Raw genomic sequence first — 69,693 nt, forward strand, 5'->3', positions numbered from 1 at the left:
CAAAGCCGACAGGGCCCGATGGAGCCCGACAGGGCTCGAACAAACTCGACAGGGCCTGAGCAAATTCAACAGGGCCCGACGGAGCCCGACAGGGCCCAAGCAAACCCGAAAGGGCCCGACGGAGACTGACACGGCTCGATGGAGCCCGACAGGGCCCGAGGAAACCCGACAGGGCCCCACGGAGCCCGATAGGGCCCGAGCAAACCCGACAGGGCCTGACGGAGCCCGACAGGGCCCGAGCAAACCCGACAGGGCACGCTGGAGCCCGACAGAGCCCGAGCAAACCCGACAGGGCCCGACAAGGCTTGACAGGGCCCGAGCAAACCTGACACGACCTGACAAAGCCTGACAGGGCCCGGCGGAGCCCAACAGGGCTTGAGCAAACCCGAAAGAGCCCGACGGAGCCTGACAGGGCTCGATGGAGCTCGACAGGGCCCGAGGAAACCCGACAGGGCCCCACGGAGCCCGATACGGCCCGAGCAAACCCGACAGGGCCTGATGGAGCCTGACAGGGCCCGGGCAAACCCGACAGGGCACGCTGGAGCCCGACAGAGCCCGAGCAAACCCAACAGGGCCCGACAAGGCCCGACAGGGCCCGAGCAAACCTGACAGGACCTGACAAAGCCTGACAGGGCCCGACGGAGCCCGACAGGGCCTGAGCAAACCCGAAAGAGCCCGACGGAGCCTGACAGTGCTCGATAGAGTCCGACAGGGCCCAAGGAAACCCGACAGGGCCTGACGGAGCCCGACAGTGCCCAAGCAAACCTGACAGGGCCCGACGGAGCCCGACAGGGCACGAGCAAACCAGACAGGGCCTGACGGAGCCTGACAGGGCCCGAGCAAACCCGACAGGGCCCAACGGATCCCGACAGGGCCCAAGCAAACCTGACAGGGCCCGACGGAGCCCGACAGGGCACGAGCTAACTCGACAGAGCCTGACGTAGCCTGACAGGGCCCGAGCAAACCCGACAGGGCCCGAACGAAACTGACAGTGCCCGACGGAGCCCGACAGGACGTGGGCAAACCCGACAGGGCCCGAGCAAACCCGACAGGGCCAGACAAGACCCGACAGGGCCTGAGCAAACCCGACAGGACCCGACAAAGCCTGACAGGGCTCGATGGAGCCCGACAGGGCCCAAGGAAACCCGACAGGGCCCGACGGAGCCCGATAGGGCCCGAGCAAACCCGACAGGGCCTGACGGAGCCCGACAGGGCCCGAGCAAACCTGAAAGGGCCCGACGAAGCCTGACAGGGCTCGATGGAGCCCGACAGGGCCCGAGGAAACCTGACAGGGCCCGACGGAGCCCGATAGGGCCCGAGCAAACCCGACAGGGCCCGATGGAGCCCGACAGGGCTCGAACAAACCCGACAGGGCCTGAGCAAATCCGACAGGGCCCGACAGAGCCCGACAGAGCCCGACAGGGCCCGAGCAAACCCGAAAGAGCCCGACGGAGCCTGACAGGGCTCGATGGAGCCCGACAGGGCCTGAGGAAACCCGACAGTCCCCCAGGGAGCCCGATAGGGCCCGAGCAAACCCGACAGGGCCTGACGGAGCCCGACAGGGCCCGAGCAAACCCGACAGGGCACGATGGAGCCCGACAGAGCCCGAGCAAACCCGACAGGGCCCGACAAGGCCCGACAGGGCCCGAGCAAACCTGACAGGACCTGACAAAGCCTGACAGGGCCCGACGGAGCCCGACAGGGCTTGAGCAAACCCGAAAGAGCCCGACGGAGCCTGACAGGGCTCGATGGAGCCCGACAGGGCCTGAGGAAACCCGACAGGGCCCGATGGAGCCTGACAGGGCCCGAGCAAACCCGAAAGGGCCCGACAGAGCCCGACAGGACCCGAGCAAACCCGACAGGGCCCGAGCAAACCCGACAGGGTTCGACAAAGCCTGACAGGGCTCGATGGAGACCGACAGGGCCCGAGGAAACCCGACAGGGCCCGACGGAGCCTGACAGGGCCCGAGCAAACCCGACAGGGCTCGACAGAGCCTTGCAGGGCCCGAGCAAACCCGACAGGGCCCGAGCAAACCTGACAGGGCACGAAGGAGCCCGACAGGGCCCGAGCAAACCCGACAAGGCCCAACGGATCCCGACAGGGCCTGAGCAAACCTGACAGGGCCCGACGGAGCCCGACAGAGCCCGAGCAAACCCGACAGGGCCCGAGCGAATCTGACAGGGCCCGACGGAGCCCGACAGGATGCGGGCAAACCCGACAGGTCCCGAGCAAACCGGACAAAGCCTGACAAGGCCTGACAGGGCCCGAGCAAACCAGACAGGGCCTGACGGAGCCCGACAGGGCTCCAGCAAACCCGATAGGGCCTGACGGAGCCTGGCAGGGCCCGAGTAAACCTGAAAGGGCCCGAGAGAACCTGACAGGGCCCGACGGAGCCCGACAGGGCGCGAGCACACCCGACAGGGGCTGACAAGGCCCGACAGGGCCTGAGCAAACCCGACAGGACCCGCCAAAGCCTGATAGGGTCCGATGGAGCCCGACAGGGCCCGAGCAAACCCGACAGGGCTCGAGCAAACCTGACAGGGCTCGATGGAGCCCGACAGGGCCCGAGGAAACCCGGCAGGGCCCCACGGAGCCCGATAGGGCCCGAGCAAACCTGACAGGGCACGAAGGAGCCCGACAGGGCCTGAGCAAACCTGACAGGGCCCAACAGAGCCCGACAGGGCACTAGCAAATCCGACAGGGCCTGACGGAGCCTGACAGGGCCCGAGCAAACCCGACAGGGCTCGACGGAGCCTTACAGGGCCCGAGCAAACCCGACAGTGCCCGAGCAAACCTGACAGGGCACGAAGGAGCCCGACAGGGCCCGAGCAAACCCGACAAGGCCCAACGAAACCCGACAGGGCCTGAGCAAACCTGACAGGGCCCGACGGAGCCCGACAGGGCACGAGCAAACCCGACAGGGCCTGACGGAGCCTGACAGGGCCCGAGCAAACCCGACAGGGCCCGAGCGAATCTGACAGGGCCCGACGGAGCCCGACAGGACGCGGGCAAACCCGACAGGTCCCGAGCAAACCCGACAGGGCCTGACAAGGCCCGACAGGGCCCGAGCAAACCTGACAGGGCCTGATGGAGCCCGACATGGCTCGAGCAAACCCGATAGGGCCTGACGGAGCCTGACAGGGCCCGAGCAAACCTGACAGGGCCCAAGAGAACCTGACAAGGCCCGACGGAGCCCGACAGGGCGCGAGCAAACCCGACAGGGCCCGAGCAAACCTGACAGGGCTCGATGGAGCCCAACAGGGCCCGAGGAAACCCGACAGGGCGCGACAGAGCCTGACAGGGCCCGAGCAAACCCGACAGGGTTCGAGGGAGCCCGACAGGGCCCGAGCAAACCCGACAGGGTCCGACGAAGCCTGACAGGGCTTCAGCAAACCCGACAGGGCCCGAGGAAACCCGACAGGACCCGAGCAAACCCGACAGGGTCCGAGGGAGCCCGACAGGGCCCGAGGAAACCGGACAGGGCCCGACAGAGCCCGACAGGGCCCGAGCAAACCCGACAGGGCCTGAGCAAACCCGACAGGGTTCGACAAAGCCTGACAGGGCTCGATGGAGCCCGACAGGGCCCGAGGAAACCCGACAGGGCCTGACGGAGCCTGACAGGGCCCGAGCAAACCCGACAGGGTTCGACGGAGCCCGACAGGGCCCGAGCAAGCCCGACAGGGTCCGACGAAGCCTGACAGGGCTTCAGCAAACCCGACAGGGCCCGAGCAAAACCGACAGGACCCGAGCAAACCCGATAGGGTCCGAGGGAGCCCGACAGGGCCCGAGGAAACCAGACAGGGCCCGACAGATCCCGACAGGGCCCGAGCAAACCCGACAGGGCCCGAGCAAACCCGACAGGGTTCGACAAAGCCTGACAGGGCTTGATGGAGCCCGACAGGGCCCGAGGAAGCCCGACAGGGCCCGACGGAGCCTGACAGAGCCCGAGCAAACCCGACAGGGCTCGACGGAGCCCGATAGGGCCCGAGCAAAGCCGACAGGGCCCGATGGAGCCCGACAGGGCTCGAACAAACCCGACAGGGCCTGAGCAAATTCAACAGGGCCCGACGGAGCCCGACAGGGCCCAAGCAAACCCGAAAGGGCCCGACGGAGACTGACACGGCTCGATGGAGCCCGACAGGGCCCGAGGAAACCCGACAGGGCCCCACGGAGCCCGATAGGGCCCGAGCAAACCCGACAGGGCCTGACGGAGCCCGACAGGGCCCGAGCAAACCCGACAGGGCACGCTGGAGCCCGACAGAGCCCGAGCAAACCCGACAGGGCCCGACAAAGCTTGACAGGGCCCGAGCAAACCTGACACGACCTGACAAAGCCTGACAGGGCCCGGCGGAGCCCAACAGGGCTTGAGCAAACCCGAAAGAGCCCGACGGAGCCTGACAGGGCTCGATGGAGCCCGACAGGGCCCGAGGAAACCCGACAGGGCCCCACGGAGCCCGATACGGCCCGAGCAAACCCGACAGGGCCTGATGGAGCCTGACAGGGCCCGGGCAAACCCGACAGGGCACGCTGGAGCCCGACAGAGCCCGAGCAAACCCAACAGGGCCCGACAAGGCCCGACAGGGCCCGAGCAAACCTGACAGGACCTGACAAAGCCTGACAGGGCCCGACGGAGCCCGACAGGGCCTGAGCAAACCCGAAAGAGCCCGACGGAGCCTGACAGTGCTCGATAGAGTCCGACAGGGCCCGAGGAAACCCGACAAGGCCCGACGGAACCCGAGAGGGCCCGACAGAACCCGAGAGGGCCCGAGGAAATCCGACAGGGCCCGACGGAGCCCGACAGGACCCGAGCAAACCCGACAGGGCCCGAGCAAACCCGACAGGGTTCGACAAAGCCTGACAGGGCTCGATGGAGCCCGACAGGGCCCGAGGAAACCCGACAGGGCCCGACGGAGCCTGACAGGGCCCGAGCAAACCCGACAGGGCTCGACGGAGCCTTACAGGGCCCGAGCAAACCCGACAGGGCCCGAGCAAACCTGACAGGGCACGAAGGAGCCCGACAGGGCCCGAGCAAACCCGACAAGGCCCAACGAAACCCGACAGGGCCCGAGCAAACCTGACAGGGCCCGACGGAGCCCGACAGGGCACGAGCAAACCCGACAGGGCCTGACGGAGCCTGACAGGGCCCGAGCAAACCCGACAGGGCCCGAGCAAACCTGACAGGGCCCAAGAGAACCTGACAGGGCCCGACGGAGCCCGACAGGGCGCGAGCAAACCCGACAGGGGCTGACAAGGCCTGACAGGGCCTGAGCAGACCCGACATGACCCGCCAAAGCCTGATAGGGTCCGACGGAGCCCGACAGGGCCCGAGCAAACCCGACAGGGCCCGAGCAAACCTGACAGGGCTCGATGGAGCCCGACAGGGCCCGAGGAAACCCAACAGGGCGCGACAGAGCGTGACAGGGCCCGAGCAAACCCGACAGGGTTCGACAGAGCCGGACAGGGCCCGAGCAAACCCGACAGGGTCCGACGAAGCCTGACAGGGCTTCAGCAAACTCGACAGGGCCTGAGCAAACCCGACAGGACCCGAGCAAACCCGACAGGGTCCGAGGGAGCCCGACAGGGCCCGAGGAAACCGGACAGGGCCCGACAGAGCCCGACACGGCCCGAGCAAACCCGACAGGGCCCGAGCGAAACCGACAGGGTTCGACAAAGCCTGACAGGGCTCGATGGAGCCCGACAGGGCCCGAGGAAACCCGACAGGGCCCGACGGAGCCTGACAGGGCCCGAGCAAACCCGACAGGGCTCGACGGAGCCTTACAGGGCCCGAGAAAACCCGACAGGGCCCGAGCAAACCTGACAGGGCACGAAGGAGCCCGACAGGGCCCGAGCAAACCCGACAGAGCCTGAGCAAACCTGACAGGGCCCGACGGAGCCCGACAGGGCACGAGCAAACCCGACAGGGCCTGACGGAGCCTGACAGGGCCCGAGCAAACCCGACAGGGCCCGAGCGAATCTGACAGGGCCCGACGGAGCCCGACAGGGCGCGGGCAAACCCGACAGGTCCCGAGCAAACCTGACAGGGCCTGACGGAGCCCGACAGGGGTCGAGCAAACCCGATAGGGCCTGACGGAGCCTGACAGGGCCCGAGGAAACCCGACAGGGCGCGACAGAGCCTGACAGGGCCCGAGCAAACCCGACAGGGCCCGAGAGAACCTGACAGGGCCCGAGAGAACCTGACAGGGCCCGACGGAGCCAGACAGGGCGCGAGCAAACCCGACAGGGGCTGACAAGGCCCGACAGGGCCTGAGCAAACCCGACAGGACCCGCCAAAGCCTGATAGGGTCCGATGGAGCCCGACAGGGCCTGAGGAAACCCGACAGGGCGCGACGGAGCCTGACAGGGCCCGAGCAAACCCGACAGGGTTCGACGGAGCCCGACAGGGCCCGAGCAAACCGACAGGGCCCAACGGAGCCCGACAGGGCCCGAGGAAACCAGACAGGGCCCGACAGAGCCCGACAGGGCCCGAGCAAACCCGAGAGGGCCTGAGCAAACCCGACAGGGTTCGACAAAGCCTGACAGGGCTCGATGGAGCCCGACAGGGCCCAAGGAAACCCGACAGGGCTTGACGGAGCCCGACAGTGCCCAAGCAAACCTGACAGGGCCCGCGCAAACCCGACAGGGCACGAGCAAACCAGACAGGGCCTGACGGAGCCTGACAGGGCCCGAGCAAACCCGACAGGGCCCAACGGATCCCGACAGGGCCCAAGCAAACCTGACAGGGCCCGACGGAGCCCGACAGGGCACGAGCTAACTCGACAGAGCCTGACGTAGCCTGACAGGGCCCGAGCAAACCCGACAGGGCCCGAGCGAAACTGACAGTGCCCGACGGAGCCCGACAGGACGTGGGCAAACCCGACAGGGCCCGAGCAAACCCGACAGGGCCAGACAAGACCCGACAGGGCCTGAGCAAACCCGACAGGACCCGACAAAGCCTGACAGGGCTCGATGGAGCCCGACAGGGCCCAAGGAAACCCGACAGGGCCCGACGGAGCCCGATAGGGCCCGAGCAAACCCGACAGGGCCTGACGGAGCCCGACAGGGCCCGAGCAAACCTGAAAGGGCCCGACGAAGCCTGACAGGGCTCGATGGAGCCCGACAGGGCCCGAGGAAACCCGACAGGGCCCGAGGGAGCCCGATAGGGCCCGAGCAAACCCGACAGGGCCCGATGGAGCCCGACAGGGCTCGAACAAACCCGACAGGGCCTGAGCAAATCCGACAGGGCCCGACAGAGCCCGACAGAGCCCGACAGGGCCCGAGCAAACCCGAAAGAGCCCGACGGAGCCTGACAGGGCTCGATGGAGCCCGAGAGGGCCCGAGGAAACCTGACAGTCCCCCAGGGAGCCCGATAGGGCCCGAGCAAACCCGACAGGGCCTGACGGAGCCCGACAGGGCCCGAGCAAACCCGACAGGGCACGATGGAGCCCGACAGAGCCCGAGCAAACCCGACAGGGCCCGACAAGGCCCGACAGGGCCCGAGCAAACCTGACAGGACCTGACAAAGCCTGACAGGGCCCGACGGAGCCCGACAGGGCTTGAGCAAACCCGAAAGAGCCCGACGGAGCCTGACAGGGCTCGATGGAGCCCGACAGGGCCTGAGGAAACCCGACAGGGCCCGATGGAGCCTGACAGGGCCCGAGCAAACCCGAAAGGGCCCGACAGAGCCCGACAGGACCCGAGCAAACCCGACAGGGCCCGAGCAAACCCGACAGGGTTCGACAAAGCCTGACAGGGCTCGATGAAGACCGACAGGGCCCGAGGAAACCCGACAGGGCTCGACAGAGCCTTGCAGGGCCCGAGCAAACCCGACAGGGCCCGAGCAAACCTGACAGGGCACGAAGGAGCCCGACAGGGCCCGAGCAAACCCGACAAGGCCCAACGGATCCCGACAGGGCCTGAGCAAACCTGACAGGGCCCGACGGAGCCCGACAGAGCCCGAGCAAACCCGACAGGGCCCGAGCGAATCTGACAGGGCCCGACGGAGCCCGACAGGATGCGGGCAAACCCGACAGGTCCCGAGCAAACCGGACAAAGCCTGACAAGGCCTGACAGGGCCCGAGCAAACCAGACAGGGCCTGACGGAGCCCGACAGGGCTCCAGCAAACCCGATAGGGCCTGACGGAGCCTGACAGGGCCCGAGTAAACCTGAAAGGGCCCGAGAGAACCTGACAGGGCCCGACGGAGCCCGACAGGGCGCGAGCAAACCCGACAGGGGCTGACAAGGTTCGACAGGGCCTGAGCAAACCCGACAGGACCCGCCAAAGCCTGATAGGGTCCGATGGAGCCCGACAGGGCCCGAGCAAACCCGACAGGGCTCGAGCAAACCTGACAGGGCTCGATGGAGCCCGACAGGGCCCGAGGAAACCCGACAGGGCCCCACGGAGCCCGATAGGGCCCGAGCAAACCTGACAGGGCACGAAGGAGCCCGACAGGGCCTGAGCAAACCTGACAGGGCCCAACAGAGCCCGACAGGGCACTAGCAAATCCGACAGGGCCTGACGGAGCCTGACAGGGCCCGAGCAAACCCGACAGGGCTCGACGGAGCCTTACAGGGCCCGAGCAAACCCGACAGGGCCCGAGCAAACCTGACAGGGCACGAAGGAGCCCGACAGGGCCCGAGCAAACCCGACAAGGCCCAACGAAACCCGACAGGGCCTGAGCAAAACTGACAGGGCCCGACGGAGCCCGACAGGGCACGAGCAAACCCGACAGGGCCTGACGGAGCCTGACAGGGCCCGAGCAAACCCGACAGGGCCCGAGCGAATCTGACAGGGCCCGACGGAGCCCGACAGGACGCGGGCAAACCCGACAGGTCCCGAGCAAACCCGACAGGGCCTGACAAGGCCCGATAGGGCCCGAGCAAACCTGACAGGGCCTGACGGAGCCCGACAGGGGTCGAGCAAACCCGATAGGGCCTGACGGAGCCTGACAGGGCCCGAGCAAACCTGACAGGGCCCGAGAGAACCTGACAGGGCCCGACGGAGCCCGACAGGGCGCGAGCAAACCCGACAGGGGCTGACAAGGCCCGACAGGGCCTGAGCAAACCCGACAGGACCCGCCAAAGCCTGATAGGGTCCGATGGAGCCCGACAGGGCCTGAGGAAACCCGACAGGGCGCGACGGAGCCTGACAGGGCCCGAGCAAACCCGACAGGGTTCGACGGAGCCCGACAGGGCCCGAGCAAACCGACAGGGCCCAACGGAGCCCGACAGGGCCCGAGGAAACCAGACAGGGCCCGACAGAGCCCGACAGGGCCCGAGCAAACCCGAGAGGGCCTGAGCAAACCCGACAGGGTTCGACAAAGCCTGACAGGGCTCGATGGAGCCCGACAGGGCCCAAGGAAACCCGACAGGGCCTGACGGAGCCCGACAGTGCCCAAGCAAACCTGACAGGGCCCGACGGAGCCCGACAGGGCACGAGCAAACCAGACAGGGCCTGACGGAGCCTGACAGGGCCCGAGCAAACCCGACAGGGCCCAACGGATCCCGACAGGGCCCAAGCAAACCTGACAGGGCCCGACGGAGCCCGACAGGGCACGAGCTAACTCGACAGAGCCTGACGTAGCCTGACAGGGCCCGAGCAAACCCGACAGGGCCCGAGCGAAACTGACAGTGCCCGAAGGAGCCCGACAGGACGTGGGCAAACCCGACAGGGCCCGAGCAAACCCGACAGGGCCAGACAAGACCCGACAGGGCCTGAGCAAACCCGACAGGACCCGACAAAGCCTGACAGGGCTCGATGGAGCCCGACAGGGCCCAAGGAAACCCGACAGGGCCCGACGGAGCCCGATAGGGCCCGAGCAAACCCGACAGGGCCTGACGGAGCCCGACAGGGCCCGAGCAAACCTGAAAGGGCCCGACGAAGCCTGACAGGGCTCGATGGAGCCCGACAGGGCCCGAGGAAACCCGACAGGGCCCGAGGGAGCCCGATAGGGCCCGAGCAAACCCGACAGGGCCCGATGGAGCCCGACAGGGCTCGAACAAACCCGACAGGGCCTGAGCAAATCCGACAGGGCCCGACAGAGCCCGACAGAGCCCGACAGGGCCCGAGCAAACCCGAAAGAGCCCGACGGAGCCTGACAGGGCTCGATGGAGCCCGAGAGGGCCCGAGGAAACCCGAGAGGGCACCAGGGAGCCCGATAGGGCCCGAGCAAACCCGACAGGGCCTGACGGAGCCCGACAGGGCCCGAGCAAACCCGACAGGGCACGATGGAGCCCGACAGAGCCCGAGCAAACCCGACAGGGCCCGACAAGGCCCGACAGGGCCCGAGCAAACCTGACACGAGCTGACAAAGCCTGACAGGGCCCGACGGAGCCCGACAGGGCTTGAGCAAACCCGAAAGAGCCCGACGGAGCCTGACAGGGCTCGATGGAGCCCGACAGGGCCTGAGGAAACCCGACAGGGCCCGATGGAGCCTGACAGGGCCCGAGCAAGCCCGAAAGGGCCCGACAGAGCCCGACAGGACCCAAGCAAACCCGACAGGGCCCGAGCAAACCCGACAGGGTTCGACAAAGCCTGACAGGGCTCGATGGAGACCGACAGGGCCCGAGCAAACCCGACAGGGCCCGACGGAGCCTGACAGGGCCCGAGCAAACCCGACAGGGCTCGACAGAGCCTTGCAGGGCCCGAGCAAACCCGACAGGGCCCGAGCAAACCTGACAGGGCACGAAGGAGCCCGACAGGGCCCGAGCAAACCCGACAAGGCCCAACGGATCCCGACAGGGCCTGAGCAAACCTGACAGGGCCCGACGGAGCCCGACAGAGCCCGAGCAAACCCGACAGGGCCCGAGCGAATCTGACAGGGCCCGACGGAGCCCGACAGGATGCGGGCAAACCCGACAGGTCCCGAGCAAACCGGACAAAGCCTGACAAGGCCTGACAGGGCCCGAGCAAACCAGACAGGGCCTGACGGAGCCCGACAGGGCTCCAGCAAACCCGATAGGGCCTGACGGAGCCTGGCAGGGCCCGAGTAAACCTGAAAGGGCCCGAGAGAACCTGACAGGGCCCGACGGAGCCCGACAGGGCCCGAGCAAACCCGACAGGGCTCGAGCAAACCTGACAGGGCTCGATGGAGCCCGACAGGGCCCGAGGAAACCTGACAGGGCCCCACGGAGCCCGATAGGGCCCCACGGAGCCCGACAGGGCCCGAGCAAACCCGACAGGGCCTGATGGAGCCTGACAGGGCCCGGGCAAACCCGACAGGGCACGCTGGAGCCTGACAGAGCCCGAGCAAACCCAACAGGGCCCGACAAGGCCCGACAGGGCCCGAGCAAACCTGACAGGACCTGACAAAGCCTGACAGGGCCCGACGGAGCCCAACAGGGCCTGAGCAAACCCGAAAGAGCCTGACGGAGCCTGACAGGGCTCGATAGAGTCCGACAGGGCCCGAAGAAACCCGACAGGGCCCGACGGAACCCGAGAGGGCCCGACGGAACCCGAGAGGGCCTGAGGAAATCCGACAGGGCCCGACGGAGCCCGACAGGGCCCGAGCAAACCCGAAAGGGCCCGACGGAGCCTGACAGGGCTCGATGGAGCCCGACAGGGCCCGAGGAAACCCGACAGGGCCTGATTGAGCCCGATAGGGCCCGAGCAACCCCGACAGGGCCTGACGGAGCCTGACAGGGCCCGGGCAAACCCGACAGGGCACGCTGGAGCCCGACAGAGCCCGAGAAAACCCGACAGGGCCCGACAAGGCCCGACAGGGCCCGAGCAAACCTGACACGTCCTGACAAAGCCTGACAGGGCCCGACGGAGCCCGCCAGGGCCCGAGCAAACCCGAAAGAGCCCGACGGAGCCTGACAGGGCTCAGTGGAGTCGGACAGGGCCCGAGGAAACCCGACAGGGCCCGACGGAGCCCGATAGGGCCCGAGCAAACCCGACAGGGCCCGATGGAGCCTGACAGGGCTCGAACAAACCCGACAGGGCCTGAGCAAATCCGACAGGGCCCGACGGAGCCCGACAGGGCCCGAGCAAACCCGAAAGGGCCCGACGGAGCCTGACACGGCTCGATGGAGCCCGACAGGGCCCGAGGAAACCCGACAGGGCCCCACGGAGCCCGACAGGGCCCGAGCAAACCCGACAGGGCCCGACGGAGCCCGATAGGGCCCGAGCAAACCCGACAGGGCCTGACGGAGCCCGACAGGGCCCGAGCAAACCTGAAAGGGCCCGACGAAGCCTGACAGGGCTCGATGGAGCCCGACAGGGCCCGAGGAAACCCGACAGGGCCCGAGGGAGCCCGATAGGGCCCGAGCAAACCCGACAGGGCCCGATGGAGCCCGACAGGGCTCGAACAAACCCGACAGGGCCTGAGCAAATCCGACAGGGCCCGACAGAGCCCGACAGAGCCCGACAGGGCCCGAGCAAACCCGAAAGAGCCCGACGGAGCCTGACAGGGCTCGATGGAGCCCGAGAGGGCCCGAGGAAACCCGACAGGGCCCCAGGGAGCCCGATAGGGCCCGAGCAAACCCGACAGGGCCTGACGGAGCCCGACAGGGCCCGAGCAAACCCGACAGGGCACGATGGAGCCCGACAGAGCCCGAGCAAACCCGACAGGGCCCGACAAGGCCCGACAGGGCCCGAGCAAACCTGACACGAGCTGACAAAGCCTGACAGGGCCCGACGGAGCCCGACAGGGCTTGAGCAAACCCGAAAGAGCCCGACGGAGCCTGACAGGGCTCGATGGAGCCCGACAGGGCCTGAGGAAACCCGACAGGGCCCGATGGAGCCTGACAGGGCCCGAGCAAGCCCGAAAGGGCCCGACAGAGCCCGACAGGACCCGAGCAAACCCGACAGGGCCCGAGCAAACCCGACAGGGTTCGACAAAGCCTGACAGGGCTCGATGGAGACCGACAGGGCCCGAGGAAACCCGACAGGGCCCGACGGAGCCTGACAGGGCCCGAGCAAACCCGACAGGGCTCGACAGAGCCTTGCAGGGCCCGAGCAAACCCGACAGGGCCCGAGCAAACCTGACAGGGCACGAAGGAGCCCGACAGGGCCCGAGCAAACCCGACAAGGCCCAACGGATCCCGACAGGGCCTGAGCAAACCTGACAGGGCCCGACGGAGCCCGACAGAGCCCGAGCAAACCCGACAGGGCCCGAGCGAATCTGACAGGGCCCGACGGAGCCCGACAGGATGCGGGCAAACCCGACAGGTCCCGAGCAAACCGGACAAAGCCTGACAAGGCCTGACAGGGCCCGAGCAAACCAGACAGGGCCTGACGGAGCCCGACAGGGCTCCAGCAAACCCGATAGGGCCTGACGGAGCCTGACAGGGCCCGAGTAAACCTGAAAGGGCCCGAGAGAACCTGACAGGGCCCGACGGAGCCCGACAGGGCCCGAGCAAACCCGACAGGGCTCGAGCAAACCTGACAGGGCTCGATGGAGCCCGACAGGGCCCGAGGAAACCCGACAGGGCCCCACGGAGCCCGATAGGGCCCCACGGAGCCCGACAGGGCCCGAGCAAACCCGACAGGGCCTGATGGAGCCTGACAGGGCCCGGGCAAACCCGACAGGGCACGCTGGAGCCTGACAGAGCCCGAGCAAACCCAACAGGGCCCGACAAGGCCCGACAGGGCCCGAGCAAACCTGACAGGACCTGACAAAGCCTGACAGGGCCCGACGGAGCCCAACAGGGCCTGAGCAAACCCGAAAGAGCCTGACGGAGCCTGACAGGGCTCGATAGAGTCCGACAGGGCCCGAAGAAACCCGACAGGGCCCGACGGAACCCGAGAGGGCCCGACGGAACCCGAGAGGGCCCGAGGAAATCCGACAGGGCCCGACGGAGCCCGACAGGGCCCGAGCAAACCCGAAAGGGCCCGACGGAGCCTGACAGGGCTCGATGGAGCCCGACAGGGCCCGAGGAAACCCGACAGGGCCTGATTGAGCCCGATAGGGCCCGAGCAACCCCGACAGGGCCTGACGGAGCCTGACAGGGCCCGGGCAAACCCGACAGGGCACGCTGGAGCCCGACAGAGCCCGAGAAAACCCGACAGGGCCCGACAAGGCCCGACAGGGCCCGAGCAAACCTGACACGTCCTGACAAAGCCTGACAGGGCCCGACGGAGCCCGCCAGGGCCCGAGCAAACCCGAAAGAGCCCGACGGAGCCTGACAGGGCTCAGTGGAGTCCGACAGGGCCCGAGGAAACCCGACAGGGCCCGACGGAGCCCGATAGGGCCCGAGCAAACCCGACAGGGCCCGATGGAGCCTGACAGGGCTCGAACAAACCCGACAGGGCCTGAGCAAATCCGACAGGGCCCGACGGAGCCCGACAGGGCCCGAGCAAACCCGAAAGGGCCCGACGGAGCCTGACACGGCTCGATGGAGCCCGACAGGGCCCGAGGAAACCCGACAGGGCCCCACGGAGCCCGACAGGGCCCGAGCAAACCCGACAGGGCCTGACGGAGCCCGACAGGGCCCGAGCAAACCCGACAGGGCACGCTGGAGCCCGACAGAGCCCAAGCAAACCCGACAGGGCCTGACAAGGCCCGACAGGGCCCGAGCAAACCTGACACGAGCTGACAAAGCCTGACAGGGCCCGACGGAGCCCGACAGGGCTTGAGCAAACCCGAAAGAGCCCAACGGAGCCTGACAGGGCTCGATGGAGCCCGACAGGGCCCGAGGAAACCCGACAGGGCCCCACGGAGCCCGATAGGGCCCGAGCAAACCCGACAGGGCCTGATGGAGCCTGACAGGGCCTGGGCAAACCCGACAGGGCACGCTGGAGCCCGACAGAGCCCGAGCAAACCCAACAGGGCCCGACAAGGCCCGACAGGGCCCGAGCAAACCTGACAGGACCTGACAAAGCCTAACAGGGCCCAACGGAGCCCGACAGGGCCTGAGCAAACCCGAAAGAGCCCGACGGAGCCTGACAGGGCTCGATAGAGTCCGACAGGGCCTGAGCAAACCCGACAGGGCCCGACAGAACCCGAGAGGGCCCGACGGAACCCGAGAGAGCCCGAGGAAATCCGACAGGGCTTGACAGAGCCCGACAGGACCCGAGCAAACCCGACAGGGCCCGAGCAAACCCGACAGGGTTCGACAAAGCCTGACAGGGCTCGATGGAGCCCGACAGGGCCCGAGGAAACCCGACAGGGCCCGAGGAAACCCGACAGGGCCCGACGGAGCCTGACAGGGCCCGAGCAAACCCGACAGGGCTCGACGGAACCCGAGAGGGCTCGACGGAACCCGAGAGGGCCCGAGGGAATCCAACAGGGCCTGACGGAGCCTGACAGGGCCCGAGCAAACCCGACAGGGCTCGACGGAGCCTGACAGGGCCCGAGCAAACCCGACAGGGCCCGAGCAAACCTGACAGGGCACGAAGGAGCCCGACAGGGCCTGAGCAAACCTGACAGGGCCCAACAGAGCCCGACAGGGCACTAGCAAATCCGACAGGGCCTGACGGAGCCTGACAGGGCCCGAGCAAACCCGACAGGGCTCGACGGAGCCTTACAGGGCCCGAGCAAACCCGACAGGGCCCGAGCAAACCTGACAGGGCACGAAGGAGCCCGACAGGGCCCGAGCAAACCCGACAAGGCCCAACGAAACCCGACAGGGCCTGAGCAAACCTGACAGGGCCCGACGGATCCCGACAGGGCACGAGCAAACCCGACAGGGCCTGACGGAGCCTGACAGGGCCCGAGCAAACCCGACAGGGCCCGAGCGAATCTGACAGGGCCCGACGGAGCCCGACAGGACGCGGGCAAACCCGACAGGTCCCGAGCAAACCCGACAGGGCCTGACAAGGCCCGACAGGGCCCGAGCAAACCTGACAGGGCCTGACGGAGCCCGACATGGCTCGAGCAAACCCGATAGGGCCTGACGGAGCCTGACAGGGCCCGAGCAAACCTGACAGGGCCCAAGAGAACCTGACAGGGCCCGACGGAGCCCGACAGGGCACGAGCTAACTCGACAGAGCCTGACGTAGCCTGACAGGGCCCGAGCAAACCCGACAGGGCCCGAGCGAAACTGACAGTGCCCGAAGGAGCCCGACAGGACGTGGGCAAACCCGACAGGGCCCGAGCAAACCCGACAGGGCCAGACAAGACCCGACAGGGCCTGAGCAAACCCGACAGGACCCGACAAAGCCTGACAGGGCTCGATGGAGCCCGACAGGGCCCAAGGAAACCCGACAGGGCCCGACGGAGCCCGATAGGGCCTGAGCAAACCCGACAGGGCCTGACGGAGCCCGACAGGGCCCGAGCAAACCTGAAAGGGCCCGACGAAGCCTGACAGGGCTCGATGGAGCCCGACAGGGCCCGAGGAAACCCGACAGGGCCCGAGGGAGCCCGATAGGGCCCGAGCAAACCCGACAGGGCCCGATGGAGCCCGACAGGGCTCGAACAAACCCGACAGGGCCTGAGCAAATCCGACAGGGCCCGACAGAGCCCGACAGAGCCCGACAGGGCCCGAGCAAACCCGAAAGAGCCCGACGGAGCCTGACAGGGCTCGATGGAGCCCGAGAGGGCCCGAGGAAACCCGACAGGGCCCCAGGGAGCCCGATAGGGCCCGAGCAAACCCGACAGGGCCTGACGGAGCCCGACAGGGCCCGAGCAAACCCGACAGGGCACGATGGAGCCCGACAGAGCCCGAGCAAACCCGACAGGGCCCGACAAGGCCCGACAGGGCCCGAGCAAACCTGACACGAGCTGACAAAGCCTGACAGGGCCCGACGGAGCCCGACAGGGCTTGAGCAAACCCGAAAGAGCCCGACGGAGCCTGACAGGGCTCGATGGAGCCCGACAGGGCCTGAGGAAACCCGACAGGGCCCGATGGAGCCTGACAGGGCCCGAGCAAGCCCGAAAGGGCCCGACAGAGCCCGACAGGACCCAAGCAAACCCGACAGGGCCCGAGCAAACCCGACAGGGTTCGACAAAGCCTGACAGGGCTCGATGGAGACCGACAGGGCCCGAGCAAACCCGACAGGGCCCGACGGAGCCTGACAGGGCCCGAGCAAACCCGACAGGGCTCGACAGAGCCTTGCAGGGCCCGAGCAAACCCGACAGGGCCCGAGCAAACCTGACAGGGCACGAAGGAGCCCGACAGGGCCCGAGCAAACCCGACAAGGCCCAACGGATCCCGACAGGGCCTGAGCAAACCTGACAGGGCCCGACGGAGCCCGACAGAGCCCGAGCAAACCCGACAGGGCCCGAGCGAATCTGACAGGGCCCGACGGAGCCCGACAGGATGCGGGCAAACCCGACAGGTCCCGAGCAAACCGGACAAAGCCTGACAAGGCCTGACAGGGCCCGAGCAAACCAGACAGGGCCTGACGGAGCCCGACAGGGCTCCAGCAAACCCGATAGGGCCTGACGGAGCCTGACAGGGCCCGAGTAAACCTGAAAGGGCCCGAGAGAACCTGACAGGGCCCGACGGAGCCCGACAGGGCCCGAGCAAACCCGACAGGGCTCGAGCAAACCTGACAGGGCTCGATGGAGCCCGACAGGGCCCGAGGAAACCTGACAGGGCCCCACGGAGCCCGATAGGGCCCCACGGAGCCCGACAGGGCCCGAGCAAACCCGACAGGGCCTGATGGAGCCTGACAGGGCCCGGGCAAACCCGACAGGGCACGCTGGAGCCTGACAGAGCCCGAGCAAACCCAACAGGGCCCGACAAGGCCCGACAGGGCCCGAGCAAACCTGACAGGACCTGACAAAGCCTGACAGGGCCCGACGGAGCCCAACAGGGCCTGAGCAAACCCGAAAGAGCCTGACGGAGCCTGACAGGGCTCGATAGAGTCCGACAGGGCCCGAAGAAACCCGACAGGGCCCGACGGAACCCGAGAGGGCCCGACGGAACCCGAGAGGGCCTGAGGAAATCCGACAGGGCCCGACGGAGCCCGACAGGGCCCGAGCAAACCCGAAAGGGCCCGACGGAGCCTGACAGGGCTCGATGGAGCCCGACAGGGCCCGAGGAAACCCGACAGGGCCTGATTGAGCCCGATAGGGCCCGAGCAACCCCGACAGGGCCTGACGGAGCCTGACAGGGCCCGGGCAAACCCGACAGGGCACGCTGGAGCCCGACAGAGCCCGAGCAAACCCGACAGGGCCCGACAAGGCCCGACAGGGCCCGAGCAAACCTGACACGAGCTGACAAAGCCTGACAGGGCCCGACGGAGCCCGACAGGGCTTGAGCAAACCCGAAAGAGCCCGACGGAGCCTGACAGGGCTCGCTGGAGCCCGACAGGGCCTGAGGAAACCCGACAGGGCCCGATGGAGCCTGACAGGGCCCGAGCAAGCCCGAAAGGGCCCGACAGAGCCCGACAGGACCCAAGCAAACCCGACAGGGCCCGAGCAAACCCGACAGGGTTCGACAAAGCCTGACAGGGCTCGATGGAGACCGACAGGGCCCGAGCAAACCCGACAGGGCCCGACGGAGCCTGACAGGGCCCGAGCAAACCCGACAGGGCTCGACAGAGCCTTGCAGGGCCCGAGCAAACCCGACAGGGCCCGAGCAAACCTGACAGGGCACGAAGGAGCCCGACAGGGCCCGAGCAAACCCGACAAGGCCCAACGGATCCCGACAGGGCCTGAGCAAACCTGACAGGGCCCGACGGAGCCCGACAGAGCCCGAGCAAACCCGACAGGGCCCGAGCGAATCTGACAGGGCCCGACGGAGCCCGACAGGATGCGGGCAAACCCGACAGGTCCCGAGCAAACCGGACAAAGCCTGACAAGGCCTGACAGGGCCCGAGCAAACCAGACAGGGCCTGACGGAGCCCGACAGGGCTCCAGCAAACCCGATAGGGCCTGACGGAGCCTGACAGGGCCCGAGTAAACCTGAAAGGGCCCGAGAGAACCTGACAGGGCCCGACGGAGCCCGACAGGGCCCGAGCAAACCCGACAGGGCTCGAGCAAACCTGACAGGGCTCGATGGAGCCCGACAGGGCCCGAGGAAACCTGACAGGGCCCCACGGAGCCCGATAGGGCCCCACGGAGCCCGACAGGGCCCGAGCAAACCCGACAGGCCCTGATGGAGCCTGACAGGGCCCGGGCAAACCCGACAGGGCACGCTGGAGCCTGACAGAGCCCGAGCAAACCCAACAGGGCCCGACAAGGCCCGACAGGGCCCGAGCAAACCTGACAGGACCTGACAAAGCCTGACAGGGCCCGACGGAGCCCAACAGGGCCTGAGCAAACCCGAAAGAGCCTGACGGAGCCTGACAGGGCTCGATAGAGTCCGACAGGGCCCGAAGAAACCCGACAGGGCCCGACGGAACCCGAGAGGGCCCGACGGAACCCGAGAGGGCCTGAGGAAATCCGACAGGGCCCGACGGAGCCCGACAGGGCCCGAGCAAACCCGAAAGGGCCCGACGGAGCCTGACAGGGCTCGATGGAGCCCGACAGGGCCCGAGGAAACCCGACAGGGCCTGATTGAGCCCGATAGGGCCCGAGCAACCCCGACAGGGCCTGACGGAGCCTGACAGGGCCCGGGCAAACCCGACAGGGCACGCTGGAGCCCGACAGAGCCCGAGAAAACCCGACAGGGCCCGACAAGGCCCGACAGGGCCCGAGCAAACCTGACACGTCCTGACAAAGCCTGACAGGGCCCGACGGAGCCCGCCAGGGCCCGAGCAAACCCGAAAGAGCCCGACGGAGCCTGACAGGGCTCAGTGGAGTCGGACAGGGCCCGAGGAAACCCGACAGGGCCCGACGGAGCCCGATAGGGCCCGAGCAAACCCGACAGGGCCCGATGGAGCCTGACAGGGCTCGAACAAACCCGACAGGGCCTGAGCAAATCCGACAGGGCCCGACGGAGCCCGACAGGGCCCGAGCAAACCCGAAAGGGCCCGACGGAGCCTGACACGGCTCGATGGAGCCCGACAGGGCCCGAGGAAACCCGACAGGGCCCCACGGAGCCCGACAGGGCCCGAGCAAACCCGACAGGGCCCGACGGAGCCCGATAGGGCCCGAGCAAACCCGACAGGGCCTGACGGAGCCCGACAGGGCCCGAGCAAACCTGAAAGGGCCCGACGAAGCCTGACAGGGCTCGATGGAGCCCGACAGGGCCCGAGGAAACCCGACAGGGCCCGAGGGAGCCCGATAGGGCCCGAGCAAACCCGACAGGGCCCGATGGAGCCCGACAGGGCTCGAACAAATCCGACAGGGCCTGAGCAAATCCGACAGGGCCCGACAGAGCCCGACAGAGCCCGACAGGGCCCGAGCAAACCCGAAAGAGCCCGACGGAGCCTGACAGGGCTCGATGGAGCCCGAGAGGGCCCGAGGAAACCCGAGAGGGCCCCAGGGAGCCCGATAGGGCCCGAGCAAACCCGACAGGGCCTGACGGAGCCCGACAGGGCCCGAGCAAACCCGACAGGGCACGATGGAGCCCGACAGAGCCCGAGCAAACCCGACAGGGCCCGACAAGGCCCGACAGGGCCCGAGCAAACCTGACACGAGCTGACAAAGCCTGACAGGGCCCGACGGAGCCCGACAGGGCTTGAGCAAACCCGAAAGAGCCCGACGGAGCCTGACAGGGCTCGATGGAGCCCGACAGGGCCTGAGGAAACCCGACAGGGCCCGATGGAGCCTGACAGGGCCCGAGCAAGCCCGAAAGGGCCCGACAGAGCCCGACAGGACCCGAGCAAACCCGACAGGGCCCGAGCAAACCCGACAGGGTTCGACAAAGCCTGACAGGGCTCGATGGAGACCGACAGGGCCCGAGGAAACCCGACAGGGCCCGACGGAGCCTGACAGGGCCCGAGCAAACCCGACAGGGCTCGACAGAGCCTTGCAGGGCCCGAGCAAACCCGACAGGGCCCGAGCAAACCTGACAGGGCACGAAGGAGCCCGACAGGGCCCGAGCAAACCCGACAAGGCCCAACGGATCCCGACAGGGCCTGAGCAAACCTGACAGGGCCCGACGGAGCCCGACAGAGCCCGAGCAAACCCGACAGGGCCCGAGCGAATCTGACAGGGCCCGACGGAGCCCGACAGGATGCGGGCAAACCCGACAGGTCCCGAGCAAACCGGACAAAGCCTGACAAGGCCTGACAGGGCCCGAGCAAACCAGACAGGGCCTGACGGAGCCCGACAGGGCTCCAGCAAACCCGATAGGGCCTGACGGAGCCTGACAGGGCCCGAGTAAACCTGAAAGGGCCCGAGAGAACCTGACAGGGCCCGACGGAGCCCGACAGGGCCCGAGCAAACCCGACAGGGCTCGAGCAAACCTGACAGGGCTCGATGGAGCCCGACAGGGCCCGAGGAAACCCGACAGGGCCCCACGGAGCCCGATAGGGCCCCACGGAGCCCGACAGGGCCCGAGCAAACCCGACAGGGCCTGATGGAGCCTGACAGGGCCCGGGCAAACCCGACAGGGCACGCTGGAGCCTGACAGAGCCCGAGCAAACCCAACAGGGCCCGACAAGGCCCGACAGGGCCCGAGCAAACCTGACAGGACCTGACAAAGCCTGACAGGGCCCGACGGAGCCCAACAGGGCCTGAGCAAACCCGAAAGAGCCTGACGGAGCCTGACAGGGCTCGATAGAGTCCGACAGGGCCCGAAGAAACCCGACAGGGCCCGACGGAACCCGAGAGGGCCCGACGGAACCCGAGAGGGCCCGAGGAAATCCGACAGGGCCCGACGGAGCCCGACAGGGCCCGAGCAAACCCGAAAGGGCCCGACGGAGCCTGACAGGGCTCGATGGAGCCCGACAGGGCCCGAGGAAACCCGACAGGGCCTGATTGAGCCCGATAGGGCCCGAGCAACCCCGACAGGGCCTGACGGAGCCTGACAGGGCCCGGGCAAACCCGACAGGGCACGCTGGAGCCCGACAGAGCCCGAGAAAACCCGACAGGGCCCGACAAGGCCCGACAGGGCCCGAGCAAACCTGACACGTCCTGACAAAGCCTGACAGGGCCCGACGGAGCCCGCCAGGGCCCGAGCAAACCCGAAAGAGCCCGACGGAGCCTGACAGGGCTCAGTGGAGTCCGACAGGGCCCGAGGAAACCCGACAGGGCCCGACGGAGCCCGATAGGGCCCGAGCAAACCCGACAGGGCCCGATGGAGCCTGACAGGGCTCGAACAAACCCGACAGGGCCTGAGCAAATCCGACAGGGCCCGACGGAGCCCGACAGGGCCCGAGCAAACCCGAAAGGGCCCGACGGAGCCTGACACGGCTCGATGGAGCCCGACAGGGCCCGAGGAAACCCGACAGGGCCCCACGGAGCCCGACAGGGCCCGAGCAAACCCGACAGGGCCTGACGGAGCCCGACAGGGCCCGAGCAAACCCGACAGGGCACGCTGGAGCCCGACAGAGCCCAAGCAAACCCGACAGGGCCTGACAAGGCCCGACAGGGCCCGAGCAAACCTGACACGAGCTGACAAAGCCTGACAGGGCCCGACGGAGCCCGACAGGGCTTGAGCAAACCCGAAAGAGCCCAACGGAGCCTGACAGGGCTCGATGGAGCCCGACAGGGCCCGAGGAAACCCGACAGGGCCCCACGGAGCCCGATAGGGCCCGAGCAAACCCGACAGGGCCTGATGGAGCCTGACAGGGCCTGGGCAAACCCGACAGGGCACGCTGGAGCCCGACAGAGCCCGAGCAAACCCAACAGGGCCCGACAAGGCCCGACAGGGCCCGAGCAAACCTGACAGGACCTGACAAAGCCTAACAGGGCCCAACGGAGCCCGACAGGGCCTGAGCAAACCCGAAAGAGCCCGACGGAGCCTGACAGGGCTCGATAGAGTCCGACAGGGCCTGAGCAAACCCGACAGGGCCCGACAGAACCTGAGAGGGCCCGACGGAACCCGAGAGAGCCCGAGGAAATCCGACAGGGCTTGACAGAGCCCGACAGGACCCGAGCAAACCCGACAGGGCCCGAGCAAACCCGACAGGGTTCGACAAAGCCTGACAGGGCTCGATGGAGCCCGACAGGGCCCGAGGAAACCCGACAGGGCCCGAGGAAACCCGACAGGGCCCGACGGAGCCTGACAGGGCCCGAGCAAACCCGACAGGGCTCGACGGAACCCGAGAGGGCTCGACGGAACCCGAGAGGGCCCGAGGGAATCCAACAGGGCCTGACGGAGCCTGACAGGGCCCGAGCAAACCCGACAGGGCTCGACGGAGCCTGACAGGGCCCGAGCAAACCCGACAGGGCCTGAGCAAACCTGACAGGGCACGAAGGAGCCCGACAGGGCCTGAGCAAACCTGACAGGGCCCAACAGAGCCCGACAGGGCACTAGCAAATCCGACAGGGCCTGACGGAGCCTGACAGGGCCCGAGCAAACCCGACAGGGCTCGACGGAGCCTTACAGGGCCCGAGCAAACCCGACAGGGCCCGAGCAAACCTGACAGGGCACGAAGGAGCCCGACAGGGCCCGAGCAAACCCGACAAGGCCCAACGAAACCCGACAGGGCCTGAGCAAACCTGACAGGGCCCGACGGATCCCGACAGGGCACGAGCAAACCCGACAGGGCCTGACGGAGCCTGACAGGGCCCGAGCAAACCCGACAGGGCCCGAGCGAATCTGACAGGGCCCGACGGAGCCCGACAGGACGCGGGCAAACCCGACAGGTCCCGAGCAAACCCGACAGGGCCTGACAAGGCCCGACAGGGCCCGAGCAAACCTGACAGGGCCTGACGGAGCCCGACATGGCTCGAGCAAACCCGATAGGGCCTGACGGAGCCTGACAGGGCCCGAGCAAACCTGACAGGGCCCAAGAGAACCTGACAGGGCCCGACGGAGCCCGACAGGGCACGAGCTAACTCGACAGAGCCTGACGTAGCCTGACAGGGCCCGAGCAAACCCGACAGGGCCCGAGCGAAACTGACAGTGCCCGAAGGAGCCCGACAGGACGTGGGCAAACCCGACAGGGCCCGAGCAAACCCGACAGGGCCAGACAAGACCCGACAGGGCCTGAGCAAACCCGACAGGACCCGACAAAGCCTGACAGGGCTCGATGGAGCCCGACAGGGCCCAAGGAAACCCGACAGGGCCCGACGGAGCCCGATAGGGCCTGAGCAAACCCGACAGGGCCTGACGGAGCCCGACAGGGCCCGAGCAAACCTGAAAGGGCCCGACGAAGCCTGACAGGGCTCGATGGAGCCCGACAGGGCCCGAGGAAACCCGACAGGGCCCGAGGGAGCCCGATAGGGCCCGAGCAAACCCGACAGGGCCCGATGGAGCCCGACAGGGCTCGAACAAACCCGACAGGGCCTGAGCAAATCCGACAGGGCCCGACAGAGCCCGACAGAGCCCGACAGGGCCCGAGCAAACCCGAAAGAGCCCGACGGAGCCTGACAGGGCTCGATGGAGCCCGAGAGGGCCCGAGGAAACCCGACAGGGCCCCAGGGAGCCCGATAGGGCCCGAGCAAACCCGACAGGGCCTGACGGAGCCCGACAGGGCCCGAGCAAACCCGACAGGGCACGATGGAGCCCGACAGAGCCCGAGCAAACCCGACAGGGCCCGACAAGGCCCGACAGGGCCCGAGCAAACCTGACACGAGCTGACAAAGCCTGACAGGGCCCGACGGAGCCCGACAGGGCTTGAGCAAACCCGAAAGAGCCCGACGGAGCCTGACAGGGCTCGATGGAGCCCGACAGGGCCTGAGGAAACCCGACAGGGCCCGATGGAGCCTGACAGGGCCCGAGCAAGCCCGAAAGGGCCCGACAGAGCCCGACAGGACCCAAGCAAACCCGACAGGGCCCGAGCAAACCCGACAGGGTTCGACAAAGCCTGACAGGGCTCGATGGAGACCGACAGGGCCCGAGCAAACCCGACAGGGCCCGACGGAGCCTGACAGGGCCCGAGCAAACCCGACAGGGCTCGACAGAGCCTTGCAGGGCCCGAGCAAACCCGACAGGGCCCGAGCAAACCTGACAGGGCACGAAGGAGCCCGACAGGGCCCGAGCAAACCCGACAAGGCCCAACGGATCCCGACAGGGCCTGAGCAAACCTGACAGGGCCCGACGGAGCCCGACAGAGCCCGAGCAAACCCGACAGGGCCCGAGCGAATCTGACAGGGCCCGACGGAGCCCGACAGGATGCGGGCAAACCCGACAGGTCCCGAGCAAACCGGACAAAGCCTGACAAGGCCTGACAGGGCTTGAGCAAACCAGACAGGGCCTGACGGAGCCCGACAGGGCTCCAGCAAACCCGATAGGGCCTGACGGAGCCTGACAGGGCCCGAGTAAACCTGAAAGGGCCCGAGAGAACCTGACAGGGCCCGACGGAGCCCGACAGGGCCCGAGCAAACCCGACAGGGCTCGAGCAAACCTGACAGGGCTCGATGGAGCCCGACAGGGCCCGAGGAAACCTGACAGGGCCCCACGGAGCCCGATAGGGCCCCACGGAGCCCGACAGGGCCCGAGCAAACCCGACAGGGCCTGATGGAGCCTGACAGGGCCCGGGCAAACCCGACAGGGCACGCTGGAGCCTGACAGAGCCCGAGCAAACCCAACAGGGCCCGACAAGGCCCGACAGGGCCCGAGCAAACCTGACAGGACCTGACAAAGCCTGACAGGGCCCGACGGAGCCCAACAGGGCCTGAGCAAACCCGAAAGAGCCTGACGGAGCCTGACAGGGCTCGATAGAGTCCGACAGGGCCCGAAGAAACCCGACAGGGCCCGACGGAACCCGAGAGGGCCCGACGGAACCCGAGAGGGCCCGAGGAAATCCGACAGGGCCCGACGGAGCCCGACAGGGCCCGAGCAAACCCGAAAGGGCCCGACGGAGCCTGACAGGGCTCGATGGAGCCCGACAGGGCCCGAGGAAACCCGACAGGGCCTGATTGAGCCCGATAGGGCCCGAGCAACCCCGACAGGGCCTGACGGAGCCTGACAGGGCCCGGGCAAACCCGACAGGGCACGCTGGAGCCCGACAGAGCCCGAGAAAACCCGACAGGGCCCGACAAGGCCCGACAGGGCCCGAGCAAACCTGACACGTCCTGACAAAGCCTGACAGGGCCCGACGGAGCCCGCCAGGGCCCGAGCAAACCCGAAAGAGCCCGACGGAGCCTGACAGGGCTCAGTGGAGTCCGACAGGGCCCGAGGAAACCCGACAGGGCCCGACGGAGCCCGATAGGGCCCGAGCAAACCCGACAGGGCCCGATGGAGCCTGACAGGGCTCGAACAAACCCGACAGGGCCTGAGCAAATCCGACAGGGCCCGACGGAGCCCGACAGGGCCCGAGCAAACCCGAAAGGGCCCGACGGAGCCTGACACGGCTCGATGGAGCCCGACAGGGCCCGAGGAAACCCGACAGGGCCCCACGGAGCCCGACAGGGCCCGAGCAAACCCGACAGGGCCTGACGGAGCCCGATAGGGCCCGAGCAAACCCGACAGGGCCCGAGGAAACCCGACAGGGCCCGACGGAGCCCGATAGGGCCCGAGCAAACCCGACAGGGCCCGATGGAGCCTGACAGGGCTCGAACAAACCCGACAGGGCCTGAGCAAATCCGACAGGGCCCGACGGAGCCCGACAGGGCCCGAGCAAACCCGAAAGGGCCCGACGGAGCCTGACACGGCTCGATGGAGCCCGACAGGGCCCGAGGAAACCCGACAGGGCCCCACGGAGCCCGACAGGGCCCGAGCAAACCCGACAGGGCCTGACGGAGCCCGACAGGGCCCGAGCAAACCCGACAGGGCACGCTGGAGCCCGACAGAGCCCGAGCAAACCTGACAGGGCCTGACAAGGCCCGACAGGGCCCGAGCAAACCTGACACGACCTGACAAAGCCTGACAGGGCCCGACGGAGCCCGACAGGGCTTGAGCAAACCCGAAAGAGCCCAACGGAGCCTGACAGGGCTCGATGGAGCCCGACAGGGCCCGAGGAAACCCGACAGGGCCCCACGGAGCCCGATAGGGCCCGAGCAAACCCGACAGGGCCTGATGGAGCCTGACAGGGCCTGGGCAAACCCGACAGGGCACGCTGGAGCCCGACAGAGCCCGAGCAAACCCAACAGGGCCCGACAAGGCCCGACAGGGCCCGAGCAAACCTGACAGGACCTGACAAAGCCTAACAGGGCCCAACGGAGCCCGACAGGGCCTGAGCAAACCCGAAAGAGCCCGACGGAGCCTGACAGGGCTCGATAGAGTCCGACAGGGCCCGAAGAAACCCGACAGGGCCCGACAGAACCCGAGAGGGCCCGACGGAACCCGAGAGAGCCCGAGGAAATCCGACAGAGCTTGACAGAGCCCGACAGGACCCGAGCAAACCCGACAGGGCCCGAGCAAACCCGACAGGGTTCGACAAAGCCTGACAGGGCTCGATGGAGCCCGACAGGGCCCGAGGAAACCCGACAGGGCCCGACGGAGCCTGACAGGGCCCGAGCAAACCCGACAGGGCTCGACGGAACCCGAGAGGGCTCGACAGAACCCGAGAGGGCCCGAGGGAATCCAACAGGGCCTGACGGAGCCTGACAGGGCCCGAGCAAACCCGACAGGGCTCGACGGAGCCTGACAGGGCCCGAGCAAACCCGACAGGGCCTGAGCAAACCTGACAGGGCACGAAGGAGCCCGACAGGGCCTGAGCAAACCTGACAGCGCCCAACAGAGCCCGACAGGGCACTAGCAAATCCGACAGGGCCTGACGGAGCCTGACAGGGCCCGAGCAAACCCGACAGGGCTCGACGGAGCCTTACAGGGCCCGAGCAAACCCGACAGGGCCCGAGCAAACCTGACAGGGCACGAAGGAGCCCGACAGGGCCCGAGCAAACCCGACAAGGCCCAACGAAACCCGACAGGGCCTGAGCAAACCTGACAGGGCCCGACGGATCCCGACAGGGCACGAGCAAACCCGACAGGGCCTGACGGAGCCTGACAGGGCCCGAGCAAACCCGACAGGGCCCGAGCGAATCTGACAGGGCCCGACGGAGCCCGACAGGACGCGGGCAAACCCGACAGGTCCCGAGCAAACCCGACAGGGCCTGACAAGGCCCGACAGGGCCCGAGCAAACCTGACAGGGCCTGACGGAGCCCGACATGGCTCGAGCAAACCCGATAGGGCCTGACGGAGCCTGACAGGGCCCGAGCAAACCTGACAGGGCCCAAGAGAACCTGACAGGGCCCGACGGAGCCCGACAGGGCGCGAGCAAACCCGACAGGGCCCGAGCAAACCTGACAGGGCTCGATGGAGCCAGACAGGGCCCGAGGAAACCCGACAGGGCGCGACAGAGCCTGACAGGGCCCGAGCAAACCCGACAGGGTTCGAGGGAGCCCGACAGGGCCCGAGCAAACCCGACAGGGTCCGACGAAGCCTGACAGGGCTTCAGCAAACCCGACAGGGCCCGAGGAAACCCGACAGGACCCGAGCAAACCCGACAGGGTCCGAGGGAGCCCGACAGGGCCCGAGGAAACCGGACAGGGCCCGACAGAGCCCGACAGGGCCCGAGCAAACCCGACAGGGCCCGAGCAAACCCGACAGGGTTCGACAAAGCCTGACAGGGCTCGATGGAGCCCGACAGGGCTTGAGGAAACCCGACAGGGCTCGACGGAGCCTGACAGGGCCCGAGCAAACCCGACAGGGTTCGACGGAGCCCGACAGGGCCCGAGCAAACCCGACAGGGTCCGACGAAGCCTGACAGGGCTTCAGAAAACCCGACAGGGCTTCAGCAAACCCGACAGGGCCCGAGCAAAACCGACAGGACCCGATCAAACCCGACAGGGTCTGAGGGAGCCCGACAGGGCCCGAGGAAACCAGACAGGGCCCGACAGATCCCGACAGGGCCCGAGCAAACCCGACAGGGCCCGAGCAAACCCAACAGGGTTCGACAAAGCCTGACAGGGCTTGATGGAGCCCGACAGGGCCCGAGGAAGCCCGACAGGGCCCGACGGAGACTGACAGAGCCCGAGCAAACCCGACAGGGCTCGACGGAGACCGATAGGGCCCGAGCAAAGCCGACAGGGCCCGATGGAGCCCGACAGGGCTCGAACAAACCCGACAGGGCCTGAGCAAATTCAACAGGGCCCGACGGAGCCCGACAGGGCCCAAGCAAACCCGAAAGGGCCCGACGGAGACTGACACGGCTCGATGGAGCCCGACAGGGCCCGAGGAAACCCGACAGGGCCCCACGGAGCCCGATAGGGCCCGAGCAAACCCGACAGGGCCTGACGGAGCCCGACAGGGCCCGAGCAAACCCGACAGGGCACGCTGGAGCCCGACAGAGCCCAAGCAAACCCGACAGGGCCCGACAAGGCTTGACAGGGCCCGAGCAAACCTGACACGACCTGACAAAGCCTGACAGGGCCCGGCGGAGCCCAACAGGGCTTGAGCAAACCCGAAAGAGCCCGACGGAGCCTGACAGGGCTCGATGGAGCCCGACAGGGCCCGAGGAAACCCGACAGGGCCCCACGGAGCCCGATACGGCCCGAGCAAACCCGACAGGGCCTGATGGAGCCTGACAGGGCCCGGGCAAACCCGACAGGGCACGCTGGAGCCCGACAGAGCCCGAGCAATCCCAACAGGGCCCGACAAGGCCCGACAGGGCCCGAGCAAACCTGACAGGACCTGACAAAGCCTGACAGGGCCCGACGGAGCCCGACAGGGCCCGAGCAAACCCGAAAGGGCCCGACGGAGCCTGACAGGGCTCGATGGAGCCCGACAGGGCCCGAGGAAACCCGACAGGGCCTGATTGAGCCCGATAGGGCCCGAGCAACCCCGACAGGGCCTGACGGAGCCTGACAGGGCCCGAGCAAACCCGACAGGGCACGCTGGAGACCGACAGAGCCCGAGCAAACCCGACAGGGCCCGACAAGGCCCGACAGGGCCCGAGCAAACCTGACACGTCCTGACAAAGCCTGACAGGGCCCGACGGAGCCCGCCAGGGCCCGAGCAAACCCGAAAGAGCCCGACGGAGCCTGACAGGGCTCAGTGGAGTCCGACAGGGCCCGAGGAAACCCGACAGGGCCCGACGGAGCCCGATAGGGCCCGAGCAAACCCGACAGGGCCCGATGGAGCCTGACAGGGCTCGAACAAACCCGACAGGGCCTGAGCAAATCCGACAGGGCCCGACGGAGCCCGACAGGGCCCGAGCAAACCCGAAAGGGCCCGACGGAGCCTGACACGGCTCGATGGAGCCCGACAGGGCCCGAGGAAACCCGACAGGGCCCCACGGAGCCCGACAGGGCCCCACGGAGCCCGACAGGGCCCGAGCAAACCCGACAGGGCCTGACGGAGCCCGACAGGGCCCGAGCAAACCCGACAGGGCATGCTGGAGCCCGACAGAGCCCGAGCAAACCCGACAGGGCCTGACAAGGCCCGACAGGGCCCGAGCAAACCTGACACGACCTGACAAAGCCTGACAGGGCCCGACGGAGCCCGACAGGGCTTGAGCAAACCCGAAAGAGCCCAACGGAGCCTGACAGGGCTCGATGGAGCCCGACAGGGCCCGAGAACACCCGACAGGGCCCCACGGAGCCCGATAGGGCCCGAGCAAACCCGACAGGGCCTGATGGAGCCTGACAGGGCCTGGGCAAACCCGACAGGGCACGCTGGAGCCCGACAGAGCCCGAGCAAACCCAACAGGGCCCGACAAGGCCCGACAGGGCCCGAGCAAACCTGACAGGACCTGACAAAGCCTAACAGGGCCCAACGGAGCCCGACAGGGCCTGAGCAAACCCGAAAGAGCCCGACGGAGCCTGACAGGGCTCGATAGAGTCCGACAGGGCCCGAGGAAACCCGACAGGGCCCGACAGAACCCGAGAGGGCCCGACGGAACCCGAGAGAGCCCGAGGAAATCCGACAGGGCTTGACAGAGCCCGACAGGACCCGAGCAAACCCGACAGGGCCCGAGCAAACCCGACAGGGTTCGACAAAGCCTGACAGGGCTCGATGGAGCCCGACAGGGCCCGAGGAAACCCGACAGGGCCCGACGGAGCCTGACAGGGCCCGAGCAAACCCGACAGGGCTCGACGGAACCCGAGAGGGCTCGACGGAACCCGAGACGGCCCGAGGGAATCCAACAGGGCCTGACGGAGCCTGACAGGGCCCGAGCAAACCCGACAGGGCTCGACGGAGCCTGACAGGGCCCGAGCAAACCCGACAGGGCCTGAGCAAACCTGACAGGGCACGAAGGAGCCCGACAGGGCCTGAGCAAACCTGACAGGGCCCAACAGAGCCCGACAGGGCACTAGCAAATCCGACAGGGCCTGACGGAGCCTGACAGGGCCCGAGCAAACCCGACAGGGCTCGACGGAGCCTTACAGGGCCCGAGCAAACCCGACAGGGCCCGAGCAAACCTGACAGGGCACGAAGGAGCCCGACAGGGCCCGAGCAAACCCGACAAGGCCCAACGAAACCCGACAGGGCCTGAGCAAACCTGACAGGGCCCGACGGATCCCGACAGGGCACGAGCAAACCCGACAGGGCCTGACGGAGCCTGACAGGGCCCGAGCAAACCCGACAGGGCCCGAGCGAATCTGACAGGGCCCGACGGAGCCCGACAGGATGCGGGCAAACCCGACAGGTCCCGAGCAAACCCGACAGGGCCTGACAAGGCCCGACAGGGCCCGAGCAAACCTGACAGGGCCTGACGGAGCCCGACATGGCTCGAGCAAACCCGATAGGGCCTGACGGAGCCTGACAGGGCCCGAGCAAACCTGACAGGGCCCAAGAGAACCTGACAGGGCCCGACGGAGCCCGACAGGGCGCGAGCAAACCCGACAGGGCCCGAGCAAACCTGACAGGGCTCGATGGAGCCAGACAGGGCCCGAGGAAACCCGACAGGGCGCGACAGAGCCTGACAGGGCCCGAGCAAACCCGACAGGGTTCGAGGGAGCCCGACAGGGCCCGAGCAAACCCGACAGGGTCCGACGAAGCCTGACAGGGCTTCAGCAAACCCGACAGGGCCCGAGCAAACCCGACAGGACCCGAGCAAACCCGACAGGGTCCGAGGGAGCCCGACAGGGCCCGAGGAAACCGGACAGGGCCCGACAGAGCCCGACAGGGCCCGAGCAAACCCGACAGGGCCCGAGCAAACCCGACAGGGTTCGACAAAGCCTGACAGGGCTCGATGGAGCCCGACAGGGCCCGAGGAAACCCGACAGGGCCCGACGGAGCCTGACAGGGCCCGAGCAAACCCGACAGGGCCTGAGCAAACCTGACAGGGCACGAAGGAGCCCGACAGGGCCTGAGCAAACCTGACAGGGCCCAACAGAGCCCGACAGGGCACTAGCAAATCCGACAGGGCCTGACGGAGCCTGACAGGGCCCGAGCAAACCCGACAGGGCTCGACGGAGCCTTACAGGGCCCGAGCAAACCCGACAGGGCCCGAGCAAACCTGACAGGGCACGAAGGAGCCCGACAGGGCCCGAGCAAACCCGACAAGGCCCAACGAAACCCGACAGGGCCTGAGCAAACCTGACAGGGCCCGACGGATCCCGACAGGGCACGAGCAAACCCGACAGGGCCTGACGGAGCCTGACAGGGCCCGAGCAAACCCGACAGGGCCCGAGCGAATCTGACAGGGCCCGACGGAGCCCGACAGGACGCGGGCAAACCCGACAGGTCCCGAGCAAACCCGACAGGGCCTGACAAGGCCCGACAGGGCCCGAGCAAACCTGACAGGGCCTGACGGAGCCCGACATGGCTCGAGCAAACCCGATACGGCCTGACGGAGCCTGACAGGGCCCGAGCAAACCTGACAGGGCCCAAGAGAACCTGACAGGGCCCGACGGAGCCCGACAGGGCGCGAGCAAACCCGACAGGGCCCGAGCAAACCTGGCAGGGCTCGATGGAGCCAGACAGGGCCCGAGGAAACCCGAAAGGGCGCGACAGAGCCTGACAGGGCCCGAGCAAACCCGACAGGGTTCGAGGGAGCCCGACAGGGCCCGAGCAAACCCGACAGGGTCCGACGAAGCCTGACAGGGCTTCAGCAAACCCGACAGGGCCCGAGGAAACGCGACAGGACCCGAGCAAACCCGACAGGGTCCGAGGGAGCCCGACAGGGCCCGAGGAAACCGGACAGGGCCCGACAGAGCCCGACAGGGCCCGAGCAAACCCGACAGGGCCCGAGCAAACCCGACAGGGTTCGACAAAGCCTGACAGGGCTCGATGGAGCCCGACAGGGCCCGAGGAAACCCGACAGGGCCCGACGGAGCCTGACAGGGCCCGAGCAAACCCGACAGGGCCTGAGCAAACCTGACAGGGCACGAAGGAGCCCGACAGGGCCTGAGCAAACCTGACAGGGCCCAACAGAGCCCGACAGGGCACTAGCAAATCCGACAGGGCCTGACGGAGCCTGACAGGGCCCGAGCAAACCCGACAGGGCTCGATGGAGCCTTACGGGGCCCGAGCAAACCCGACAGGGCCCGAGCAAACCTGACAGGGCACGAAGGAGCCCGACAGGGCCCGAGCAAACCCGACAAGGCCCAACGAAACCCGACAGGGCCTGAGCAAACCTGACAGGGCCCGACGGATCCCGACAGGGCACGAGCAAACCCGACAGGGCCTGACGGAGCCTGACAGGGCCCGAGCAAACCCGACAGGGCCCGAGCGAATCTGACAGGGCCCGACGGAGCCCGACAGGACGCGGGCAAACCCGACAGGTCCCGAGCAAACCCGACAGGGCCTGACAAGGCCCGACAGGGCCCGAGCAAACCTGACAGGGCCTGACGGAGCCCGACATGGCTCGAGCAAACCCGATAGGGCCTGACGGAGCCTGACAGGGCCCGAGCAAACCTGACAGGGCCCAAGAGAACCTGACAGGGCCCGACGGAGCCCGACAGGGCGCGAGCAAACCCGACAGGGCCCGAGCAAACCTGGCAGGGCTCGATGGAGCCAGACAGGGCCCGAGGAAACCCGACAGGGCGCGACAGAGCCTGACAGGGCCCGAGCAAACCCGACAGGGTTCGAGGGAGCCCGACAGGGCCCGAGCAAACCCGACAGGGTCCGACGAAGCCTGACAGGGCTTCAGCAAACCCGACAGGGCCCGAGGAAACCCGACAGGACCCGAGCAAACCCGACAGGGTCCGAGGGAGCCCGACAGGGCCCGAGGAAACCGGACAGGGCCCGACAGAGCCCGACAGGGCCCGAGCAAACCCGACAGGGCCCGAGCAAACCCGACAAAGTTCGACAAAGCCTGACAGGGCTCGATGGAGCCCGACAGGGCCCGAGGAAACCCGACAGGGCCCGAGGAAACCCGACAGGGCCCGACGGAGCCTGACAGGGCCCGAGCAAACCCGACAGGGCCTGAGCAAACCTGACAGGGCACGAAGGAGCCCGACAGGGCCTGAGCAAACCTGACAGGGCCCAACAGAGCCCGACAGGGCACTAGCAAATCCGACAGGGCCTGACGGAGCCTGACAGGGCCCGAGCAAACCCGACAGGGCTCGACGGAGCCTTACAGGGCCCGAGCAAACCCGACAGGGCCCGAGCAAACCTGACAGGGCACGAAGGAGCCCGACAGGGCCCGAGCAAACCCGACAAGGCCCAACGAAACCCGACAGGGCCTGAGCAAACCTGACAGGGCCCGACGGATCCCGACAGGGCACGAGCAAACCCGACAGGGCCTGACGGAGCCTGACAGGGCCCGAGCAAACCCGACAGGGCCCGAGCGAATCTGACAGGGCCCGACGGAGCCCGACAGGACGCGGGCAAACCCGACAGGTCCCGAGCAAACCCGACAGGGCCTGACAAGGCCCGACAGGGCCCGAGCAAACCTGACAGGGCCTGACGGAGCCCGACATGGCTCGAGCAAACCCGATAGGGCCTGACGGAGCCTGACAGGGCCCGAGCAAACCTGACAGGGCCCAAGAGAACCTGACAGGGCCCGACGGAGCCCGACAGGGCGCGAGCAAACCCGACAGGGCCCGAGCAAACCTGGCAGGGCTCGATGGAGCCAGACAGGGCCCGAGGAAACCCGACAGGGCGCGACAGAGCCTGACAGGGCCCGAGCAAACCCGACAGGGTTCGAGGGAGCCCGACAGGGCCCGAGCAAACCCAACAGGGTCCGACGAAGCCTGACAGGGCTTCAGCAAACCCGACAGGGCCCGAGGAAACCCGACAGGACCCGAGCAAACCCGACAGGGTCCGAGGGAGCCCGACAGGGCCCAAGGAAACCGGACAGGGCCCGACGGAGCCCGACAGGGCCCGAGCAAACCCGACAGGGCCCGAGCAAACCCGACAGGGTTCGACAAAGCCTGACAGGGCTCGATGGAGCCCGACAGGGCCCGAGGAAACCCGACAGGGCCCGACGGAGCCTGACAGGGCCCGAGCAAACCCGACAGGGTTCGACGGAGCCCGACAGGGCCCGAGCAAACCCGACAGGGTCCGACGAAGCCTGACAGGGCTTCAGCAAACCCGACAGGGCCCGAGCAAAACCGACAGGACCCGAGCAAACCCGACAGGGTCCGAGGGAGCCCGACAGGGCCCGAGGAAACCAGACAGGGCCCGACAGATCCCGACAGGGCCCGAGCAAACCCGACAGGGCCCGAGCAAACCCAACAGGGTTCGACAAAGCCTGACAGGGCTTGATGGAGCCCGACAGGGCCCGAGGAAGCCCGACAGGGCCCGACGGAGCCTGACAGAGCCCGAGCAAACCCGACAGGGCTCGACGGAGCCCGATAGGGCCCGAGCAAACCCGACAGGGCCCGATGGAGCCCGACAGGGCTCGAACAAACCCGACAGGGCCTGAGCAAATTCAACAGGGCCCGACGGAGCCCGACAGGGCCCAAGCAAACCCGAAAGGGCCCGACGGAGACTGACACGGCTCGATGGAGCCCGACAGGGCCCGAGGAAACCCGACAGGGCCCCACGGAGCCCGATAGGGCCCGATCAAACCCGACAGGGCCTGACGGAGCCCGACAGGGCCCGAGCAAACCCGACAGGGCACGCTGGAGCCCGACAGAGCCCAAGCAAACCCGACAGGGCCCGACAAGGCTTGACAGGGCCCGAGCAAACCTGACACGACCTGACAAAGCCTGACAGGGCCCGGCGGAGCCCAACAGGGCTTGAGCAAACCCGAAAGAACCCGACGGAGCCTGACAGGGCTCGATGGAGCCCGACAGGGCCCGAGGAAACCCGACAGGGCCCCACGGAGCCCGATACGGCCCGAGCAAACCCGACAGGGCCTGATGGAGCCTGACAGGGCCCGGGCAAACCCGACAGGGCACGCTGGAGCCCGACAGAGCCCGAGCAAACCCAACAGGGCCCGACAAGGCCCGACAGGGCCCGAGCAAACCTGACAGGACCTGACAAAGCCTGACAGGGCCCGACGGAGCCCGACAGGGCCTGAGCAAACCCGAAAGAGTCCGACGGAGCCTGACAGTGCTCGATAGAGTCCGACAGGGCCCGAGGAAACCCGACAGGACCCGACGGAACCCGAGAGGGCCCGACAGAACCCGAGAGGGCCCGAGGAAATCCGACAGGGCTTGACAGAGCCCGACAGGACCCGAGCAAACCCGACAGGGCCCGAGCAAACCCGACAGGGTTCGACAAAGCCTGACAGGGCTCGATGGAGCCCGACAGGGCCCGAGGAAACCCGACAGGGCCCGACGGAGCCTGACAGGGCCCGAGCAAACCCGACAGGGCTCGACGGAGCCTTACAGGGCCCGAGCAAACCCGACAGGGCCCGAGCAAACCTGACAGGGCACGAAGGAGCCCGACAGGGCCCGAGCAAACCCGACAGGGCCCAACGAAACCCGACAGGGCCTGAGCAAACCTGACAGGGCCTGACGGAGCCTGACAGGGCCCGAGCAAACCCGACAGGGCCCGAGCGAATCTGACAGGGCCTGACGGAGCCCGACAGGACGCGGGCAAACCCGACAGGTCCCGAGCAAACCCGACAGGGCCTGACAAGGCCCGACAGGGCCCGAGCAAACCTGACAGGGCCTGACGGAGCCCGACAGGGCTCGAGCAAACCCGATAGGGCCTGACGGAGCCTGACAGGGCCCGAGGAAACCCGACAGGGCGCGACAGAGCCTGACAGGGCCCGAGCAAACCCGACAGGGTTCGACGGAGCCCGACAGGGCCCGAGCAAACCCGACAGGGTCCGACGAAGCCTGACAGGGCTTCAGCAAACTCGACAGGGCCCAAGGAAACCCGACAGGACCCGAGCAAACCCGACAGGGTCCGAGGGAGCCCGACAGGGCCCGAGGAAACCGGACAGGGCCCGACAGAGCCCGACAGGGCCCGAGCAAACCCGACAGGGCCCGAGCAAACCCGACAGGGTTCGACAAAGCCTGACAGGGCTCGATGGAGCCCGACAGGGCCCGAGGAAACCCGACAGGGCCCGACGGAGCCTGACAGGGCCCGAGCAAACCCGACAGGGCTCGACGGAGCCTTACAGGGCCCGAGCAAACCCGACAGGGCCCGAGCAAACCTGACAGTGCACGAAGGAGCCCGACAGGGCCCGAGCAAACCCGACAAGGCCCGACGAAAACCGACAGGGCCTGAGCAAACCTGACAGGGCCCGACGGAGCCCGACAGGACGTGGGCAAACCCGACAGGGCCCGAGCAAACCCGACAGGGCCAGACAAGACCCGACAGGTCCTGAGCAAACCCGACAGGACCCGACAAAGCCTGACAGGGCTCGATGGAGCCCGACAGGGCCCAAGGAAACCCGACAGGGCCCGACGGAGCCCGATAGGGCCCGAGCAAACCCGACAGGGCCTGACGGAGCCCGACAGGGCCCGAGAAAACCTGAAAGGGCCCGACGAAGCCTGACAGGGCTCGATGGAGCCCGACAGGGCCCGAGGAAACCCGACAGGGCCCGACGGAGCCCGATAGGGCCCGAGCAAACCCGACAGGGCCCGACGGAGCCCGACAGGGCACGAGCTAACTCGACAGAGCCTGACGTAGCCTGACAGGGCCCGAGCAAACCCGACAGGGCCCGAGCGAAACTGACAGGGCCCGACGGAGCCCGACAGGACGTGGGCAAACCCGACAGGGCCCGAGCAAACCCGACAGGGCCAGACAAGACCCGACAGGGCCTGAGCAAACCCGACAGGACCCGACAAAGCCTGACAGGGCTCGATGGAGCCCGACAGGGCCCAAGGAAACCCGACAGGGCCCGAGGGAGCCAGATAGGGCCCGAGCAAACCCGACAGGGCCTGACGGAGCCCGACAGGGCCCGAGAAAACCTGAAAGGGCCCGACGAAGCCTGACAGGGCTCGATGGAGCCCGACAGGGCCCGAGGAAACCCGACAGGGCCCGACGGAGCCCGATAGGGCCCGAGCAAACCCGACAGGGCCCGATGGAGCCCGACAGGGCTCGAACAAACCCGACAGGGCCTGAGCAAATCCGACAGGGCCCGACAGAGCCCGACAGAGCCCGACAGGGCCCGAGCAAACCCGAAAGGGCCCGACGGAGCCTGACAGGGCTCGATGGAGCCCGACAGGGCCCGAGGAAACGCGACAGGGCCCCAGGGAGCCCGATAGGGCCCGAGCAAACCCGACAGGGCCTGACGGAGCCCGACAGGGCCCGAGCAAACCCGACAGGGCACGCTGGAGCCCGACAGAGCCCGAGCAAACCCGACAGGGCCCGACAAGGCCCGACAGGGCCCGAGCAAACCTGACACGACCTGACAAAGCCTGACAGGGCCCGACGGAGCCCAACAGGGCTTGAGCAAACCCGAAAGAGCCCGACGGAGCCTGACAGGGCTCGATGGAGCCCGACAGGGCCTGAGGAAACCTGACAGGGCCCGACGGAGCCTGACAGGGCCCGAGCAAACCCGAAAGGGCCCGACAGAGCCCGACAGGACCCGAGCAAACCCGACAGGGCCCGAGCAAACCCGACAGGGTTCGACAAAGCCTGACAGGGCTCGATGGAGACCGACAGGGCCCGAGGAAACCCGACAGGGCCCGACGGAGCCTGACAGGGCCTGAGCAAACCCGACAGGGCTCGACAGAGCCTTGCAGGGCCCGAGCAAACCCGACAGGGCCCGAGCAAACCTGACAGGGCTCGATGGAGCCCGACAGGGCCCGAGCAAACCCGACAAGGCCCAACGGATCCCGACAGGGCCTGAGCAAACCTGACAGGGCCCGACGGAGCCCGACAGAGCCCGAGCAAACCCGACAGGGCCCTAGCGAATCTGACAAGGCCCGACGGAGCCCGACAGGATGCAGGCAAACCCGACAGGTCCCGAGCAAACCCGACAAAGCCTGACAAGGCCCGACAGGGCCCGAGCAAACCTGACAGGGCCTGACGGAGCCCGACAGGGCTCGAGCAAACCCGATAGGGCCTGACGGAGCCTGACAGGGCCCGAGCAAACCTGAAAGGGCCCGAGAGAACCTGACAGGGCCCGACGGAGCCCGACAGGGCGCGAGCAAACCCGACAGGGGCTGACAAGGCCCGACAGGGCCTGAGCAAACCCGACAGGACCCGCCAAAGCCTGATAGGGTCCGATGGAGCCCGACAGGGCCCGAGCAAACGCGACAGGGCTCGAGCAAACCTGACAGGGCTCGATGGAGCCCGACAGGGCCCGAGGAAACCCGACAGGGCCCCACGGAGCCTGATAGGGCCCGAGCAAACCCGACAGGGCCTGATGGAGCCTGACAGGGCCCGGGCAAACCCGACAGGGCACGCTGGAGCCCAACAGAGCCCGAGCAAACCCAACAGGGCCCGACAAGGCCCGACAGGGCCCGAGCAAACCTGACAGGACCTGACAAAGCCTGACAGGGCCCGACGGAGCCCAACAGGGCCTGAGCAAACCCGAAAGAGCCTGACGGAGCCTGACAGGGCTCGATAGAGTCCGACAGGGCCCGAAGAAACCCGACAGGGCCCGACAAAACCCGACAGGGCCCGACGGAACCCGAGAGGGCCCGAGGAAATCCGAGAGGGCCCGACGGAGCCTGACAGGGCCCGAGCAAACCCGACAGGGCCCGACAGAGCCCGACAGGACCCGAGCAAACCCGACAGGGCCCGAGCAAACCCGACAGGGTTCGACAAAGCCTGACAGGGCTCGATGGAGCCCGACAGGGCCCGAGCAAAGCCGACAGGGCCCGACGGAGCCTGACAGGGCCCGAGCAAACCCGACAGGGCTCGAGCAAACCTGACAGGGCACGAAGGAGCCCGACAGGGCCCGAGCAAACCCGACAAGGCCCAACGGATCCCGACAGGGCCTGAGCAAACCTGACAGGGCCCGACGGAGCCCGACAGGGCACGAGCAAACCCGACAGGGCCTGACGGAGCCTGACAGGGCCCGAGTAAACCCGACAGGGCCCGAGCGAATCCGACAGGGCGCGACGGAGCCCGACAGGACGCGGGCAAACCCGACAGGTCCCGAGCAAATCCGACAGGGCCTGACAAGACCCGACAGCGCCCGAGCAAACCTGACAGGGCCTGACGGAGCCTGACAGGGCCCGAGCAAACCTGACAGGGCCCGAGAGAACCTGACAGGGCCCGACGGAGCCCGACAGGGCGCGAGCAAACCCGACAGGGGCTGACAAGGCCCGACAGGGCCTGAGCAAACCCGACAGGACCCGCCAAAGCCTGATAGGGTCCGATGGAGCCCGACAGGGCCCGAGCAAACCCGACAGGGGCTGACAAGGCCCGACAGGGCCTGAGCAAACTCGACAGGACCCGCCAAAGCCTGATAGGGTCCGATGGAGCCTGACAGGGCCCGAGCAAACCCGACAGGGTTCGACGGAGCCCGACAGGGCCCGAGCAAACCCGACAGGACCCGACGGAACCCGAGAGGGCCCGACAGAACCCGAGAGGGCCCGAGGAAATCCGACAGGGCTTGACAGAGCCCGACAGGACCCGAGCAAACCCGACAGGGCCCGAGCAAACCCGACAGGGTTCGACAAAGCCTGACAGGGCTCGATGGAGCCCGACAGGGCCCGAGGAAACCCGACAGGGCCCGACGGAGCCTGACAGGGCCCGAGCAAACCCGACAGGGCTCGACGGAGCCTTACAGGGCCCGAGCAAACCCGACAGGGCCCGAGCAAACCTGACAGGGCACGAAGGAGCCCGACAGGGCCCGAGCAAACCCGACAGGGCCCAACGAAACCCGACAGGGCCTGAGCAAACCTGACAGGGCCCGACGGAGCCCGACAGGGCACGAGCAAACCCGACAGGGCCTGACGGAGCCTGACAGGGCCCGAGCAAACCCGACAGGGCCCGAGCGAATCTGACAGGGCCTGACGGAGCCCGACAGGACGCGGGCAAACCCGACAGGTCCCGAGCAAACCCGACAGGGCCTGACAAGGCCCGACAGGGCCCGGGCAAACCTGACAGGGCCTGACGGAGCCCGACAGGGCTCGAGCAAACCCGATAGGGCCTGACGGAGCCTGACAGGGCCCGAGGAAACCCGACAGGGCGCGACAGAGCCTGACAGGGCCCGAGCAAACCCGACAGGGTTCGACGGAGCCCGACAGGGCCCGAGCAAACCCGACAGGGTCCGACGAAGCCTGACAGGGCTTCAGCAAACTCGACAGGGCCCAAGGAAACCCGACAGGACCCGAGCAAACCCGACAGGGTCCGAGGGAGCCCGACAGGGCCCGAGGAAACCGGACAGGGCCCGACAGAGCCCGACAGGGCCCGAGCAAACCCGACAGGGCCCGAGCAAACCCGACAGGGTTCGACAAAGCCTGACAGGGCTCGATGGAGCCCGACAGGGCCCGAGGAAACCCGACAGGGCCCGACGGAGCCTGACAGGGCCCGAGCAAACCCGACAGGGCTCGACGGAGCCTTACAGGGCCCGAGCAAACCCGACAGGGCCCGAGCAAACCTGACAGTGCACGAAGGAGCCCGACAGGGCCCGAGCAAACCCGACAAGGCCCGACGAAAACCGACAGGGCCTGAGCAAACCTGACAGGGCCCGACGGAGCCCGACAGGACGTGGGCAAACCCGACAGGGCCCGAGCAAACCCGACAGGGCCAGACAAGACCCGACAGGTCCTGAGCAAACCCGACAGGACCCGACAAAGCCTGACAGGGCTCGATGGAGCCCGACAGGGCCCAAGGAAACCCGACAGGGCCCGACGGAGCCCGATAGGGCCCGAGCAAACCCGACAGGGCCTGACGGAGCCCGACAGGGCCCGAGAAAACCTGAAAGGGCCCGACGAAGCCTGACAGGGCTCGATGGAGCCCGACAGGGCCCGAGGAAACCCGACAGGGCCCGACGGAGCCCGATAGGGCCCGAGCAAACCCGACAGGGCCCGACGGAGCCCGACAGGGCACGAGCTAACTCGACAGAGCCTGACGTAGCCTGACAGGGCCCGAGCAAACCCGACAGGGCCCGAGCGAAACTGACAGGGCCCGACGGAGCCCGACAGGACGTGGGCAAACCCGACAGGGCCCGAGCAAACCCGACAGGGCCAGACAAGACCCGACAGGGCCTGAGCAAACCCGACAGGACCCGACAAAGCCTGACAGGGCTCGATGGAGCCCGACAGGGCCCAAGGAAACCCGACAGGGCCCGAGGGAGCCAGATAGGGCACGAGCAAACCCGACAGGGCCTGACGGAGCCCGACAGGGCCCGAGAAAACCTGAAAGGGCCCGACGAAGCCTGACAGGGCTCGATGGAGCCCGACAGGGCCCGAGGAAACCCGACAGGGCCCGACGGAGCCCGATAGGGCCCGAGCAAACCCGACAGGGCCCGATGGAGCCCGACAGGGCTCGAACAAACCCGACAGGGCCTGAGCAAATCCGACAGGGCCCGACAGAGCCCGACAGAGCCCGACAGGGCCCGAGCAAACCCGAAAGGGCCCGACGGAGCCTGACAGGGCTCGATGGAGCCCGACAGGGCCCGAGGAAACGCGACAGGGCCCCAGGGAGCCCGATAGGGCCCGAGCAAACCCGACAGGGCCTGACGGAGCCCGACAGGGCCCGAGCAAACCCGACAGGGCACGCTGGAGCCCGACAGAGCCCGAGCAAACCCGACAGGGCCCGACAAGGCCCGACAGGGCCCGAGCAAACCTGACACGACCTGACAAAGCCTGACAGGGCCCGACGGAGCCCAACAGGGCTTGAGCAAACCCGAAAGAGCCCGACGGAGCCTGACAGGGCTCGATGGAGCCCGACAGGGCCTGAGGAAACCTGACAGGGCCCGACGGAGCCTGACAGGGCCCGAGCAAACCCGAAAGGGCCCGACAGAGCCCGACAGGACCCGAGCAAACCCGACAGGGCCCGAGCAAACCCGACAGGGTTCGACAAAGCCTGACAGGGCTCGATGGAGACCGACAGGGCCCGAGGAAACCCGACAGGGCCCGACGGAGCCTGACAGGGCCTGAGCAAACCCGACAGGGCTCGACAGAGCCTTGCAGGGCCCGAGCAAACCCGACAGGGCCCGAGCAAACCTGACAGGGCTCGATGGAGCCCGACAGGGCCCGAGCAAACCCGACAAGGCCCAACGGATCCCGACAGGGCCTGAGCAAACCTGACAGGGCCCGACGGAGCCCGACAGAGCCCGAGCAAACCCGACAGGGCCCTAGCGAATCTGACAAGGCCCGACGGAGCCCGACAGGATGCAGGCAAACCCGACAGGTCCCGAGCAAACCCGACAAAGCCTGACAAGGCCCGACAGGGCCCGAGCAAACCTGACAGGGCCTGACGGAGCCCGACAGGGCTCGAGCAAACCCGATAGGGCCTGACGGAGCCTGACAGGGCCCGAGCAAACCTGAAAGGGCCCGAGAGAACCTGACAGGGCCCGACGGAGCCCGACAGGGCGCGAGCAAACCCGACAGGGGCTGACAAGGCCCGACAGGGCCTGAGCAAACCCGACAGGACCCGCCAAAGCCTGATAGGGTCCGATGGAGCCCGACAGGGCCCGAGCAAACGCGACAGGGCTCGAGCAAACCTGACAGGGCTCGATGGAGCCCGACAGGGCCCGAGGAAACCCGACAGGGCCCCACGGAGCCTGATAGGGCCCGAGCAAACCCGACAGGGCCTGATGGAGCCTGACAGGGCCCGGGCAAACCCGACAGGGCACGCTGGAGCCCAACAGAGCCCGAGCAAACCCAACAGGGCCCGACAAGGCCCGACAGGGCCCGAGCAAACCTGACAGGACCTGACAAAGCCTGACAGGGCCCGACGGAGCCCAACAGGGCCTGAGCAAACCCGAAAGAGCCTGACGGAGCCTGACAGGGCTCGATAGAGTCCGACAGGGCCCGAAGAAACCCGACAGGGCCCGACAAAACCCGACAGGGCCCGACGGAACCCGAGAGGGCCCGAGGAAATCCGAGAGGGCCCGACGGAGCCTGACAGGGCCCGAGCAAACCCGACAGGGCCCGACAGAGCCCGACAGGACCCGAGCAAACCCGACAGGGCCCGAGCAAACCCGACAGGGTTCGACAAAGCCTGACAGGGCTCGATGGAGCCCGACAGGGCCCGAGCAAACCCGACAGGGCCCGACGGAGCCTGACAGGGCCCGAGCAAACCCGACAGGGCTCGAGCAAACCTGACAGGGCACGAAGGAGCCTGACAGGGCCCGAGCAAACCCGACAAGGCCCAACGGATCCCGACAGGGCCTGAGCAAACCTGACAGGGCCCGACGGAGCCCGACAGGGCACGAGCAAACCCGACAGGGCCTGACGGAGCCTGACAGGGCCCGAGTAAACCCGACAGGGCCCGAGCGAATCCGACAGGGCCTGACAAGACCCGACAGCGCCCGAGCAAACCTGACAGGGCCTGACGGAGCCTGACAGGGCCCGAGCAAACCTGACAGGGCCCGAGAGAACCTGACAGGGCCCGACGGAGCCCGACAGGGCGCGAGCAAACCCGACAGGGGCTGACAAGGCCCGACAGGGCCTGAGCAAACCCGACAGGACCCGCCAAAGCCTGATAGGGTCCGATGGAGCCCGACAGGGCCCGAGCAAACCCGACAGGGGCTGACAAGGCCCGACAGGGCCTGAGCAAACTCGACAGGACCCGCCAAAGCCTGATAGGGTCCGATGGAGCCTGACAGGGCACGAGCAAACCCGACAGGGTTCGACGGAGCCCGACAGGGCCCGAGCAAACCCGACAGGGTCCGACGAAGCCTGACAGGGCTTCAGCAAACCCGACAGGGCCCGAGCAAACCCGACAGGACCCGAGCAAACCCGACAGGGTCCGACGGAGCCCGACAGGGCCCGAGGAAACCAGACAGGGCCCGACAGAGCCCGACAGGGCCTGAGCAAACCCGACAGGGCCCGAGCAAACCCGACAGGGTTCGACAAAGCCTGACAGGGCTTGATGGAGCCCGACAGGGCCCGAGCAAACCCGACAGGGCCCGACGGAGCCTGACAGAGCCCGAGCAAACCCGACAGGGCTCGACAGAGCCCGATAGGGCCTGAGCAAACCCGACAGGGCCTGACGGAGCCCGACAGGGCCCGAGCAAACCCGAAAGTGCCCGACGAAGCCTGACAGGGCTCGATGGAGCCCGACAGGGCCCGAGCAAACCCGACAGGGCCCGAAGGAGCCTGACAGAGCCCGAGCAAACCCGACAGGGCTCGACAGAGCCCGATAGGGCCCGAGCAAACCTGACAGGGCCCGATGGAGGCCGACATGGCCCGAGCAAACCCGACAGGGCCCGACGGAGCCCGACAGGGGTCGAGCAAACCCGATAGGGCCTGACGGAGCCTGACAGGGCCCGAGCAAACCTGACAGGGCCCGAGAGAACCTGACAGGGCCCGACGGAGCCCGACAGGGCGCGAGCAAACCCGACAGGGGCTGACAAGGCCCGACAGGGCCTGAGCGAACCCGACAGGACCCGCCAAAGCCTGATAGGGTCCGATGGAGCCCGACAGGGCCTGAGGAAACCCGACAGGGCGCGACGGAGCCTGACAGGGCCCGAGCAAACCCGACAGGGTTCCACGGAGCCCGACAGGGCCCGAGCAAACCGACAGGGCCCAACGGAGCCCGACAGGGCCCGAGGAAACCAGACAGGGCTCGACAGAGCCCGACAGGGCCCGAGCAAACCCGAGAGGGCCTGAGCAAACCCGACAGGGTTCGACAAAGCCTGACAGGGCTCGATGGAGCCCGACAGGGCCCAAGGAAACCCGACAGGGCCTGAGCAAATCCGACAGGGCCCGACAGAGCCCGACAGAGCCCGACAGGGCCCGAGCAAACCCGAAAGAGCCCGACGGAACCTGACAGGGCTCGATGGAGCCCGAGAGGGCCCGAGGAAACCCGACAGGGCCCCAGGGAGCCCGATAGGGCCCGAGCAAACCCGACAGGGCCTGACGGAGCCCGACAGGGCCCGAGCAAACCCGACAGGGGCTGACAAGGCCCGACAGGGCCTGAGCAAACCCGACAGGACCCGCCAAAGCCTGATAGGGTCCGATGGAGCCCGACAGGGCCCGAGCAAACCCGACAGGGCTCGAGCAAACCTGACAGGGCTCGATGGAGCCCGACAGGGCCCGAGGAAACCCGACAGGGCCCCACGGAGCTTGATAGGGCCCGAGCAAACCCGACAGGGCCTGATGGAGCCTGACAGGGCCCGGGCAAACCCGACAGGGACGCTGGAGCCCGACAGAGCCCGAGCAAACCCAACAGGGCCCGACAAGGCCCGACAGGGCCCGAGCAAACCTGACAGGACCTGACAAAGCCTGACAGGGCCCGACGGAGCCCAACAGGGCCTGAGCAAACCCGAAAGAGCCTGACGGAGCCTGACAGGGCTCGATAGAGTCCGACAGGGCCCGAAGAAACCCGACAGGGCCCGACGGAACCCGAGAGGGCCCGACGGAACCCGAGAGGGCCCGAGGAAATCCGACAGGGCCCGACGGAGCCTGACAGGGCCCGAGCAAACCCGACAGGGCCCGACAGAGCCCGACAGGACCCGAGCAAACCCGACAGGGCCCGAGCAAACCCGACAGGGTTCGACAAAGCCTGACAGGGCTCGATGGAGCCCGACAGGGCCCGGGGAAACCCGACAGGGCCCGAAGGAGCCTGACAGGGCCCGAGCAAACCCGACAGGGCTCGAGCAAACCTGACAGGGCACGAAGGAGCCCGACAGGGCCCGAACAAACCCGACAAGGCCCAACGGATCCCGACAGGGCCTGACGGAGCCTGACAGGGCCCGAGCAAACCCGACAGGGCCCGAGCGAATCTGACAGGGCGCGACGGAACCCGACAGGACGCGGGCAAACCCGACAGGTCCCGAGCAAACCCGACAGGGCCTGACAAGGCCCGACAGGGCCCGAGCAAACCTGACAGGGCCTGACGGAGCCTGACAGGGCCCGAGCAAACCTGACAGGGCCCGAGAGAACCTGACAGGGCCCGACGGAGCCCGACAGGGCGCGAGCAAACCCGACAGGGGCTGACAAGGCCCGACAGGGCCTGAGCAAACCCGACAGGACCCGCCAAAGCCTGATAGGGTCCGATGGAGCCCGACAGGGCCCGAGCAAACTTGACAGGGCCCGAGCAAACCTGACAGGGCTCGATGGAGCCCGACAGGGCCCGAGGAAACCCGACAGGGCGCGACGGAGCCTGACAGGGCCCGAGCAAACCCGACAGGATTCGACGGAGCCCGACAGGGCCCGAGCAAACCCGACAGGGACCGACGAAGCCTGACAGGGCTTCAGCAAACCCGACAGGACCCGAGCAAATCTGACAGGGTCCGACGGAGCCCGACAGGGCCCGAGGAAACCAGACAGGGCCCGACAGAGCCCGACAGGGCCCGAGCAAACCCGACAGGGCCCGAGCAAACCCAACAGGGTTCGACAAAGCCTGACAGGGCTTGATGGAGCCCGACAGGGCCCGAGCAAACCCGACAGGGCCCGACGGAGCCTGACAGAGCCCGAGCAAACCCGACAGGGCTCGACGCAGCCCGATAGGGCCTGAGCAAATCCGACAGGGCCTGACGGAGCCCGACAAGGCCCGAGCAAACCCGAAAGTGCCCGACGAAGCCTGACAGGGCTCGATGGAGCCCGACAGGGCCCGAGGAAACCCGACAGGGCTCGACAGAGCCCGATAGGGCCCGAGCAAACCTGACAAGGCCCGATGGAGGCCGACATGGCCCGAGCAAACCCGACAGGGCCTGACGGAGCCCGACAGAGCCCGAGGAAACCAGACAGGGCCCGATGGAGCCCGACAGGGCTCGAGCAAACCCGACAGGGCCCGACGGAGCCCGACAGGGCCCGAGCAAACCCGAAAGGGCCCGACGGAGCCTGACAGGGCTCGATGGAGCCCGACAGGGCTCGAGCAAACCCGACAGGGTCCGACGAAGCCTGACAGGGCTTCAGCAAACCCGACATGGCCCGAGCAAACCCGACAGGGCCGACGGAGCCCGACAGAGCCCGAGGAAACCAGACAGGGCCCGACGGAGCCCGACAGGGCTCGAGCAAACCTGACAGGGCCCGACGGAGCCCGACAGGGCCCGAGCAAACCCAAAAGGGCCCGACGGAGCCTGACAGGGCTCGATGGAGCCCGACAGGGCCCGAGGAAGCCCGACAGGGCCTGATTGTGCCCGATAGGGCCCGAGCAAACCCGACAGGGCCTGACGGAGCCTGACAGGGCCCGGGCAAACCCGACAGGGCACGCTGGAGCCCGACAGAGCCCGAGCAAACCCGACAGGGCCCGACAAGGCCCAACAGGGCCCGAGCAAACCTGACACGTCCTGACAAAGCCTGACAGGGCCCGACAGAGCCCGCCAGGGCCCGAGCAAACCCGAATGAGCCCGACGGAGCCTGACAGGGCTCAGTGGAGTCCGACAGGGTCCGAGGCAACCCGACACGGCTCGACGGAACCTGACAGGGCCTGAGAAACCCGACAAGGCCCGAGCAAACCCGACAGGGCCCGACGGAGCCTGACAGGGCTCGATGGAGCCCGACAGGGCCCGAGGAAACCCGACAGGGCCCGACTGAGCCCGATAGGGCCCGAGCAAACCCGACAGGGCCCGATGGAGCCCGACAGGGCTCGAACAAACCCGACAGGGCCTGAGCAAATCCGACAGGGCGCGACGGAGCCTGTCGGGTTTGCTCGGGCTCTGTCAGCTCCATTGGGCTCTGTCGGGTTTGCTCGGGCCCTTTCGGGTTTGCTCGGGCCCTGTCAGGCTCCGTCAAGCCCTGTCGGGTTTGCTAGGGCCCTGTCGGGCTCCGTCGGGCCCTGTCTGGTTTCCTCAGGCTCTGTCAGGCTCCGTCGGGCCCTGTTGGGTTTGCTCAGGCCCTGTTGGGTTTGCTGAAGCCCTGTCAAGCTTCGACAGACCCTGTCGGGTTTGCTCGGGCCCTGTCGGGCTCCGTCGAGCCCTTTCGGGTTTGCTCGGGCCCTGTCAGGCTCCGTTGGGCCCTGTCGGATTTCCTCGGGCCCTGTCGGGTTTGCTCGGGCCCTGTCAGGTTCCGTCAGGCCCTGTCGGGTTTCCTCGGGCCATGTCGGAATCTATCGAGCCCTGTCAGGCTCCGTCGGGCTCTGTCGGGTTTGCTCAGGCCCTGTCAGGCTCCGTCGGGCCCTGTCAGGCTTTGTCAGGTCCTGTCAGGTTTGCTCGGGCCCTGTCGGGCCTTGTCGGGCCCTGTCGGGTTTGCCCGGGTTCTGTCGGGCTCCAGCGTGCCCTGTCGGGTTTGCCCGGGCCCTGTCAGGCTCCGTCAGGCCCTCTCGGGTTTGCTCGGGCCCTATCCGGCTCCGTGGGGCGCTATCAGGTTTCCTCGGGGCCCTGTCGGGCTCCATCGAGCCCTGTCAGGCTCCGTCGGGCCTTTTCAGGTTTGCTCGGGCCCTGTCGGGCTCCATCGAACCATGTCAGGCTTTGTCAGGTCGTGTCAGGTTTGTTCGGGCCCTGTCGGGCCTTGTCGGGCCCTGTCGGGTTTGCTCGGGCTCTGTCGGGCTCCGTCGGGCCCTGTCAGGTTTGCTCGGGCCCTGTCGGGTTTGCTCGGGCCCTGTCAGGCTTTGTCAAGCCCTGTCGGGTTTGCTCGAACCCTGCCGGGTTTGCTAGGGCCCTGTCGGGCTCCGTCGGGCCCTGTCTGGTTTCCTCAGGCCCTGTCGGGCTCCGTCGGGCCCTGTCGGGTTTGCTCGGGCCCTGTCGGGTTTGCTGAAGCCCTGTCAGGCTTCGACGGACCCTTTCGGGTTTGCTCGGGCCCTTTCGGGCTCCGTCGAGTCCTGTCGGGTTTGCTCGGGCCCTGTCAGGCTCCGTCGCGCCCTGTCGGGTTTCCTCGGGCCCTGTCGGGCTCCATCGAGCCCTGTCGGGTTTGCTCGGGCCCTGTCGGGCTCCATCGGACCCTATCAGGCTTTGTCGGGTCCTGTCGGGTTTGCTCAGGCCCTGTCGGGTCTTGTCAGGCCCTGTCGGGTTTGCTCGGGCCCTGTCGGGTTTGCCCGCGTCCTGTCGAACTCCGTCAGGCCCTGTCAGATTCGCTCGGGCCCTGTCGGGTTTGCTCGGGCCCTGTCAGGCTCCGTCGAGTCCTGTCGGGTTTGCTCGGTCCCCGTCAGGCTCCGTCGGGCCCTGTCGGGTTTCCTTGGGCCCTCTCGGGTTCCGTCGGGCCCTGTCGGGTTTCCTCGGGCCCTGTCGGACTCTATCGAGTTCTGTCAGGCTCCGTCGGGCTCTTTCGGGTTTGCTCAGGCCCTGTCGGGCTCCGTCGGGCCCTGTCAGGCTTTGTCAGGTCCTGTCAGGTTTGCTCGGGCCCTGTCGGGCCTTGTCGGGCCCTGTCGGGTTTGCTCGGGCTCTGTCAGGCTGCAGCGTGCCCTGTCGGGTTTGCCCGGGCCCTGTCGGGCTCCATCGAGCCCTGTCAGGCTCCGTCGAGTCCTGTCGGGTTTGCTCGGTCCCCGTCAGGCTCCGTCGGGCCCTGTCGGGTTTCCTTGGGCCCTGTCGGGCTCCATCGAGCCCTGTCAGGCTTTGTCGAACCCTGTCGGGTTTGCTCGGGCCATGTCGGGTTTGCTCGGGCCCTGTCGGGTTCTGTCGGGCCCTGTCTGGTTTCCTCGGGCCCTGTCGGGCTCCTTCGAGCCCTGTCAGGTTTGCTCGGGCCGTGTCGGGTTTGCTCGGACCCTGTCAGGCTCCGTCGAGCCCTGTCGGGTTTGCTCGGGCCCTGTCAGGCTCCGTCGGGCCCTGTCGGGTTTCCTCGGGCCCTGTCGGGCTCCATCGAGCCCTGTCAGGCTTTGTCGAACCCTGTCGGGCTCCGTCTGGCCCTGTCGAGTTTGCTCGGGCCCTGTCAGGTTTGCTGAAGCCCTGTCAGGCTTCGTCGGACCCTGTCGAGTGTGCTCATACCCTGTCGGGCTCCGTCGAGCCCTGTCGGGTTTGCTCGGGCCCTGTCAGGCTCCGTCGGGCACTGTCGGATTTCCTCGGGCCCTGTCGGGTTTGCTCGGGCCCTGTCGGGTTCCGTCGGGCCCTGTCGGGTTTGCTCGGGCCCCGTCGGGCTCCGTCGGGCCCTGTCGGGTTTCCTCGGGCCCTGTCGGGCTCTATCGAGCCCTGTCAGGCTCCGTCAGGCCTTTTCGGGTTTGCTCGGGCCCTGTCGGGCTCTGTCGGGCCCTGTCAGGCTTTGTCAGGTCCTGTCAGGTTTGTTCGGGCCCTGTCGGGCCTTGTCGGGCCCTGTCGGGTTTGCTCGGGCTCTGTCGGGCTCCGTTGGGCCCTGTCGGGTTTGCTCGGGCTCTGTCGGGTTTGCTCGGGCCCTGTCGGGTTTGCTTGGGCCCTGTCAGGCTCCGTCAAGCCCTGTCGGGTTTGCTCGGGCCCTGTCAGGTTTGCTAGGGCCCTGTCGGGCTCCGTCGGGCCCTGTCTGGTTTCCTCAGGCCCTGTCGGGATCCGTCGGACCCTGTCGGGTTTGCTCAGGCCGTGTCGGGTTTGCTGAAGCCCTGTCAGGCTTCGACGGACCCTGTCGGGTTTGCTCGGGCCCTGTCGGGCATTGTCGAGCCCTGTCGGTTTGCTCGGGCCCTGTCAGGCTCCGTCGCGCCCTGTCAGGTTTCTTCGGGCCCTGTCGGGCTCCATCGGACCCTGTCAGGCTTTGTCGGGTCCTGTCGGGTTTGCTCAGGCCCTGTCGGGCCTTGTCAGGCCCTGTCAGGTTTGCTCGGGCCCTGTCGGGTTTGCCCGCGTCTTGTCGGGCTCCGTCGAGCCCTGTCAGATTCGCTCGGGCCCTGTCGGGTTTGCTCGGGCCCTGTCAGGCTCCGTCAGGCCCTGTCGGGTTTGCTCGTGCCCTGTCGGGCTCTGTCGGGCCCTGTCAGGCTTTGTCAGGTCCTGTCGGGTTTGCTCAGGCCCTGTCGGGCCTTGTCAGGCCCTGTCGGGTTTGCTCGGGCCCTGTCGGGTTTGCCCTGTCCTGTCGGGCTCCGTCGGGCCCTGTCAGATTCGCTCGGGCCCTGTCGGGTTTGCTCGGGCCCTGTCAGGCTCCGTCAGGCCCTGTCGGGTTTTCTCGTGCCCTGTTGGGCTCCGTCGGGCCCTGTCAGGTTTGCTTGCGCCCTGTCGGGATCCGTTGGGCCCTGTCGGGTTTGCTCGGGCCCTGTCGGGCTCCTTCGTGCCCTGTCAGGTTTGCTCGGGCCCTGTCGGGTTTGCTCGGGCCCTGTCAGGCTCCGTCGAGCCCTGTCCGGTTTGCTCGGGCCCTGTCAGGCTCCGTCGGGCCCTGTCGGGTTTCCTTGGGCCCTGTCAGGCTCCATCGAGCCCTGTCAGGCTTTGTCGAACCCTGTCAGGTTTGCTCGGGCCATGTCGGGTTTGCTCGGGCCCTGTCAGGCTCCGTCGGGCCCTGTCTGGTTTCCTCGGGCCCTGTCGGGCTCCTTCGAGCCCTGTCAGGTTTGCTCGGACCGTGTCGGGTTTGCTCGGGCCCTGTCAGGCTCCGTCGAGCCCTGGCGGGATTGCTCGGGCCCTGTCGGGCCTTGTCGGGCCCTGTCGGGTTTGCTCGAACTCTGTCGGGCTCTAGCATGCCCTGTCGGGTTTGCCCGGGACCTGTCAGGCTCCGTCAGGCCCTGTCGGGTTTGCTCGGGCCCTATTGGGCTTCGTGGGGCCCTGTCGGGTTTCCTCGGGCCCTGTCGGGCTCCATCGAGCCCTGTCAGGCTCCGTCGGGCCCTTTCGGGTTTGCTCGGGCCCTGTCGGGCTCCGTCAGGCCCTGTCGGATTTGCTCAGGCCCTGTCGGGTTTGCTCGAGCCCTGTCGGGCTCCATCGAGCCCTGTCGGGTTTCCTCGGGCCCTATCGGGCTCCGTCGGGCCCTGTCGGGTTTCCTCGGGCCCTGTCAGGCTCCATCGAGCCCTGTCAGGCTTCGTCGGGCCCTTTCGGGTTTGCTCGGGCCCTGTCGGGCTCCGTCAGGCCCTGTCGGGTTTTCTCGGGCCCTATCGGGCTCCGTCGGGCCCTGTCGGGTTTCCTCGGGCTCTGTCGGTCGCCATCGAGCCCTGTCAGGCTCCGTCAGGCCCTGTCGGGTTTGCTCGGGCCCTATCGAGCTCCGTCGGGCCCTGTCGGGTTTCCTCGGGCTCTGTCGGTCTCCATCGAGCCCTGTCAGGCTCCGTCGGGCCCTGTCGGGTTTGCTCGGGCCCTGTCGGGTTTGCTCAGGCACTGTCGGGTTTGCTCGGGCCCTGTCGGGTTTGCTTGGGCCCTGTTGGGTTTGCTCGGGCCCTGTCGGGCTTCCTCGGGCCCTGTCGGGCTCCATCGAGCCCTGTCAGGCTTCGTCGGACCCTATCAGGCTTTGCTCGGGCCCTGTCGGTCTCCGTCAGGCCCTGTCGGGTTTGCTCGGGCCCTATCGGGCTCCGTCGGGCCCTGTCGGGTTTCCTCGGGCTCTGTCGGTCTCCATCGAGCCCTGTCAGGCTCCGTTGGGCCCTGTCGGGTTTGCTCGGGACCTGTCGGGTTTGCTCAGGCACTGTCGGGTTTGCTCAGGCCCTGTCGGGTTTGCTTGGGCCCTGTCAGGCTCCATCGGGCCCTGTCGGGTTTCCTCGGGCCCTGTCGGGCTCCATCGAGCCCTGTCAGGCTTTCTCGAACCCTTTCGGGTTTGCTCGGGCCCTGTCGGGCTCCGTCGGGCCATGTCGGGTTTCCTCGGGCCCTGTCGGGTTCCATCGAGCCCTGTCAGGCTCCGTCGGGCCTTTTTGGGTTTGCTCGGGCCCTGTCGGGCTCCGTCGGGCCCTGTCAGGCTTTGTCAGGTCCTGTCAGGTTTGTTCTGGCCCTGTCGGGCCTTGTCGGGCCCTGTCGGGTTTGCTCGGGCTCTGTCGGGCTCCGTTGGGCCCTGTCGGGTTTGCTCGGGCACTGTCGGGTTTGCTCAGGCCCTGTCAGGCTCCGTCGACCTCTGTCAGGTTTGCTCGGGCCCTGTCGGGCTCCGTTGAGCCATGTCGGGTTTGCTCGGGCCCTGTCGGGCTCCATCGAACGCTGTCAGGCTTTGTCGGGTCCTGTCGGGTTTGCTCAGGCCCTGTCAGGCTCCGTCGACCCCTGTCAGGTATGCTCGGGCCCTGTCGGGTTTGCTCAGGCCCTGTCAGGCTCCGTCGACCCCTATCAGGTATGCTCGGGCCCTGTCGGGTTTGCTCAGGCCCTGTCAGGCTCCGTCGAGCCCTGTCGGGTTTGCTCAGGCCCTGTCAGGCTCCGTCAGGCCCTGTCGGGTTTGCTCGGGCCCTGTCGGGTTTGCTGGGGCCCTGTCGGGCTCCGTCGGGCCCTGTCGGGTTTGCTCGGGCCCTGTCGGGCTCCGTCTAGCCCTGTCAGGTTTCCTCGGGCCCTGTCGGGCTCCGTCGGGCCCTGTCGGATTTCCTCGGGCCATCTCGGGTTCCGTCGGGCCCTGTCAGGTTTCCTCGGGCCCTGTCGGACTCTATCGAGCCCTGTCAGGCTCCGTCGGGCTCTTTCGGGTTTGCTCAGGCCCTGTCGGGCTCCGTCAGGCCCTGTCAGGCTTTGTCAGGTCCTGTCAGGTTTGCTCGGGCCCTGTCGGGCCTTGTCGGGCCCTGTTGGGTTTGCTCGGGCTCTGTCGGGCTCCAGCGTGCCCTGTCGGGTTTGCCCTGGCCCTGTCAGGCTCCATCAGGCCCTGTCGGGTTTGCTCGGGCCACGTCGGGCTCCGTGGGGCCCTGTCGGGTTTCCTCGGGCCCTGTCGGGCTCCATCGAGCCCTGTCAGGCTCCGTCGGGCCCTTTCGGGTTTGCTCGGGCCCTGTCGGGCTCTGTCGGGCCCTGTCGGATTTGCTCAGGCCCTGTCGGGTTTGCTCGAGCCCTGTCGGGCTCCATCGAGCCCTGTCAGGCTCCGTCGGGCCCTTTCGGGTTTGCTCGGGCCCTGTCGGGCTCTGTCGGGCCCTGTCGGATTTGCTCAGGCCCTGTCGGGTTTGCTCGAGCCCTGTCGGGCTCCATCGAGTCCTGTCGGGTTTCCTCGGGCCCTGTCGGGCTCCATCGAGCCCTGTCAGGCTTCGTCGGGCCCTTTCGGGTTTGCTCGGGCCCTGTCGGGCTCCGTCAGGCCCTGTCGGGTTTGCTCGGGCCCTATCGGGCTCCGTCGAGCCCTGTCGGGTTTCCTCGGGCCCTGTCGGGCTCCATCGAGCCCTGTCAGGCTCCGTCGGGCCCTGTCGGATTTGCTCAGGCCCTGTCGGGCTCCATCGGGTCCTGTCGGGTTTGCTCGGGCCCTATCGGGCTCCTTCGGGCCCTGTCGGGTTTCCTCGGGCCCTGTCGGGCTCTGTTGGGCCCTGTCGGTTTGCTCGGGCCCTGTCGGGTTTTCTGAAGCCCTGTCAGGCTTCGTCGGACCCTGTCAAGTGTGCTCGGGCCCTGTCGGGCTCCGTCGAACCCTGTCAGGTTTTCTCGGGCCTTGTCAGGCTCCGTCGGGCCCTGTCGGATTTGCTCAGGCCCTGTCGGGTTTGCTCGAGCCCTGTCGGGCTCCATCGAGCCCTGTCAGGCTCCGTCGGGCCCTTTCGGGTTTGCTCGGGCCCTGTCGGGCTCTGTCGGGCCCTGTCGGATTTGCTCAGGCCCTGTCGGGTTTGCTCGAGCCCTGTCGGGCTCCATCGAGTCCTGTCGGGTTTCCTCGGGCCCTGTCGGGCTCCATCGAGCCCTGTCAGGCTTCGTCGGGCCCTTTCGGGTTTGCTCGGGCCCTGTCGGGCTCCGTCAGGCCCTGTCGGGTTTGCTCGGGCCCTATCGGGCTCCGTCGAGCCCTGTCGGGTTTCCTCGGGCCCTGTCGGGCTCCATCGAGCCCTGTCAGGCTCCGTCGGGCCCTGTCGGATTTGCTCAGGCCCTGTCGGGCTCCATCGGGTCCTGTCGGGTTTGCTCGGGCCCTATCGGGCTCCTTCGGGCCCTGTCGGGTTTCCTCGGGCCCTGTCGGGCTCTGTTGGGCCCTGTCGGTTTGCTCGGGCCCTGTCGGGTTTTCTGAAGCCCTGTCAGGCTTCGTCGGACCCTGTCAAGTGTGCTCGGGCCCTGTCGGGCTCCGTCGAACCCTGTCAGGTTTTCTCGGGCCTTGTCAGGCTCCGTCGGGCCCTGTCGGGTTTGCTCGGGCCCTGTCGGGTTTGCTCAGGCCCTGTCGGGTTTCCTCGGGCCCTGTCGGACTCCACTGAGCCCTGTCAGGCTCCGTCGGGCTCTTTCGGGTTTGCTCGGGCCCTGGCGGGCTCCGTCGGGCCCTGTCAGGCTTTGTCAGGACGTCTCAGGTTTCCTCGGGCCCTGTCGGGCCTTGTCGGGCCCTGTCGGGTTTACTCGGGCTCTGTCGGGCTCCAGCGTGCCCTGTCGGGTTTGCCCGGGCCCTGTCAGGCTCCGTCAGGCCCTGTAGGGTTTGCTCGGGCCCTATCGGGCTCCGTCGGGCCCTGTCGGGTTTCTTCGGGCCCTGTCGGGCTCCATCGAGCCCTGTCAGGCTTCGTCGGGCCTTTTCGGGTTTGCTCGGGCCCTGTCGGGCTCCGTCAGGCCCTGTCGGGTTTCCTCGGGCCCTGTCGGGCTCCATCGAGCCCTGTCAGGTTTTCTCGGGCCCTGTCGGGTTTGCTCGGGCCCTGTCGGGCTCCATCGGACCCTATCAGGCTTTGGCGGGTCCTGTCGGGTTTGCTCAGGCCCTGTCGGGCTCCATCGGGCGCTGTCGGGTTTGCTCGGGCCCTATCGGGCTCCGTCGGGCCCTGTCGGGTTTGCTCGGGCCCTGTCGGGCTCGATCGAGCCCTGTCAGGCTTCGTCGGGCCCTTTCGGGTTTGCTCGGGCCCTGTCGGGCTCCGTCAGGCCCTGTCGGGTTTGCTCGGGCCCTATCGGGCTCCGTCGAGCCCTGTCGGGTTTGCTCGGGCTCTGTCAGGCTCCGTCGGGCCCTGTTGGGTTTCCTCAGGCCCTGTTGGGCTCCATCAAGCCCTGTCAGGCTTTCTCGAACCCTGTCGGGTTTGCTCGGGCCCTGTCGGGTTTGCTCGGGCCCTGTCGGGCTCCGTCGGGCCCTGTCTGGTTTCCTCGGGCTCTGTTGGGCTTCGTCGCGCCCTGTCGGGTTTGCTCGGGCCATGTCGGGTTTGCTGAAGCCCTGTCAGGATTCGTCGGACCCTGTCGGGTTTGCTCGAGCCCTGTCGGGCTCCATCGGGCCCTGTCGGGTTTGCTCAGGCCCTATCGGGCTCCGTCGGGCCCTGTCGGGTTTCCTCGGGCCCTGTCGGGCTCCATCGAGCCCTGTCAGGTTTGCTCGGGCCCTGTCGGGTTTGCTCGGGCCCTGTCGGGCTCCATCAGACCCTATCAGGCTTTGGCGGGTCCTGTCGGGTTTGCTCAGGCCCTGTCGGGCCTTGTCAGCCCCTGTCAGGTTTGCTCGCGCCCCGTCGGTCTCCGTCGGGCCCTGTCAGGCTCCTTCGTGCCCTGTCAGGTTTGCTCGGGCCGTGTCATGCTCCGTCAGGCCCTATCGGGTTTGCTCGAGCCGTGTCGGGCTCCGTCAGGCCCTGTCAGGTTTGCTCGGGACCTGTCGGGTTTGCCCGCGTCCTGTCGGGCTCCGTCGGGCCCTGTCAGATTCGCTCGGGCCCTGTCGGGTTTGCTCGGGCCCTGTCAGGCTCCGTCAGGCCCTGTTGGGTTTGCTCGTGCCCTGTCGGGCTCCGTCGGGCCCTGTCAGGTTTGCTCAGGCCCTGTCGGGATTTGTTGGGCCTTGTCGGGTTTGCTCGGGCCCTGTCGGGCTCCTTCGTGCCCTGTCAGGTTTGCTCGGGCCCTGTCGGGTTTGCTCGGGCCCTGTCAGGCTCCGTCGGGCTCTGTCGGGTTTCCTCGGGCCCTGTCGGGTTTACTCGGGCCCTGTCAGACTTTGTCGAACCCTGTCGGGTTTGCTCGGGCCATGTCGGGTTTGCTCGGGTCCTGTCGGGCTCTGTCGGGCCCTGTCGGGTTTGCTCGGGCCCTGTCAGGCTCCGTCGGTCCCTGTTGGATTTCCTCGGGCCCTCTCGGGTTCCGTCGGGCCCTGTCAGGTTTCCTCGGGCCCTGTCGGACTCTATCGAGCCCTGTCAGGCTCCGTCGGGCCCTGTCGGGTTTGCTCAGGCCCTGTCGGGCTCCGTCGGGCCCTGTCAGGCTTTGTAAGGTCCTGTCAGGTTTGCTCGGGCCCTGTCGGGCCTTGTCGGGCCCTGTCGGTTTTGCTCGGGCTCTGTCAGGCTCCAGCGTGCCCTGTCGGGTTTGCCCGGGCCCTGTCAGGCTCCATCAGGCCCTGTCGGGTTTGCTCGGGCCCTATCGGGCTCCGTGGGGCCCTGTCGGGTTTCCTCGGGGCCTGTCGGGCTCCATCGAGCCCTGTCAGGCTCCGTTCGGCCCTTTCGGGTTTGCTCGGGCCCTGTCAGGCTCCATCAGGCCCTGTCGGGTTTGCTCGGGCCCTATCGGGCTCCGTGGGGCCCTGTCGGGTTTCCTCGGGCCCTGGCGGGCTCCATCGAGCCCTGTCAGGCTCCGTCGGGCCCTTTCGGGTTTGCTCGGGCCCTGTTGGGCTCCGTCGGGCCCTGTCGGATTTGCTCAGGCCCTGTCGGGTTTGCTCGAGCCCTGTCGGGCTCCATCGGGTCCTGTCGGGTTTGCTCGGGCCCTATCGGGCTCCGTCGGGCCCTGTCAGGTTCCGTCAGGCCCTGTCGGGTTTCCTCGGGCCCTGTCGAAATCTATCGAGCCCTGTCAGGCTCCGTCGGGCTCTTTCGGGTTTGCTCAGGCCCTGTCAGGCTCCGTCGGGCCCTGTCAGGCTTTGTCAGGTCCTGTCAGGTTTGCTCGGGCCCTATCGGGCCTTGTCGGGCCCTGTCGGGTTTGCTCGGGTTCTGTCGGGCTCCAGCATGCCCTGTCGGGTTTGCCCGGGCCCTGTCAGGCTCCGTCAGGCCCTCTCGGGTTTGCTCGGGCCCTATCCGGCTCCGTGGGGCCCTGTCGGGTTTCCTCGGGCCCTGTCGGGCTCCATCGAGCCCTGTCAGGCTCCGTCGAACCTTTTCGGGTTTGCTCGGGCCCTGTCGGGCTCCATCGGGCCATGTCAGGCTTTGTCAGGTCCTGTCAGGTTTGTTCGGGCCCTGTCGGGCCTTGTCGGGCCCTGTCGGGTTTGCTTGCGCTCTGTCGGGCTCCGTCGGGCCCTGTCGGGTTTGCTCGGGCCCTGTCGGGTTTGCTGAAGCCCTGTCAGGCTTCGACGGACCCTGTCGGGTTTGCTCGGGCCCTTTCGGGCTCCGTCGAGTCCTGTCGGGTTTGCTCGGGCCCTGTCAGGCTCCGTCGCGCCCTGTCGGGTTTCCTCGGGCCCTGTCGGGCTCCATCGAGCCCTGTCGGGTTTGCTCGGGCCCTGTCGGGCTCCATCGGACCCTATCAGGCTTTGTCGGGTCCTGTCGGGTTTGCTCGGGCCCTGTCGGGCTCCGTCAGGCCCTGTCGGGTTTGCTCGGGCCCTATCGGGCTCCGTCGAGCCCTGTCGGGTTTGCTCGGGCTCTGTCAGGCTCCGTCGGGCCCTGTTGGGATTCCTCAGGCCCTGTTGGGCTCCATCAAGCCCTGTCAGGCTTTCTCGAACCCTGTCGGGTTTGCTCGGGCCCTGTCGGGTTTGCTCGGGCCCTGTCGGGCTCCGTCGGGCCCTGTCTGGTTTCCTCGGGCTCTGTTGGGCTTCGTCGCGCCCTGTCGGGTTTGCTCGGGCCATGTCGGGTTTGCTGAAGCCCTGTCAGGATTCGTCGGACCCTGTCGGGTTTGCTCGAGCCCTGTCGGGCTCCATCGGGCCCTGTCGGGTTTGCTCAGGCCCTATCGGGCTCCGTCGGGCCCTGTCGGGTTTCCTCGGGCCCTGTCGGGCTCCATCGAGCCCTGTCAGGTTTGCTCGGGCCCTGTCGGGTTTGCTCGGGCCCTGTCGGGCTCCATCAGACCCTATCAGGCTTTGGCAGGTCCTGTCGGGTTTGCTCAGGCCCTGTCGGGCCTTGTCAGCCCCTGTCAGGTTTGCTCGCGCCCCGTCGGGCTCCGTCGGGCCCTGTCAGGCTCCTTCGTGCCCTGTCGGGTTTGCTCGGGCCGTGTCATGCTCCGTCAGGCCCTATCGGGTTTGCTCGAGCCGTGTCGGGCTCCGTCAGGCCCTGTCAGGTTTGCTCAGGCCCTGTCGGGCCTTGTCAGGCCCTGTCAGGTTTGCTCGGGACCTGTCGGGTTTGCCCGCGTCCTGTCGGGCTCCGTCAGGCCCTGTCGGGTTTGCTCGGGCCCTATCGAGCTCCGTCGGGCCCTGTCGGGTTTCCTCGGGCTCTGTCGGTCTCCATCGAGCCCTGTCAGGCTCCGTCGGGCCCTGTCGGGTTTGCTCGGGCCCTGTCGGGTTTGCTCAGGCACTGTCGGGTTTGCTCGGGCCCTGTCGGGTTTGCTTGGGCCCTGTTGGGTTTGCTCGGGCCCTGTCGGGCTTCCTCGGGCCCTGTCGGGCTCCATCGAGCCCTGTCAGGCTTCGTCGGACCCTATCAGGCTTTGCTCGGGCCCTGTCGGTCTCCGTCAGGCCCTGTCGGGTTTGCTCGGGCCCTATCGGGCTCCGTCGGGCCCTGTCGGGTTTCCTCGGGCTCTGTCGGTCTCCATCGAGCCCTGTCAGGTTCCGTTGGGCCCTGTCGGGTTTGCTCGGGACCTGTCGGGTTTGCTCAGGCACTGTCGGGTTTGCTCAGGCCCTGTCGGGTTTGCTTGGGCCCTGTCAGGCTCCATCGGGCCCTGTCGGGTTTCCTCGGGCCCTGTCGGGCTCCATCGAGCCCTGTCAGGCTTTCTCGAACCCTTTCGGGTTTGCTCGGGCCCTGTCGGGCTCCGTCGGGCCATGTCGGGTTTCCTCGGGCCCTGTCGGGTTCCATCGAGCCCTGTCAGGCTCCGTCGGGCCTTTTTGGGTTTGCTCGGGCCCTGTCGGGCTCCGTCGGGCCCTGTCAGGCTTTGTCAGGTCCTGTCAGGTTTGTTCTGGCCCTGTCGGGCCTTGTCGGGCCCTGTCGGGTTTGCTCGGGCTCTGTCGGGCTCCGTTGGGCCCTGTCGGGTTTGCTCGGGCACTGTCGGGTTTGCTCAGGCCCTGTCAGGCTCCGTCGACCTCTGTCAGGTTTGCTCGGGCCCTGTCGGGCTCCGTTGAGCCATGTCGGGTTTGCTCGGGCCCTGTCGGGCTCCATCGAACGCTGTCAGGCTTTGTCGGGTCCTGTCGGGTTTGCTCAGGCCCTGTCAGGCTCCGTCGACCCCTGTCAGGTATGCTCGGGCCCTGTCGGGTTTGCTCAGGCCCTGTCAGGCTCCGTCGACCCCTATCAGGTATGCTCGGGCCCTGTCGGGTTTGCTCAGGCCCTGTCAGGCTCCGTCGAGCCCTGTCGGGTTTGCTCAGGCCCTGTCAGGCTCCGTCAGGCCCTGTCGGGTTTGCTCGGGCCCTGTCGGGTTTGCTGGGGCCCTGTCGGGCTCCGTCGGGCCCTGTCGGGTTTGCTCGGGCCCTGTCGGGCTCCGTCTAGCCCTGTCAGGTTTCCTCGGGCCCTGTCGGGCTCCGTCGGGCCCTGTCGGATTTCCTCGGGCCATCTCGGGTTCCGTCGGGCCCTGTCAGGTTTCCTCGGGCCCTGTCGGACTCTATCGAGCCCTGTCAGGCTCCGTCGGGCTCTTTCGGGTTTGCTCAGGCCCTGTCGGGCTCCGTCAGGCCCTGTCAGGCTTTGTCAGGTCCTGTCAGGTTTGCTCGGGCCCTGTCGGGCCTTGTCGGGCCCTGTTGGGTTTGCTCGGGCTCTGTCGGGCTCCAGCGTGCCCTGTCGGGTTTGCCCTGGCCCTGTCAGGCTCCATCAGGCCCTGTCGGGTTTGCTCGGGCCACGTCGGGCTCCGTGGGGCCCTGTCGGGTTTCCTCGGGCCCTGTCGGGCTCCATCGAGCCCTGTCAGGCTCCGTCGGGCCCTTTCGGGTTTGCTCGGGCCCTGTCGGGCTCTGTCGGGCCCTGTCGGATTTGCTCAGGCCCTGTCGGGTTTGCTCGAGCCCTGTCGGGCTCCATCGAGCCCTGTCAGGCTCCGTCGGGCCCTTTCGGGTTTGCTCGGGCCCTGTCGGGCTCTGTCGGGCCCTGTCGGATTTGCTCAGGCCCTGTCGGGTTTGCTCGAGCCCTGTCGGGCTCCATCGAGTCCTGTCGGGTTTCCTCGGGCCCTGTCGGGCTCCATCGAGCCCTGTCAGGCTTCGTCGGGCCCTTTCGGGTTTGCTCGGGCCCTGTCGGGCTCCGTCAGGCCCTGTCGGGTTTGCTCGGGCCCTATCGGGCTCCGTCGAGCCCTGTCGGGTTTCCTCGGGCCCTGTCGGGCTCCATCGAGCCCTGTCAGGCTCCGTCGGGCCCTGTCGGATTTGCTCAGGCCCTGTCGGGCTCCATCGGGTCCTGTCGGGTTTGCTCGGGCCCTATCGGGCTCCTTCGGGCCCTGTCGGGTTTCCTCGGGCCCTGTCGGGCTCTGTTGGGCCCTGTCGGTTTGCTCGGGCCCTGTCGGGTTTTCTGAAGCCCTGTCAGGCTTCGTCGGACCCTGTCAAGTGTGCTCGGGCCCTGTCGGGCTCCGTCGAACCCTGTCAGGTTTTCTCGGGCCTTGTCAGGCTCCGTCGGGCCCTGTCGGATTTGCTCAGGCCCTGTCGGGTTTGCTCGAGCCCTGTCGGGCTCCATCGAGCCCTGTCAGGCTCCGTCGGGCCCTTTCGGGTTTGCTCGGGCCCTGTCGGGCTCTGTCGGGCCCTGTCGGATTTGCTCAGGCCCTGTCGGGTTTGCTCGAGCCCTGTCGGGCTCCATCGAGTCCTGTCGGGTTTCCTCGGGCCCTGTCGGGCTCCATCGAGCCCTGTCAGGCTTCGTCGGGCCCTTTCGGGTTTGCTCGGGCCCTGTCGGGCTCCGTCAGGCCCTGTCGGGTTTGCTCGGGCCCTATCGGGCTCCGTCGAGCCCTGTCGGGTTTCCTCGGGCCCTGTCGGGCTCCATCGAGCCCTGTCAGGCTCCGTCGGGCCCTGTCGGATTTGCTCAGGCCCTGTCGGGCTCCATCGGGTCCTGTCGGGTTTGCTCGGGCCCTATCGGGCTCCTTCGGGCCCTGTCGGGTTTCCTCGGGCCCTGTCGGGCTCTGTTGGGCCCTGTCGGTTTGCTCGGGCCCTGTCGGGTTTTCTGAAGCCCTGTCAGGCTTCGTCGGACCCTGTCAAGTGTGCTCGGGCCCTGTCGGGCTCCGTCGAACCCTGTCAGGTTTTCTCGGGCCTTGTCAGGCTCCGTCGGGCCCTGTCGGGTTTGCTCGGGCCCTGTCGGGTTTGCTCAGGCCCTGTCGGGTTTCCTCGGGCCCTGTCGGACTCCACTGAGCCCTGTCAGGCTCCGTCGGGCTCTTTCGGGTTTGCTCGGGCCCTGGCGGGCTCCGTCGGGCCCTGTCAGGCTTTGTCAGGACGTCTCAGGTTTGCTCGGGCCCTGTCGGGCCTTGTCGGGCCCTGTCGGGTTTACTCGGGCTCTGTCGGGCTCCAGCGTGCCCTGTCGGGTTTGCCCGGGCCCTGTCAGGCTCCGTCAGGCCCTGTAGGGTTTGCTCGGGCCCTATCGGGCTCCGTCGGGCCCTGTCGGGTTTCTTCGGGCCCTGTCGGGCTCCATCGAGCCCTGTCAGGCTTCGTCGGGCCTTTTCGGGTTTGCTCGGGCCCTGTCGGGCTCCGTCAGGCCCTGTCGGGTTTCCTCGGGCCCTGTCGGGCTCCATCGAGCCCTGTCAGGTTTTCTCGGGCCCTGTCGGGTTTGCTCGGGCCCTGTCGGGCTCCATCGGACCCTATCAGGCTTTGGCGGGTCCTGTCGGGTTTGCTCAGGCCCTGTCGGGCTCCATCGGGCGCTGTCGGGTTTGCTCGGGCCCTATCGGGCTCCGTCGGGCCCTGTCGGGTTTGCTCGGGCCCTGTCGGGCTCGATCGAGCCCTGTCAGGCTTCGTCGGGCCCTTTCGGGTTTGCTCGGGCCCTGTCGGGCTCCGTCAGGCCCTGTCGGGTTTGCTCGGGCCCTATCGGGCTCCGTCGAGCCCTGTCGGGTTTGCTCGGGCTCTGTCAGGCTCCGTCGGGCCCTGTTGGGTTTCCTCAGGCCCTGTTGGGCTCCATCAAGCCCTGTCAGGCTTTCTCGAACCCTGTCGGGTTTGCTCGGGCCCTGTCGGGTTTGCTCGGGCCCTGTCGGGCTCCGTCGGGCCCTGTCTGGTTTCCTCGGGCTCTGTTGGGCTTCGTCGCGCCCTGTCGGGTTTGCTCGGGCCATGTCGGGTTTGCTGAAGCCCTGTCAGGATTCGTCGGACCCTGTCGGGTTTGCTCGAGCCCTGTCGGGCTCCATCGGGCCCTGTCGGGTTTGCTCAGGCCCTATCGGGCTCCGTCGGGCCCTGTCGGGTTTCCTCGGGCCCTGTCGGGCTCCATCGAGCCCTGTCAGGTTTGCTCGGGCCCTGTCGGGTTTGCTCGGGCCCTGTCGGGCTCCATCAGACCCTATCAGGCTTTGGCGGGTCCTGTCGGGTTTGCTCAGGCCCTGTCGGGCCTTGTCAGCCCCTGTCAGGTTTGCTCGCGCCCCGTCGGTCTCCGTCGGGCCCTGTCAGGCTCCTTCGTGCCCTGTCAGGTTTGCTCGGGCCGTGTCATGCTCCGTCAGGCCCTATCGGGTTTGCTCGAGCCGTGTCGGGCTCCGTCAGGCCCTGTCAGGTTTGCTCGGGACCTGTTGGGTTTGCCCGCGTCCTGTCGGGCTCCGTCGGGCCCTGTCAGATTCGCTCGGGCCCTGTCGGGTTTGCTCGGGCCCTGTCAGGCTCCGTCAGGCCCTGTTGGGTTTGCTCGTGCCCTGTCGGGCTCCGTCGGGCCCTGTCAGGTTTGCTCAGGCCCTGTCGGGATTTGTTGGGCCTTGTCGGGTTTGCTCGGGCCCTGTCGGGCTCCTTCGTGCCCTGTCAGGTTTGCTCGGGCCCTGTCGGGTTTGCTCGGGCCCTGTCAGGCTCCGTCGGGCTCTGTCGGGTTTCCTCGGGCCCTGTCGGGTTTGCTCGGGCCCTGTCAGACTTTGTCGAACCCTGTCGGGTTTGCTCGGGCCATGTCGGGTTTGCTCGGGTCCTGTCGGGCTCTGTCGGGCCCTGTCGGGTTTGCTCGGGCCCTGTCAGGCTCCGTCGGTCCCTGTTGGATTTCCTCGGGCCCTCTCGGGTTCCGTCGGGCCCTGTCAGGTTTCCTCGGGCCCTGTCGGACTCTATCGAGCCCTGTCAGGCTCCGTCGGGCCCTGTCGGGTTTGCTCAGGCCCTGTCGGGCTCCGTCGGGCCCTGTCAGGCTTTGTAAGGTCCTGTCAGGTTTGCTCGGGCCCTGTCGGGCCTTGTCGGGCCCTGTCGGTTTTGCTCGGGCTCTGTCAGGCTCCAGCGTGCCCTGTCGGGTTTGCCCGGGCCCTGTCAGGCTCCATCAGGCCCTGTCGGGTTTGCTCGGGCCCTATCGGGCTCCGTGGGGCCCTGTCGGGTTTCCTCGGGGCCTGTCGGGCTCCATCGAGCCCTGTCAGGCTCCGTTCGGCCCTTTCGGGTTTGCTCGGGCCCTGTCAGGCTCCATCAGGCCCTGTCGGGTTTGCTCGGGCCCTATCGGGCTCCGTGGGGCCCTGTCGGGTTTCCTCGGGCCCTGGCGGGCTCCATCGAGCCCTGTCAGGCTCCGTCGGGCCCTTTCGGGTTTGCTCGGGCCCTGTTGGGCTCCGTCGGGCCCTGTCGGATTTGCTCAGGCCCTGTCGGGTTTGCTCGAGCCCTGTCGGGCTCCATCGGGTCCTGTCGGGTTTGCTCGGGCCCTATCGGGCTCCGTCGGGCCCTGTCAGGTTCCGTCAGGCCCTGTCGGGTTTCCTCGGGCCCTGTCGAAATCTATCGAGCCCTGTCAGGCTCCGTCGGGCTCTTTCGGGTTTGCTCAGGCCCTGTCAGGCTCCGTCGGGCCCTGTCAGGCTTTGTCAGGTCCTGTCAGGTTTGCTCGGGCCCTATCGGGCCTTGTCGGGCCCTGTCGGGTTTGCTCGGGTTCTGTCGGGCTCCAGCATGCCCTGTCGGGTTTGCCCGGGCCCTGTCAGGCTCCGTCAGGCCCTCTCGGGTTTGCTCGGGCCCTATCCGGCTCCGTGGGGCCCTGTCGGGTTTCCTCGGGCCCTGTCGGGCTCCATCGAGCCCTGTCAGGCTCCGTCGAACCTTTTCGGGTTTGCTCGGGCCCTGTCGGGCTCCATCGGGCCATGTCAGGCTTTGTCAGGTCCTGTCAGGTTTGTTCGGGCCCTGTCGGGCCTTGTCGGGCCCTGTCGGGTTTGCTTGCGCTCTGTCGGGCTCCGTCGGGCCCTGTCGGGTTTGCTCGGGCCCTGTCGGGTTTGCTGAAGCCCTGTCAGGCTTCGACGGACCCTGTCGGGTTTGCTCGGGCCCTTTCGGGCTCCGTCGAGTCCTGTCGGGTTTGCTCGGGCCCTGTCAGGCTCCGTCGCGCCCTGTCGGGTTTCCTCGGGCCCTGTCGGGCTCCATCGAGCCCTGTCGGGTTTGCTCGGGCCCTGTCGGGCTCCATCGGACCCTATCAGGCTTTGTCGGGTCCTGTCGGGTTTGCTCGGGCCCTGTCGGGCTCCGTCAGGCCCTGTCGGGTTTGCTCGGGCCCTATCGGGCTCCGTCGAGCCCTGTCGGGTTTGCTCGGGCTCTGTCAGGCTCCGTCGGGCCCTGTTGGGATTCCTCAGGCCCTGTTGGGCTCCATCAAGCCCTGTCAGGCTTTCTCGAACCCTGTCGGGTTTGCTCGGGCCCTGTCGGGTTTGCTCGGGCCCTGTCGGGCTCCGTCGGGCCCTGTCTGGTTTCCTCGGGCTCTGTTGGGCTTCGTCGCGCCCTGTCGGGTTTGCTCGGGCCATGTCGGGTTTGCTGAAGCCCTGTCAGGATTCGTCGGACCCTGTCGGGTTTGCTCGAGCCCTGTCGGGCTCCATCGGGCCCTGTCGGGTTTGCTCAGGCCCTATCGGGCTCCGTCGGGCCCTGTCGGGTTTCCTCGGGCCCTGTCGGGCTCCATCGAGCCCTGTCAGGTTTGCTCGGGCCCTGTCGGGTTTGCTCGGGCCCTGTCGGGCTCCATCAGACCCTATCAGGCTTTGGCAGGTCCTGTCGGGTTTGCTCAGGCCCTGTCGGGCCTTGTCAGCCCCTGTCAGGTTTGCTCGCGCCCCGTCGGGCTCCGTCGGGCCCTGTCAGGCTCCTTCGTGCCCTGTCGGGTTTGCTCGGGCCGTGTCATGCTCCGTCAGGCCCTATCGGGTTTGCTCGAGCCGTGTCGGGCTCCGTCAGGCCCTGTCAGGTTTGCTCAGGCCCTGTCGGGCCTTGTCAGGCCCTGTCAGGTTTGCTCGGGACCTGTCGGGTTTGCCCGCGTCCTGTCGGGCTCCGTCGGGCCCTGTCAGATTCGCTCGGGCCCTGTCGGGTTTGCTCGGGCCCTGTCAGGCTCCGTCAGGCCCTGTTGGGTTTGCTCGTGCCCTGTCGGGCTCCGTCGGGCCCTGTCAGGTTTGCTCAGGCCCTGTCGGGATTTGTTGGGCCTTGTCGGGTTTGCTCAGGCCCTGTCGGGCTCCTTCGTGCCCTGTCAGGTTTGCTCGGGCCCTGTCGGGTTTGCTCGAGCCCTGTCGGGCTCCGTCGGGCTCTGTCGGGTTTCCTCGGGCCCTGTCGGGTTTGCTCGGGCCCTGTCAGACTTTGTCGAACCCTGTCGGGTTTGCTCGGGCCATGTCGGAATCTATCGAGCCCTGTCAGGCTCCGTCGGGCTCTTTCGGGTTTGCTCAGGCCCTGTCAGGCTCCGTCGGGCCCTGTCAGGCTTTGTCAGGTCCTGTCAGGTTTGCTCGGGGCCTGTCGGGCCTTGTCGGGCCCTGTCGGGTTTGCTCGGGTTCTGTCGGGCTCCAGCATGCCCTGTCGGGTTTGCCCGGGCCCTGTCAGGCTCCGTCAGGCCCTCTCGGGTTTGCTCGGGCCCTATCCGGCTCCGTGGGGCCCTGTCGGGTTTCCTCGGGCCCTGTCGGGCTCCATCGAGCCCTGTCAGGCTCCGTCGAACCTTTTCGGGTTTGCTCGGGCCCTGTCGGGCTCCATCGGGCCATGTCAGGCTTTGTCAGGTCCTGTCAGGTTTGTTCGGGCCCTGTCGGGCCTTGTCGGGCCCTGTCGGGTTTGCTCGGGCTCTGTCGGGCTCCGTTGGGCCCTGTCGGGTTTGCTCGGGCCCTGTCGGGTTTGCTCGGGCCCTGTCAGGCTTTGTCAAGCCCTGTCGGGTTTGCTCGGGCCCTGCCGGGTTTGCTAGGGCCCTGTCGGGCTCCGTCGGGCCCTGTCTGGTTTCCTCAGGCCCTGTCGGGCTCCGTCGGGCCCTGTCGGGTTTGCTCGGGCCCTGTCGGGTTTGCTGAAGCCCTGTCAGGCTTCGACAGACCCTGTCGGGTTTGCTCGGGCCCTTTCGGGCTCCGTCGAGTCCTGTCGGGTTTGCTCGGGCCCTGTCAGGCTCCGTCGCGCCCTGTCGGGTTTCCTCGGGCCCTGTCGGGCTCCATCGAGCCCTGTCGGGTTTGCTCGGGCCCTGTCGGGCTCCATCGGACCCTATCAGGCTTTGTCGGGACCTGTCGGGTTTGCTCAGGCCCTGTCGGGTCTTGTCAGGCCCTGTCGGGTTTGCTCGGGCCCTGTCGGGTTTGCCCGCGTCCTGTCGAACTCCGTCAGGCCCTGTCAGATTCGCTCGGGCCCTGTCGGGTTTGCTCGGGCCCTGTCAGGCTCCGTCAGGCCCTGTCGGGTTTGCTCGGGCCCTATCGGGCTCCGTGGAGCCCTGTCGGGTTTGCTCGGGCCCTGTCGGGCTCCATCGAGCCCTGTCAGGCTCCGTCGGGCCCTTTCGGGTTTGCTTGGGCCCTGTCGGGATCCGTTGGGCCCTGTTGGGTTTGCTCGGGCCCTGTAGGGCTCCTTCGTGCCCTGTCAGGCTTCGTCGGGCCCTTTCGGGTTTGCTCGGGCCCTGTCGGGCTCCGTCAGTCCCTGTCGGGTTTGCTCGGGCCCTATCGGGCTCCGTCGAGCCCTGTCGGGTTTGCTCGGGCTCTGTCAGGCTCCGTCGGGCCCTGTTGGGTTTCCTCAGGCCCTGTTGGGCTCCATCAAGCCCTTTCAGGCTTTCTCGAACCCTGTCGGGTTTGCTCGGGCCCTGTCGGGTTTGCTCGGGCCCTGTCGGGCTCCGTCGGGCCCTGTCTGGTTTCCTCGGGCTCTGTTGGGCTTCGTCGCGCCCTGTCGGGTTTGCTCGGGCCATGTCGGGTTTGCTGAAGCCCTGTCAGGATTCGTCGGACCCTGTCGGGTTTGCTCGAGCCCTGTCGGGCTCCATCGGGCCCTGTCGGGTTTGCTCAGGCCCTATCGGGCTCCGTCGGGCCCTGTCGGGTTTCCTCGGGCCCTGTCGGGCTCCATCGAGCCCTGTCAGGTTTGCTCGGGCCCTGTCGGGTTTGCTCGGGCCCTGTCGGGCTCCATCGGACCCTATCAGGCTTTGGCGGGTCCTGTCGGGTTTGCTCAGGCCCTGTCGGGCCTTGTCAGCCCCTGTCAGGTTTGCTCGCGCCCCGTCGGTCTCCGTCAGGCCCTGTCAGGCTCCTTCGTGCCCTGTCGGGTTTGCTCGGGCCGTGTCATGCTCCGTCAGGCCCTATCGGGTTTGCTCGAGCCGTGTCGGGCTCCGTCAGGCCCTGTCAGGTTTGCTCAGGCCCTGTCGGGCCTTGTCAGGCCCTGTCAGGTTTGCTCGGGACCTGTCGGGTTTGCCCGCGTCCTGTCGGGCTCCGTCGGGCCCTGTCAGATTCGCTCGGGCCCTGTCGGGTTTGCTCGGGCCCTGTCAGGCTCCGTCAGG

The sequence above is a fragment of the Patagioenas fasciata genome, chromosome 26, assembly GCF_037038585.1.
Source record: "Patagioenas fasciata isolate bPatFas1 chromosome 26, bPatFas1.hap1, whole genome shotgun sequence".
NCBI lineage: Eukaryota > Metazoa > Chordata > Aves > Columbiformes > Columbidae > Patagioenas > Patagioenas fasciata.